This window comes from Cebidichthys violaceus, unplaced genomic scaffold (genome assembly GCF_023349555.1).
Source record: "Cebidichthys violaceus isolate CVI_PGR_0920_01 unplaced genomic scaffold, fCebVio1.0.p SCAF_35, whole genome shotgun sequence".
Lineage (NCBI taxonomy): Eukaryota > Metazoa > Chordata > Actinopteri > Perciformes > Stichaeidae > Cebidichthys > Cebidichthys violaceus.
In genome coordinates, this window is record NW_027176539.1 from 536228 (window position 1) to 598962 (window position 62735).

The 62735-nt window shown below is 44.8% G+C and overlaps 2 protein-coding genes across 3 annotated transcripts; both read right to left on the reverse strand.

The window, feature by feature from the left end:
* Positions 1 to 7249: 7249 nt before the first annotated feature.
* Positions 7250 to 43901, reverse strand: prdm5 (PR domain containing 5). Of its 2 annotated transcripts, none has more exons than XM_068725375.1 (16): positions 43673 to 43901; positions 41891 to 41974; positions 41451 to 41573; positions 39795 to 39933; positions 39457 to 39634; positions 37979 to 38071; positions 37690 to 37811; positions 36300 to 36379; positions 34730 to 34814; positions 34478 to 34635; positions 33875 to 33968; positions 31121 to 31281; positions 27992 to 28085; positions 16134 to 16219; positions 13759 to 13863; positions 7250 to 9474 (listed from the first exon to the last, which is right to left on the reverse strand). In XM_068725375.1, the coding sequence occupies exons 1-16, from the start codon at positions 43769 to 43771 to the stop codon at positions 9313 to 9315; spliced, it is 1863 nt and encodes a 620-aa protein (XP_068581476.1). In that variant the 5' UTR covers positions 43772 to 43901; the 3' UTR covers positions 7250 to 9312. The 2 variants fall into 2 exon arrangements, with proteins under 2 accessions (XP_068581476.1, XP_068581474.1); XM_068725373.1 differs by having other exon boundaries at positions 39765 to 39933.
* Positions 43902 to 53087: 9186 nt separating this feature from the next.
* Positions 53088 to 57590, reverse strand: ndnf (neuron-derived neurotrophic factor). The gene is made up of 3 exons (XM_068725537.1): positions 57394 to 57590; positions 56935 to 57059; positions 53088 to 55261 (listed from the first exon to the last, which is right to left on the reverse strand). The coding sequence occupies exons 1-3, from the start codon at positions 57588 to 57590 to the stop codon at positions 53865 to 53867; spliced, it is 1719 nt and encodes a 572-aa protein (XP_068581638.1). The 3' UTR covers positions 53088 to 53864.
* Positions 57591 to 62735: the final 5145 nt, after the last annotated feature.

A 62735-nucleotide genomic window follows, 5' to 3' on the forward strand; every position in this document is an offset into this window, starting at 1 on the left:
AAACTGTCTCAGACCCAAACGCGACCTGAAACCCGAGAATGTAAATGAGGTCTTTCTGCATTCACTGTCTGGACATTTTCATTTCACAGAAAGAAAGAAAGAAAGAAGTGACGGACAAATGTCAAACGCAGCAGGTTAAAAGCCAAATGTTCGACCAGCATTACGATGAATGAACGATGTGTAGAATAGGGTGCGGGCGTTGTCTTGAAAGGCCGGTACAACTGCACCTTTCCTGCAGACAAAAGCAGTTTTTCTTCTGAAGAATGTTCTGCCTCGAAATCCACAACTGGATTTTATTCATAACAAGGGTGTAATTTATGAGAATCCGAAGGCCCTGACTATTCCATAACCCAGGTCAGACTCTCCCATTCTTCAGCATGACAGGGCGGCGCTCCTGGAGTTATGGGATCAAGGCTGATGTCTAGCAGAGCGCGGCTCGGGAGAACGGGTTTCTGCACTTCCTTATTTTATCAGCTCTCCAACAAGTGAACATGAACGCGGGCCCCTATAAATCATTGTGCTTCTGGCGACAGCCCCGAGGCGGCGAGGCGGAACGTCGTCTCGTGTCCTACATGTGTGCCGTCTTTTTCTTTTTGCTTCGGGGAAATAGTAGCATGACAGACTCTCCTCCAGCGTCCGTGTGGGTGTAGTACACCTGCAGAGTGCGACGACGAGATGGTAGCGGCGCCACAATCGGTGGCCATTTTAGCTTTAGCATTTGTATTATACCAGCACCAGCAGAGGGGCCTCCCTTCTGGGGACCCCTGGTCTCTTCCCAATGGGGAAGAGACAGAAGGGTCCCCAGCAGTGAATGAAATACCCAGTGGCAACCAGGGGGGTCCCGTCCAACAACCCACCCCCGCCCCCCACTCTAGTTGCCATCCTGGTATTCAAGAAGGGCAGAGACAATGTCCTGCTTAAATCCAGATTCTCACAACGGGCACTAGATCAAATTTTTCGTCAGGGGGTCTAATTAGGTCCACGAACGCCCATGAAGACGGGCTTGTTTCACGCGACCTGTAGCGTCTCTCAATAGCGTCAATATTCACATTAGTGAATTCATTTTTTTTTTTGCATTAAAAAGCTTTTAAAATACATTTTAGTGAGAATGGCAAGTGACAAATAATTGTCTTGTGATTTTAAGACAAACCCCCGAAATTTTGCTATTGAGGCTTTCAGTGTAAATCAACAGTATTTCGCATGCTGGTCCCCAGCCTGGATGTATTATAAGCATGAGAGTCCAGGCGCAAATAATAACTTAGCAATTTAAGGCCTGTCAGCAGTTGCACAGACGGTGGACAACTGGTAAAATGCTTTCTGGGCCGTCCGTTGCAATACCGCAAGTCACCACTGAGCCAAGTTCACCTCATTCTTTGTGTTCTCGCTTCCATTTTAGACGGAAGCGTGGCTTTTAAGCTCTTTAAAAAAAAGCTGTTAACACGTTTTGTAACTAGCATTACTACTAACTTCAACACTCTGGCTCTCTACTTTCACTGAACACCAGAATGGGCGTGGGAGTGAAGCAGCTGTCTCTCATGTCCATGAACCTGGATTCTCTTTCCACTCTGCTGTATCTGTTAACGGCAGTGAGGAAGAGAAAGTGAACGCACAATCATGAGAGCTTGTTTTTCAGTGTTTGCATATCGTATGTGTGTGTGTGTGTGTGTGTATATGAGGGGGGGGGGGGGGCAGATATTGTCATGGTCAACAAGACAAGAACAACAGATTCATTACATTTGTTTGACCAATAACTTCCTGTGGAAGATAGATGTGTTTTGGCACAGCAGCTGTTCTCTCTGACAACAGTCACTCCCCTCGCATGATGTCCCTGTATGGCAGGGGAATTATCATTCAGTGCACGTACATGTGTGTGTGTGTGTGTGTGTGTGTGTGTGTGTGTGTGGTCTGGGTTAACAGGTTCAGCGTGTCTAATTCAGAGGACCCAGACGGAAACGTCGGTCCCCACATCACACTTTTCAGAAGGGCCACAGACACTGGAGGCCTTTCTCCATGAAGTAAGCCTCCCAATGCATGTGTGTGCATCTGCGTGCGTGTGTGTGTGTGTGTGTGTGTGTGTGTGTGTGTGTGTGTGTGTGTACAGGCATGTTTTACCCCTCTTGTGGGGACGCATATCTGATAACACATTATGGGGACTCGCCTTTTTTTTTTCTTTTTAGGACAAAATGCAATTGCACGTCCTCATAATGTAAATCATTACATTTGAAGGTGAAGACTTGGTTTAAGGTTATGGTAATGGTTTGGTTTAGGTTATGGTTAGTCTCCAGGAAGTCAATGTAAGTCAATGTAACGCCCCCAAAGGCATGAAAACACGACCGTGTGTGTGTGTGTGTGTGTGTGTGTGTGTGTGTGTGTGTGTGTGTGTGTGTGTGTGTGTGTGTGTGTGTGTGTGTGTGTGTTCCACTGTTCGCTGGACCGAAACCTAAATCAGCACATGAAAGGTGTGTATCTCTGAGAGGAAACAGACCCTCGCCGGGGTGTTTGGTTTCTCCAAACTCGTTTCAACCATCGGTGCCAAATTCAAAACAGAAATGCAGCACGAGTGGGGACAATAAGGCCAATGTTATGTCACTGCTTAAATTTGACTCCACAGATTGCTCACTGCTGTTTCAAATGTATCAACGTAAAATGAAAAAAAAAAATAGATATTTCGCATCTATCGAAAATTGCTTTTAATGTCGTCCAACTAACCGATGTTTCAAATTGTCTTCAGAAGCCTTTAAGCAGAGTTTAATCACTTCATTCAGAGTGAATCCTCCGCTCTGTGTTGCCTCTGTGTGTGTTCTCGCAGTCAAACATGCAGTCATTACCACCGCTCCTCACAGCCCAGCAGGAGTTTGGTGTTATTTGTGTTGGGGCCGTGTGTTAACATGGGTCTCGCAAAGCGCCAAGATTATGAGGGCTGACACAATAACAGCACGGCGAGGAGGAGGAGGGAGGGGGAGGGGGAGGGGGGGGGGGGTTAGTGTGACCAAAGAGAACAGAGAGGAATTATGGCCCATCTATCATCACATGTGCACAAATGTTTTGGCTAGACCGCTTGAGTCTTCTCTGTCATCACTAATCACCTGACAATAAATCCCCGGACAGCACTCTGTGGGAAGGGAGGAGTCACAAAGACATTTTTTAGGTACCAGTCTACAAGTATACGGATATTTTCTTTTAAAACAGATATTTTCCGCTAAATTCTACAATAAAATTTGTTATTTTTTACAAAATATCAAAACAACTCCAAACGCCTACCGGACCAGTAGGTGGATGTTGAAAAAAACTACATCAGCGACACGTCAAATACCAGAGAAGAACACACTGAGCATGCTCAGTGAGCTGGTGTTAACAAATAGCTAAAGCAACCGCTGAGGTGCATGAGCGTACGTCTGTCAAGTGGTGGCGCAATGTTAATAATGTTAATAAAAGATTATCTTATCTTAAAATTTCGGTTTCGGTGACCTGAAACTCGTGTGGACGAGAGGTTAACCAACTTCTGACTCGTGTCTCTGTTCCATTGCTTCGATGCAGAAGAGAGACACGGTGCGTCAGCCAGATGCACACTGAAGTGAGGAACAGCCCTGTAGTTCCTAATGAGGCTGAGGAGTGATGGCACCCAGCAACAACGTGCTGACAGAAGAGACCAACACTGGAGCTCCAGAGGTGGACCGGGACACTGACTGATGTCTTCAAACCCTCAGACTCTCAGAATGAGCCTCCATGTCCCGCGACTCACCGCCGAGCCTTTCATCTCCCTTCCTTCTCCACGGTTAGGAAAAGTCAACCTTCTTGTTTATTGGAATTAGCGGCTATACTTGGCTCATTCTTACAGTGTGTAACGTCCCAAAGAGGACAAAAACTGGGAGAAAAAAAAGACAATCCTCCATCGTTCTTCTGCAGCGTTTCCTGGGCAGCTTTTAGCCCCTGTGTGTTGTCGAGTTCTCGTCTTTGTGTCCGAGGCACCATTGTGCTCCAGCGCTTCAAATGTGGTTCCATTTCCTGCAGGCACTTTGAACATAAACAATCGGGGAACGCTGTTTCCACCTCAATATACCTGATTTTGTTATTACAGGGTCTTTTCACATGGGTGACATGTTCCCTGATATAGTTACTCAAACCAGCCACTTTAGGGGTGAACACAACATTGATTATTGACATTAACACCGTCAAATTAGCGGATTCATTAGCAAACAGGTGGCTTTTTACAGATCTAGCATTTATTTGGGGTCGTGTTTCTGGCCACCTTGTGAATGTAAGTCCAGTACCGACTCTCCTTCTAGGTCAAGTCTGGTCTCCACCAACTCCTGAGAGAAATATCTGGCTCTGTAGCTGCTTACTGCGCCACTATTTTCACCATCAAGTCGCTAACTGTAGCCGTGTTTCCATTCACATATTTCTATGCTTATTTTGAAATATCGCATTAGAAAAGTTGTATTGAAACGGCCAAACAACAACGAAAACAACCTCGAGTTCTGAAGTGAAATCGCTTAAAAGGTGCATTCTCTCTAGTGTCCACCAGGGGGCGACTCCTCTGGTTGTATAGAAGTCTAGTCTAAAATGACTCTACTTCTCTCTTGATTTATTCCCTCAGTAAACATTGTAAACATGAGTTTATGGTCTCAATCTCTAGTTTACAGTCTTCTTCAATACAGCATGATGTGCATTTAGTACATTATGCTCCATTTAGAGTCAAACAAGTCCATGGCGACTTGTTTTATGTCCTGTTCCCAACCTCTACTTCTTCTTCTACTGTTTACTAGCGTTGAGTAGCCTATAGCGCCAACTTCTGACCAAATTAAGCTGTTTATTCACTCCAGGAAATGCGCTTTGTAGTTAATGCAAACACCTTTTGTGTTTGTCTGCTGTTTGGTAACGTACAGCTAGTTTTTGTGAGCTATTTTTTGTTTGTTTCTGTGTATCAATAAAGTTTTGGGCTGTGTGTAGGTTGGGTGGGAGGGGCTATAGGAGTAGCTGTGTGCAGTTTGATGATAGTTCCTTTCCCAATTTCGTCCTCATGAAATAATCCCAGTCTACCTGACCTGATACTTGCCTGGAGTGGAGTCTGAAGATTACATTAGAACCATCTTGTAAATCAGCAAGTGAGACGGAAATATCGTGAGGATGGTGTGTGTGTGTGTGTGTGTGTGTGTGTGTGTGTGTGTGTGTGTGTGTGTGTGTGTGTGTGTGTGTTTGGGCTCAAGCCCTATGGCCTTGTGTCAAGCATTTGACCCGTTGCTGGTTTTCAGTGTCAAGGCTCTTTAGGTACCAAAGTGCCACAGTGTGTTTCCATGGAAATGTGGCTTTAAAGGAACATCCATCACGGCTGAAGGGCCGACCCAGAATACCCAAACACACCCGGGGCCCGCCAGCTTTAAAATCCTCCGGCATTGGCATTCTTCGCCCGGGCACGCACATTCCACATTACTCCGGTCAAGCGAAGGGGAATTGGAAAAAAAAAAAAAAAAAGGCTACCCGTTGCCGCGGCAACGCCGGCCCTCAAACACACAGGAGGTCAGACAAGCGTGTCCGAGTCATTCCCGACGTGACAGTGGTTTTGCCATTAAAAAGCCCGGCCCGGCGCGGTAATGATACTTCCCCCAGCGCGGTGGGCGGGGCTCTCTTGCGGACGACCCCGGTCGTGGGCCCAGTCTGAGCCGCACTCACAAACTGGGAGGCGACACAGGAAGCTGGAGGCTTCCAGTAAAAACATGTAATTAGAAACACATTGGCTGGGGAGCTTTGGCATGATACACCCAGCAGGAAGGGAGAGAGAGAGAGACACATGCAGGCAGGGAGGACTGAAGTGGGGGGACAAGATCACTGGGTCACTGGGAAAGTCCCAGGAGGAAAATCAAAAGGTTGGGAGACAAAGAATGGGGGGGGAAAAGACATGGACGGTGACAGGCAGGACACATTGTTAGAGACAGAGAGAGACATCTCCACACCCGGTCCCACCTGTCAGCCCCTCTAGGACATGATGCAGACAATAACACTCCCTTCTCCTTCTACTACTGTTTACTAGATGCAGCATGAACGCTACCGTACGGGAGGGTGTGCGTCGGTGCGGCCCGGAGGCCTCACCACTAACAAGCGGGAGGTCGGCGGGCAGGAGCAGCGAGGCCGGGGCGACTCGGGGCCACGCCCTGCATGGCCACGCGGTGAACCGAGCTCCAGGGAGCGGAGAGGGTCACGTGTGATCCGAGAGCCACCGCTAACCACGCTGCCCAGAACGAGGGATGCCCCCCCACCCCCCCCCCCCCCCGAAACCCGGTTCTAAACAGGAACTGGTTCTAAATAAGTAAAAAACCCGGAGTAACGTCCTCTCTTTGTATCTCTGTGTCTTTGTCTCTTGGTCTCCTCTCAGTGCAGCATGAGACTCACATCATGATCAGAGAGAAGGAAAGGTTGTAGAACTCTGGTCGTCTCAAACACAATAAAACCCTCACAGGTGAGTTCATCCCAATGTGTGTTTGTGGAGCAGCCGTCAGGTAGCGGTGGTGATGTCATACGGTAGTGATGTCATACGGTGGTGATGTCATACGGTAGTGATGTCATACGGAGTTTGATCAGAAGAACAGGATCATCACTGAGATCATTGATTAGATGAGTTTTAAAGATTTTATAACTTCTTGTGTTGCTGCTCAACAAAGACTATTTGTTTACATACAAGAATAATAAAGAAATGTGGATTCTGTTCTTAATTGTCTTTTTTTTGTCACAAAACAATCAAAAAGAACCGATAAGAGCACTAGTATCAATAAGATCCTAACGATACCGACCCTACCTGAGACATCGTGCAGGTTTAGAGTTCAATGCACCGAACGCCGGTGCTGAAGCGTAATCTAACATGAACACCAGTAATTAGTTAAGGGCTAAACAAACAGCACACCGAAGGCAGACATACTGTCGGAGTGTTTCTTAAGAAGCCACAACCACAAAACACTTCACAGAACAACTCGCTGCTTCGCTCCACCGCTCACGATTCAGACTCTCCCAGAATGCTGTGCTGAAGGGGGGACGGACGTGAGAACAGAGTCTCTGCGTCCACAGAGCGAAACCATCAGAGAGTGTGGCTTTACAGATCAGCCGAGTGGTGACTGTGGCCTCGGTGGAAGCTTTAATTAGCCCGACCCAAGAATAGTGCTTAGATTAACAACGAGAACCCAAACACTTTTAATCAACTCTCAAAGCGTCCCCCCCCCCCACCCCCCCACCCTCCCCCCTTACATCAACAGTTCACAAACACATAATTACAACGGGCGGAGGAAATGGATGTTTGGTAAGTGATGAGGTTTTATACATTTCAAAATGCAAAAGTGTGAAGTGACAATTCACAGTCTGCAGATGCTGAATAAACAGCTGGAAAACATGAATCACAGTGGCAGTGAATGAAGGTGTGGACGTAAAAACAGGACAGAGTTCTACTGAAATACACAAGACGCTGTATTGAACAATGATCAACAAAGAACTTCAACACACACTGTAAGGAACAGCATCCCTGGGCCGTTCAAACCGCATCGCAATCAACAAATACATCACTGAAGTCAACGAACAGTACTTTGGATTTTCTTTTTGTCCCGAACACAACTTGGGACGCAGAAACAGTAACTTTAAGCACCAAAAGTCTGAGGGACAGACAGAATCTCATTCATCTTCAAATAACAATGTAAGGTTGTCTGCTTAATTATTGCTAAAAACAGACGTCTAGTTTTACAGGCACTTCCAACCAGACGTCCCATAGCACCACTAAAACCATGCAACTTCTTCTCTGCAAGTTTTCTTGGGGCCATTCATAAATATAGATCTGAAAACGTTTCTCTAAACCTCGGGAGACATTGAATGTCAAAAATAAGTTTCATGAAAACTTTTGTTATCAGTCTCGTATCACGCGTGCAGAAACGTACAACGCCACGTGGTTAACGTTGTGAAACGATTGGTTATGGACACAAAAAAGATCTTAGTTTATGTTAAAATAAAAACGTAATGTAACAATGTAATGTACAACATAACTGGCGTAAATAAATATCCGCTCTTAGCGGACCTTCTTGCATAACGTTAACATTAACTTTTGGTTTCACACGAGACACAAACAGTGGTCACCTTAGTGAAAGTCCTGTGTTTGTTTGGCAACCCAGTCACCAGAAAAAAAGTTGGCATTGTACGTTTCTGCAAACCACAGGTTATGTTGAATGTGGACCATTCTGAACCAAAAAACGGTTTCATAAATATGTTTCATACAACGTGACAACATACAACGCAACGCAACATTTGGAACGCTACAGTGTAACGCTGCAAAGTAATGATACAACGTTACGCTACAACATAACGATACAACGTTACGTTACAGCGTTACGCTACAGCGTCACACTACACCGTTACGCTACGGCGTTACATTACGGTACGGTACGTTACAACGTAACGCTACAACGTAACGCTACAACGTAGCGCTACAACGTTGCGCTACAACGTTATGCTACAACGTTACGCTACAACGTTACTCAACATATCTTGCGTAAATCATTAACATCCGCCCTATGTGGACTTTCTCACTCTTAATATTCATTAAACGTTATCGCTAGTTGTTTTACACCACTTGAAAAATCATCCACATTCAACATACCCATGGATATCATATAATGACACATTTTCCTGGTTACTGGGCTGAAAAAAAAGCATGAAAGACTCAGAACAGCACGTTTATACTCTCTGAATATCGTGTAAATAAAACCTTTTACTTGTGAGCTGTTTCAGATTTTGTAGCTGGTTAGGATTACCGTTTGCAGGGCTCTCTGTGTCCTGCTCGACCATCCTGTTTTAATACTTTCATTTTGAAAGGGAGCAGCATGGATTAGAAGTTTGCTCTTAGGGCTCAACAGAGTCTAAATATTAAACATGTTTGGGCACCAGGTAGGTCAAACAGAAAGAGTAAGCTTTAAGGTCTTTGGTTAGTAGGTGTTCTTCCACACACATGTACAGTACCGTGTTCGAGCGGTTAATGCTACAGTGGAGGTCAGGCTGTGACCGTATGAACAGTAACACTGGTTCTGTGAGCAGACACAGCGGCTCAAACAATAACAATATGACAAAAAGATTTACAGAAGTACAGCCTATGTTTCCACTATTAAATACTCGCCCAAATGTTTCCCATATTCTACACGTATGTATCTTTAATAACAACACTGCTGCTATCCATCCATCTGTGTATACAGTACGTATGGACCACTGTGGTTGCAGGAGGCACGAGGCTGGACTTTATCTGAGGAATCAGATATCGTTCCAAGCCGGCGGTTCCATAATTGGCTCTAGCTACTCCGTCTCCCCGTGGACGTTCTCCATATGTACTTTGAGGTAGTCGTTCCTGGTGAACTTCTTGTGGCACAGCTGGCACTCTGCCATGGGCCGGTTGGGGTTGTGCGTGAGCTTGTGCCTGCTGAGCATCTTCTTCAAGCTGAACGACAGGTCACACACCTGGAAACCACACAGACACACAGGACTTTAGACGTCGGAATTAAGGAGAGAAACTGCAGGCAAAAACAGCTTTTTCATGTGAATTTTGAGAATTTTTGGTCTATTTTTCCTCCATAACTCGTCTTCTTTCAGACTAGAGGAAATAAAACATTTATTTTACTTCTTTGTTTGTTTACATCTGTAGATTTCTACTAAATTCACCAAAAGTTACCGTCACATAATGCCTCATTTGCATATTTAAACATCACATTTCAGTAAACGTGTAATACAATAACTCCTGGTGTTGATGTGAGTGATGAAGTGGTGAAGTTTGATGGTGATATCTACTAGTTCATGTTGTGACCCTCTTCACCTGGAGACTCTTCTAAATGTCTGGACTTTAACTAAACGTCTCTTTAAAGGAGCTTTTCTATCAATGGAGTTTTTCTCACACTCTGATCCAGAAATCTCCACTTCAGTAGTTCTGACATCCACCAAACTTCACACCTTCATTCCTCTCTGTGTGCTGAAGCTTTCTACAGAGAGATATCATAAACTCCCTCTGTAGAAACCGTTGAGTCCAATATGTCAACAAAATGAAACCAAGAATTTTGAAATGAACTTATATTTAACGTCTGATCTTGTTTACCAGATCCTCTCTGTGGAGCTTATCACAGGAACAGCCGGAGACACGGAGAATGATTTTGTAAATCGTACACGGTGGACCGTGGCGACAGATATCGTTTTTTATTTTTTTATCCCCCCCCCCCCACCAGCAGCGGGAGGGAATGCATGCAACTTAACATCCATCATAAATGAGCCATTTTACACTGAACAAATGACTCCATCGTCCTCCATCAATCACCATAATCCGCCTGCTGGCTGCTGTTCAGCTGCAGTTTAACTCGGTGCTGCGAGAGTCACAGCACGAGTCCTCCTCTCTCCATCTGTGAAGAACTTCACAGCAATGAATCTCACAGACGGTTTGCATCTGTGGCCACAAAGAAATAGATGTGAATGAAATCGTCTTTAGTTCGAAGACAGGCTTCAGAAAATTCCTGTTTTATTATTATGTGGTCGGTCCAGAAATACAAAAATCTGTCTCTACCTCTTGTTGAGTGGTTCAATGTCGGGATGAGCTCAGGGTACGGATTGTATAGCATCGTATGGAAATATTACTTTTGATGATCCCCATCACACTTTTTTGACGACGACACCAACAGATGATTATTGATGATCCGCATTGGCAGCTATGGATCGTTGTTATTGTTTTGTTATAACAAAACAATAACAACGATCTGGTCTACAAGACTCCTTACTTGTTTTTTCTTGGATTTAGTCAAGTTGATCACCAAAACTACATTTTACAGATTACATGTGAACACATCATAATATTATAATGTACCTTCAGCCAGTACTTTATTTACACTGTGATGGTTAACGTTAAAACTTTATTTACACTGATGGTTAACATTAAAACTTTATTTACACTGTGATGGTTAATGTTAAAACTTTATTTACACTGTGATGGTTAACGTTAAAATTGTATTTACACTGTGATGGTTAACGTTAAAACTTTATTTACACTGTGATGGTTAACGTTAAAACTTTATTTACACTGTGATGGTTAACGTTAAAATTGTATTTACACTGTGATGGTTAACGTTAAAACTTTATTTACACTGTGATGGTTAACGTTAAAACTTTATTTACACTGTGATGGTTAACATTAAAACTTTATTTACACTCTGATGGTTAACGTTAAAACTTTATTTACACTGTAACGGTTAACGTTAAAACTTTATTTACACTGTGACGGTTAACGTTAAAACTTTATTTACACTGTGACGGTTAACGTTAAAACTTTATCTACACTATGATGGTTAACATTTAAACTTTATTTACACTGTGATGGTTAACGTTAAAACTATTTACACTCTGATGGTTAACGTTAAAACTTTATCTACACTGTGATGGTTAACGTTAAAACTTTATTTACACTGTGACGGTTAACGTTAAAACTTTATTTAATACTGTGATGGTTAACGTTAAAACTTTATTTACACTGTGATGGTTAACGTTAAAACTTTATTTACACTGTGACGGTTAACGTTAAAACTTTATTTACACTGTGACGGTTAACGTTAAAACTTTATCTACACTCTGATGGTTAAACTGAGTAATCGATCAATCTGTGGGGGGATCAGTACGGATCTTTGACCACCACTAGTTCTATGTGAACAATTGTACAGTTTATCATTCGTTCTTCAGTTTATTTAACCCTCGTATTAATGTGATATCATGTTCCAGCTTTGTTATCCAAATATCTTTCAAACAGTCAACAAATCTGCTCCAGTGTCAGTAAAATATGAGATCTTTTTTCACAAAGTGAAGCAGTGTCGGGAGCCTCCTCGTCTCCCAGATGTTACCGGACGCTTCTCCAACATGTTTAATGCTGTTATGACAGAAACTGCTCATACAGCCCCTCTAGCTTTGTTCTGGAAAATGTTCCTGGAACCGTGCGACCCCCTTTTTTTTGTCTCACTCAAAATCAAATGCACATGTTATTTCTATTATCTTCAGAATTATTAACATGAGAATGTCTCCTTCCACGGCCGAGGAAAAAAAAAAAAGAATCCAGATGATTGTTGGGAGACGCTTTCTGATGCTTCACTGACGATGAATGGGATACTGAGTCTGTGGTCTGAGACAACAACGCTGTGCCCATTTTCTGCTGTGGAACTTGAGGCGGTGCCACGGATTAAAGGCTTATCGGGGTGTTAAAGCTCAAACGGGAATCTTGAGGATCCAGAGTTGGGTGATGGATTAGACGCGATTGTTTCTGGTTTTTTTCTTCTATGTTCTTCAAAGAATTGCGAGATATTTGGATTCCAGAGTTACGATCTAAAAGGTTTGTGCATGACTGAGTCCGACTCCGTGGACCCTCTTCAGACAAAAAACTGCTCCTCAGAACGTCGTCAGGTTTTCAACAAAGCAAATTATCTGAGTTTAAGTCAAGTCAATATGATAAAGTTTTACTAATACTAATATTCTTTGCCTTTCTTATATTTTGGAGTTTTTGGAACTACAGTTCCCATAATGCTTTGGACGTGCAATTTTGTTTCCACTGTGGCAACACATTTTTTTTTTTATCCCCACCAGGAGATAATGGGATCGGTAGAGTGAGTGAGTGAGTGAGTGAGTGAGTGAGTGAGTGAGTGAGTGTGCATCTCTGTGTCTGTCCACGGCCAATCTCGCATGCTTGGGTGCTGGATGCTCAAGGAACGCACACTTTTTATTGCCTTTTATATACTGCCATTGATTTATCGCTGACTCCTCTTTCACCACTCTTAACCGACCTCCAGCAGGTAGAGGGCGGCTAGTGAGACACTGTGGGAGTGGAAACACAGTTTTAACGTTTTGGACGATGTGTTTGGCTAACAGCTAACCGCTAACGGAACTCCCAGTACACACACACACACACACACACACACACACACACAGTTATTCCGTGCCTTCGTATTGAGAATCAACCTCACGTTTACACGCATATGGTGAAAAAAAAACACGTCCGATATACTTGCGGTCTAGATTGGGCGGTTATCCAATCAAACATTGCAGCAGTGGCATCATTAAAGGTTTGCTGAAGGTTTGCAGCTCCTTCAGACAACTATCACTGGAAAACTTGAAAACACGAGGGTTCTCAGGCTAGTTCTGCAGAGATACGGTTCGCCCTTCTTTCTATGATTTCTCAGTGGTTTTATGGACACTGATTTGCAACAGACATGATGATATCTAATACACAAGTTTACCTTGTCTGTGTAATCATGTCTGACTGAGTTATGACTCCAAGAAGAAGCATCTTAAGTACTCAAATTGACCGGGTTGGTGAGCAAACCAGACTCCATTGACATTCCTGTTGATGTTTTTAGAACACCAGTTTGCACCTGTCCCTTTGAAGTCTCGCAGCATCAATTTGCGTTTCTCACTTTCAGAAAATGGCGATAAAACGAAGCACTGAAAAACAAAGTTTCTTTCCAACATCCTCTGTTCCCTCCACCCTGGTCTCTGAGAATCATTATTACTGCTGCAGTATTATAAGCAGAGGGTAATTTCTCCCTCTGATCCTCTCAATGTGTTTACGTGAGATCAGCCCACTCGGCCCCCCCAGAGGAGCGAGATCACTATCTGCCTCTTACTGATCCCCCCGCTCTGCTTCCCCACATCTGGCCTTGTGCCATCACTTAAACACACACACACACACACACAGAGAGGCGAACACGTGCGAGCTGGTTGGATACTCACATCACATTGGAAAGGTTTCTCTCCCGTGTGGGTCCTCATGTGCTCGTCCAGGCCTCTCTTCTGGCTGAAGGCTTTGTTGCACTCGCTGCATTTATACGGCTTCTCCTGCAGCGACGCACACAAACACACCGACGTTTGAAAGATGCAGCGGGACGTGTTAAAAACAATAACACTTCACATATGGACGGAAAAAAAAACCAAACCCTGCAGGAGGATTTGTGTCCATTACGGCGTACGACGGGTTAATGACACACACGTGTGTGTGTGCGTTGAAAAGAAAACACGGCAGGAAGACGTGGAAATATATACATCGCACACACACACACACACCTCTCACTTTCACACTCCCTGTGAGTTTATGAAGGTATGAAATGCCCCTGCAGTAGGGAGGAAATGACCGGCGCAGGGGCCATCGAAAACACATGGATTCCTCAAAAGAGCAAGGAAAACACGGCGCAGGAGGATTCCCTTTGAACGCGTTCGAGAGCGCCGTACAATATCGCTCCTCTGTCTCCACACCTCATCAGTTCACCAAAGAACATTTCCCCTGCGCCGTCTCAGCGTCAGTCAAAGCGCCAGTCAAAGCGCCTATCTCACCGTGGGTGTGTTTCCAAGCCGAAAAAACAAGTGTGTGTGTGTGTGTGTGTGTGTTCAACAGAGGAGGCGTGACTGAATCCGGTGGTGACACCTAGAAGACGTGAGGAGAAGCGTGGAGAGATAGCGGCAGCCGGTTCCCACTGTCACTTTTTGGGAGGCCTGCTGATAGCAGAAGAAGAAGAAGAAAAAAAAAGGCTCGACCCAATTCGAAAGCTTAGTTGTCATGGGAACGGGGGTGAATGCAGGAAGTGAGGGTCCTGGGAAAAAAGGCGCTATCGTGTGGGCGGGGCAAAGGAGCGCCCAGTGACACGGGATACAAAAGGAGGTAAAGATCAGGTTCACTGCGTGCTTTAAGGCTTTAAGGACGCAACTGTGTGTGTGTGTGTGTGTGTGTGTGTGTGTGTGTGTGTGTGTGTGTGTGGAAACAGACTCTGTGATCTGATGCAAATTTCCACTGAAGTCTTTTAAGGATTCTTTTTTTTCCAAAAGGCATGAGCGCTTCTTGTATGACAAAAGAAACCAGGGATCAAAGTTGAAAAGGTCAGGAAACACATGGGTGGACTTAGGTGATGTGGCGTACCCAGAATGCATCACTCTGACCCCGGTAACATCGAACATCTGTACCTGGCGACCTTCACTCTCCAGCAGCTGTTCGCCGTCGGACCTTTTGACCCGGGCTTTTCCTCTCGACCGGACCGCTCTCGGCGAACGGCGCGTCCGTCAACGCGAAGGCGGGACGTTTGTTTGTTTGTTTGTTTGTTTGCGTCTCGCGGGTCGTGTCGGCTTCAGGGAGCAGTTAGAAATCAACAAGCAACACCGACCCACATTAAATACAGTAAAAAAACAGCAACGCTTTCTTCCACAATAAAAGGTGCGTTTTATTGTGAAAAGGTGCGTTTTATTGTGAAAGCAGTGGCACATTCGCGCTTAGCTCACGTTAGCTAACGACTACCCTGACGTCTGTCCCACGGAATATTTTACTCGCTTCAGCCTTTTTCAGTCCAATGACAAAATTTCCGCATCTTCATCATCATCATCATCATCATCATCACAATCCCTTTCAAGCAGCTTAGTTCAAATAGTCAACTAAAGAGACTTTTTTTAAAAATAAAATGCGCATTTTTTAGACATGCACCCACCACCAGAGATCAAAACAATATCATCAAAAAAGAAACTCTCAATGTCCAAAATGTCATCGGCATTAAATGTGTCCCATTCAAGTCTGCCGACGCTGCGTTTTTTGTGGTGAAAACGTTAAACGCACTTTTTCGGCCAAACGACATTGGTTCTGCTCGACGGTGACTTCATCTGGCTCTGCTGTTTGTAACTGTTCAGCCCATATTTCAGAGCGCCGTGAGCAAAGGCAGATCCGGAGAGGGGGGGGGGGGCGGGCATTAGGAACAAAAACATCAGTCAGTTTAATCAGCGGCTCGCTACAAAATTATACCTGCCTGTTTCTACTGAGGGGGGGACCTGAGCAGGATACGTCCATTATCGGCTCGCCGCTCTGGACAGCGTCAAACGCAGGACGACGTCTTTGAGACCCGCAGAGACGACGATGATGGAAATCTACGGCGAAACGAGTCGCGAGTGGAAAGTGTCGCTTTGGTGCAGAACGTCGACGGGTCGAGGAGCGACGGTGGGAAATGACCTCACGGTTTTCCCTGACTCCCTCTACAGTCACATGTTCAGGACCATCGAGAACATGTTTCAATGGTGATTGTACCTACGCTTCAATGTGCTGTAAAGTGAGAGAGAGACAAGAAGAAGGAACTTACTCGAGTGTGCGTGCGGATGTGCATCTTCAGGCCGTCGTTCTTGCTGAAGGCTTTGTCGCAGTAGGGACACTGGTAGGGACGCTCACCTGGGGGACAAATCACCGTTAGTGAGCGTGAGACAGGTTTAAAGTGTCTGGTGAGAGAGACCTGTCAATCACTGTGTAGCCCCGCCCCCTAAAGCATCCCCTGCTTTATGGTCTGTTTGACTCTAAATGGAGCATAATGTACTAAATGAACATCATGCTGTATTGAAGAAGACTGTAAACTAGAGATTGAGACCATAAACTCATGTTTACAATGTTTACTGAGGGAATAAATCAAGAGAGAAGTAGAGTCATTTTAGACTAGACTTCTATACAACCAGAGGAGTCGCCCCCTGGTGGACACTAGAGAGAATGCAGCTTTAACACACGAAGCATCGGCTAGCAGCAGTAGTGAACGTGTCGGTTAGCGGAGCGAGACGCAAAGTAACTACGGCGATAGAGTGTTTACCTCTGCGTAACACTCCATCCTACTCTAGACAGAATGAAAGCATGTGGTCACACATAGTCAAAACATGTGTTTTCATATAGTTTTGCTGTCGTCAAACATGGCCTCCATTTCTTTCAGTTGTAACACAGACGCTCATTTTGTGGGTGAGACGTTCATGTATCTTGGTGTCCGTGCTGAAAGGTGATGCTTCAGGTGTGTGTGTGTGTGTGTGTGTGTGTGTGTGTGTTGCTGTCCCTTCCTGAACACACATTCTCTAACACACCAGATATCTTTCACTCAGAGCCGCTCGGTCCTGATGCACACTGACTCTCCACCGCAGAGCGAAAACAAATAAAAAATAAAAAGCTGACATCGGCTCCGCTATCGGAGCTTTTTTTCGACCGGCCAACAGTTTTTTTAAGGCAGCACATCAGAGGGTATGTGGCGTACCCCGGGTCGGATCAAAAGCGGTCGGGGGAGGGGGAGGGGGAGGGAGGGGGGGGGGCCAGAACTCCTCCAGATCCTATCTGAGCGCCGCGGCGATGACGACGAAGAGGAAGTGACAGGCTGTCAGTCAAACGGGGGGCCGCCGACACATGGATCGGTTTACCGCGTGCCGATCCACCGGCCCGATAGGAGCGCCAGAAGAGCTGATTACTGGATCTATAGAAGGGGATGTGAGGTAACATGTGGAACCGCACTGAAATTAAAAGTCCCAGACGGGAAAGTGCGGTCCAGAACTCTTTGGGTTCAATAATTGCTTCATATATTTCATAGACGCAGCGTCAATCAGGAGGCCACGGCGGGCTAAAACCCAGCCTCTGTAAAGTCTCCTTCCTTCGTGATGTGAGGAAGGAGACTTCTCCGAATCTCTAAATACGCCTGCGAGTGCACATCTAATGAAAACAGATACCTGCAGACACACTTTCCTTCATCTCTAATCTGCCGCATCTCTCGTTTTAATGACTAAGTGCTGAGCCGGCATAAGCAAGTGGTTTTATTGATGGGGGAGATGCTGCGGCCCTTTAAATAATAAGGTTAATTAGCTGTGTTTCCTTGGGAGTCGACGCGCAAAAAAAAACGTGCTCATTAAATCAGAGAGTCCGTCCAGGGAGTTCATGAGAAGAGTAATATCGTCTCCCGCCGCTGTGAACACAGTGCTGTGCTGAAGGAAACCTTCTCCTCAGACGGCAGACAGTAGTTTATAGCGGTACTGACATTTCACACGTATAGACTATGAGGCCACCAGGGTGTGGTTCTGTCCACAGACTGTCTCTGTAAGACGAGGACGTAGTCGCCGTGACGTCACTCATGAAGCCTCGAGTTCGGGCATTTTTGACATCTTCGATTACAGGCTGTCGCCAATAGAGGGTTTTTTTGCAGCCGATAAACAGGAAGTGACCATATGTGGACTGAGGAGGAGTGACGTAGAGACGCCGTATACGTCTCTGGTAAGAGACCTGTCAATCACTGTGTAGCCCCGCCCCTAAAGCATCCCCTGCTTTATGGTCAGTTTGACTCTAAATGGACCATAATGTACTAAATGAACATCATGCTGTATTGAAATCATAACCCACAAACCCAGAGTGTTTGGAAACAGAACCCCCCCCCCCCACCCCCCCACATGCAGGCTTTGAGAGGGCGGCTCGGGACTCTCTCCTAAAAAAAAAGAAAAGAATCCCTTTCTGAAGCCACTTTGGCCTCCAGGAGGCCGTCTGTTGACAAACAGGAAGAATCTGAATCCCAGATGTGTTTTGAGGAAGAGGAGAGCGAGTGCTGGTTCTGGTGTAGCTGTGCGCGGTGTCGGGTTGAGGCCCGCCGTCGGCCTCGGGGAAGGCATTAGCGCGCTAATTGCACCGGAGCACCGCGTGCCGGAAGTGCAGCTCTGTGGATCTCGTCGCTCCTATTGTCAGTTCATGCTCAGCGGAGAGAGAACCACGCCCGGCTGAGGACCGACTCACCTACTCACCACACACACACACACACACACACACACACACACACACACGTGTGCTGCTCATCTGTAATTCACTACGGCGACGATTTATTAATGCATGAAGGTTCGTTATTTAAAGTTCATTCATCATGAAGAAACAAAGGTGGAATATCCTGTAAACTTGATTTGGCTGAAACATATTTACTTCCTGTTTCTGAAAAATCTGAATTGTCCTTCAATGTTCTTTGTTGCTGAATGAAGATTGATGAAGTCTTTATTTGTGTCACCTCTTTCTGCTGTCTATGCGTCCATGTTGTTGGCTTCACTCGTTCTGTAATCACATTATTGGACAATAGAATTTTAGGGAAAAAAAATTCCTAAAAAAAAAAAAATTAAAATATTTTGTGTTTTTTTGTCGATTTAGTTTTTTTGCTGGTGTGAAACTTTTACGTGACCGAGATCCCCTTTTAATAGAGATTACAAATCTAAATGGGATCAACCCGGATAAATAGAAGTTAAATAAAGAAAAAATAAGAAATCTGAAAAAATGCAAACGGAGAAATTGACACTATTCTAAAACTACTTTTTGGCTAGAGCGGCAACAGTTAGTCAACCGACAGAATAATAACAATAACCTGAACATCGTTCTGCTTTGGACAATACAAGACATCGTATTTTCTTTCATTTCAGGGGCCAAACGACGTCTTAATCTAGATTAATAATCCATAGTGAATCGTTAGTTACTACTTTCAGCCTTCCTGGTTCAACCTGCTCTGACCGAACCGAGAGCGGCTCCATCCTTTAGCGCAACAGGAAGTAAACAAACGGCGTTGGAAACTGAAGTGGTGACATTCTTTCAAACGCGGGTCTGTTGTTGGAGTGTGAGCGATACTGTAACTGGAAACCCTCCACTTATTCTCCAGATTGAGCCAGATTGTTTGGGGATTATGAGGGGTGGCTGCGGCACAGAGCCGGGGCTTTATGGTAACTGATTTAGCATGTGTCGAAACGGGACACCGTCTCTTTGACCCTGGGTGTCCACCCCCCCACCCCCCACCCCCGACCCACCCCCCCGCTGTGGCCCTCACACTCCTCGTCTGCTAATCGATCCGTTTGGCACCCCTCGTGTGTCGTATGTGTGTGTGTGTGTGTGTGTGTGTGTGTGTGTGTGTGTGTGTGTGTGTGTGTGTGTCTGGTTAGCAGATGGTCGGGGCCTTTTGTCGTTTTTTCGCCCGCTCCGCTCGGTCGTTCGTGTTATGGAGATCGCTTTGTAGCTTCGGGGCTCCGGCCTGAAAGACATTAGCGCTGTCCGTCACAAATTAATTCCCGGTTTCCTCCAGGTTCAGCCTTAGACAGTGGCCCTAAAACCGTCCCCGCACCGTCACATGCCGACGTGGGGCCGGGCACCGCGAGGTAACGCGATATCGGCGCGTTGGAGACGATAAGAGTTCGCCTTTGATGAGCCGCGGGAACGCCCCCGACAACTTTTACACTTGACCTTTTCCATTACCGCCGGGGTCTCGGCAGAGTTCTCCACTTCCTGAAACAGTCGTCCGCGCGAGAAGGCATCAGACGGACTCGACTCACCGCACATGAAGCGGATCCGAACTCCCGACACGCGTCTCAATCCAAATTATAGAAGAGTTCAAGCTGCGATGGAGAGGCGCCTTTTCATCGCGGGGACGGACAGTAATTCATAATAATGATTACATTAATGCTTGTAACCATGACCACGTTCGGGACAAACAAACTCCTTCAGAGGGTAAACAAGTTCAGTGATTCCAGAGTCCGACCAGATGTCCATCTGAGGGACATGTTCTGACCACTTAAAGCTGCAATGTGCTGCTTTTTCATCCTAACAATCCCAATATGACTGTTACCAAAACAAAAGACACACCGATGGAGACAATTAGTGTCCTTAGTGTTTATAAAATACAACATTTTCTCTATTCCATGACTGGAAAAAGGAAAAGAAATATTAATATTGTTATAATATAAAGTCTTGTCTCACTGAGAAACCCACATTCACACAAAGAACAGTGGCCTCAGAGCAATCTGTGTTACGGTAATTCACTGTAAAACACATGCATGTTTTCAGTGGGGTTTTTTAACAGAAAGAAATATGCAATTAATGAGTTTTGAGAATTTTAGATTACTAGCGAAGCGCCAGTTAGTGCCGTGCCCGTTTGGGAACGGCGCTATTGTTTGGCTCCTGGGAATTGTTGGGGGGGCACAGAGCGCTGTTCGCTTATTTATTTAAGTTTATTTGTATTGAATGTCACGTGTTCAAATTGCACCAAATATCAATAAAGCACTTCATTGGGTCCCCAACAAAACATTGACCAATGAGTAGCCTCCACTTAAAAAAAAAAAGACACTCAAGCTTTTCTAGGGTCCACGTTTTAGGGTACGCATGTATACTAAGTATTACGGTAAGAGTGCGTAACAGGTGACTTCAAAATAAAAGTGACCAAGAACTAACTGACTTCCGGTGAAACTCAATAATAAAGAATACGTTTTCCAAAGGCCAATCAAACTTCAAAATAAAAGTTCTGGTGAAACTTAATCATAAAGAATACGTTTCCAAAGGCCAATCGAACTTCAAAATAAAAGTTCTGGTGAAACTTAATAATAAAGAATACGTTTTCCAAAGGCCAATCGAACTTCAAAATAAAAGTTCTGGTGAAACTTAATCATAAAGAATACGTTTCCAAAGGCCAATCGAACTTCAAAATAAAAGCCGACCACCTCGGGGTGTCACTCAGACAACATCAGGACATCCTGATGTGGAATTTCAAAATTAAAGCCCTGTAAAATGTCATATACGAGCTGTGTTCTCTCTTAATTCAGATCAGTTCACGACTATGATCCTCAAGTGTATCTTATATATATATGTTTCATACGATTTCGCCGCTGTGCATTTGGGCAATCAGCTTTTTCTGGAAAACATTTTTGCTGACATTTTCTAATCCAACTTTAAAAAGTTTGTTTGACTTTGCTGCTCAGCTCTGTTCTCACCGACCTTCAATTCTACCTCATGCTCATCTTGCCTCGCTTTTATCTGCCATGCACACATTTGTGATGCGTTACTGTGTGTAGCTTTGTACTGCGTGTTCCTTCATGTGTATCTTGTGCGTCGTGTTTTCCCTCTGTACTGTTTGTTCTTGTGTTCTCTTTGTTTTGACCTGATAAGGGACTACAGATGTTAAATGAGCTTGAAGCTACGATCCTGTACAGTGCGTCGAATAGCGACATTCGTGTTTTTGAACCGTACACGGTCCCTTTTTAAATAAATAAATAAATAAAAATAATAACATTGTTGGCACGTCCGTTTGTATAATCATACAAATGCTTCAAAATGTAGACGGCAATGATTTACTGATGTTGAGATGCTTCAGGTTGTTCACAAGCTTTTAGTTCAGTGAGTCAGATCTTGTCATCTGTAGTCCAGAATATAAACCGACCACTGCTCACCGTCTGTGAGGAAAACCAGACAGCATGTGTATTACATGTATATATACCGGGTAATAACAGAAGAGAGGGTTTGACAATAAGTGGTCTGGACTAGTAAGAACTTTTCTCTGACCACAACATGAAAGGGCCACAGATTGTTATGTTACAACATGTGTCATATTTGCTGTTTTAAAAATAACTCAGGATGTCAGGAAGTGCCAAACTAAATTGCTGGAATGGTATTGTTTGATTGTATCGTAAAAATGATGATGCCAGCACTAATACCAGTACCCTTAAAGTGATACCAATACCGATGGAGTACTTCACTTGATACCCACCATGTGAATGGAAGCTGCGTGTGTCTCCCGTTGACGAGCTGAACGCCGCCACACTGCACAGCGTTCACACAGACGATGACCCACAGTGGCGGGGTCGCGTTGTCGCTGAAGCATAACATTTTTCACAATTATAGCAGTTTTAAATTATTCTGATGGAATATGTTTTGGTTTTTTGTAGATACACAATGTGACAACTAGTGGTGTAACGGACCGTTGTGGATCCGTGATCCGTACGGATCCCTTTCGCGTCTCAGTACGCATGAACAATGACACAGTTTAACGTTAACCATCAGAGTGTAAATAAAGTTTTAACGTTAACCATCAGAGTGTAAATAAAGTTGTAACGTTAACCATCACAGTGTAAATAAAGTTTTAACGTTAACCATCAGAGTGTAAATAAAGTTTTAACGTTAACCGTCACAGTGTAAATAAAGTTTTAACGTTAACCGTCACGGTGTAAATAAAGTTTTAACGTTAACCGTCAGAGTGTAAATAAAGTTTTAACGTTAACCATCACAGTGTAAATAAAGTTTTAACGTTAACCATCAGAGTGTAAATAAAGTTTTAACGTTAACCGTCACAGTGTAAATAAAGTTTTAACGTTAACCGTCAGAGTGTAAATAAAGTTTTAACGTTAACCGTCACAGTGTAAATAAAGTTTTAACGTTAACCATCAGAGTGTAAATAAAGTTTTAACGTTAACCGTCAGAGTGTAAATAAAGTTTTAACGTTAACCGTCACAGTATAAATAAAGTTTTAACGTTTACCGTCACAGTGTAGATAAAGTTCTCCTGACGATGGTTCTCCTCCAGTACTCAGTAGAACATGTGGTTCTAGTCTCTGATCTCTGATCATGTTTCATTGTAAACAACCAATCAGTGTTTAAACCAACAGGAGGAGAGCTAGTAACGTTAGCAGCGCCGCTAACGGCTAACCAACAGGAGGAGAGCTAGTAACGTTAGCAGCGCCGCTAACGGCTAACCAACGGAGGTTCACTTCAGTTACATTATGACGCCTTCAGGCTCTGCTCAGTGAACACGAGTACTGGCTGAAGGTAAATTATAACGTTATCATGATGTGTTCACATGTAATCTGTGAAATGTAGTTTTTGGTGATAAACTTGAATAAATCCAGTAGTTTGAAGGAGATGTTTTCACATGAACATAAAGTAGATGTTAGAGATGAGTTATGAGCTGTTTAACTGCTGCTGTCTTTGTGTACTTTCACACTTTGAATGGTGGCTTTAACAAACCCATCACAGACAGCTGTGCAGAGACGACACACACTGGTTGTGTTTTTGTTGTAGCTTGTTAAATCTACACGTCTTTTAATTGTCGGTTATGCCGAGGATGATGCGTTCTCTTTGTGACTACTGCACATGTGCAAACACACTGGAGACCTCGGTCTGCCCGAGCATGTGGGAGAAGTCCAAACATTGAAGCTTGAATCATAATACAACGTAAACACTAAACCAGCATTTCTAAGGGTTTAAAGAGCGACACAGCGAAGTGTTTGTGCCACGGCTCATGGCTTCACACCGTGCCCACACATGACATGTCCAATGATGTCAAGTGTGACAGCGGGGCTCTGGGTTCTGTCAACGTTTCCCTTGGCACAAATAATTTTCATGACCCCACTACGGTTATTTACCACATCATGGCACACGCGGTGGGAAAATCCACTCTCACTGAGCCGCGTTGCGGACACACAAACGGGGCCAAAAAGACGAAAAACAATCCATCATGACGACGGAGTTCCACGACGTCCTCGACGTCCTGGTCCAAGTTTTTTTTTTTTTTTTTTTTTTTTGGGACGGATCGCATTTTATGGCTCGTCTGTGATCTCATGACGGAGACGCCTGCCTCTGTGGCACTACAACTAATTTGTTTGAGCTCCACAACATATTCTGAACAAATTACACTGAAACAAGAGCCAAGCCAAATATACCAGCTACTTAATACTCTCTACTTCATGTTTCCAACGTTTCTCTTTGATCTATGTCTCAATTCACCCAATTCTCCCACAGTGTTTGATGGTAGGGTGGTTGCAATTACCACAACATTGCAAAACAGCGCTATTGACAATTCTGTCCAAAGGGATCACACCATATTTATCAGGAGGCAACCTCAGGTTCTTTAAAGTGAAGTCAAAGCTTCATGACTTAAAGCTGCATTCTCTCTAGTGTCCACCAGGGGGCGACTCCTCTGGTTGTATAGAAGTCTAGTCTAAAATGACTCTACTTCTCTCTTGATTTATTCCCTCAGTAAACATTGTAAACATGAGTTTATGGTCTCAATCTCTAGTTTACAGTCTTCTTCAATACAGCATGATGTTCATTTAGTACATTATGCTCCATTTAGAGTCAAACAGACCATAAAGCAGGGGATGCTTTAGGGGCGGGGCTACACAGTGATTGACAGGTCGCTTTTTGGTCACCTAACAATGTCTTATTCAGCGTTCAGTTGCACTTCTGCTCCACCCTCTTGCGTCAACAACACAGCGACGGACAAACCAAGATGAGGAAGGTTACAAACCTGAATGTCGACGGTCAAAAACCAAGATGGCGACGGCCAAAAGGCTAATTTCAAGGCCTCAAGCAAGCAGTCCACTGTCTTGTTTTGTTTCCTGGTCGCCAAGAATTGAAAAATGTTCAACTTTGGGACAAATACAACTAAGAACCAACCGCTACAAGTGCTGATCGACAACAACTTCCCTTCATCCGGAGCGAGGACTCTACCGTGTGCCGACGTTGCAACCAAAGCGTAAAACTAGTAAAGGAAACTTTGTCCTTTAAAATCAACAATATACCTAATAATAGTTTGACAATAAAGCGTATTTAAATCCAGCTAAAATCAATGAAGTCATTTGCATTGAAAAATAAATAAATCATTGTCACAGCGGGGGAAGCTCCAGCCCTGTTTGGTGGTAAAACGATCGGGGAAGGAACTCTCCGAGGAATCCGTACAAAGTCCTCTGTGTTTAGCAGGTAAATAATCAATGCTGACTTGTTCCTGTGAAGCAGGAAGACAAACAAGATGGAGCTTTCCTGTCTGCCGTCCACATTTAAAAAGGCGCCCGCCTCGACCGGTGGCCATCTTTAAGAGATTACCGACGGGGGGGGGGGGAACTAGCCGTCCTTTAAAGCTTTTGACTTACATTAAACGGGGTCGTTTTATGATTTACACGTTGTATAAAGTACTCTCCGCTGTTTGAGATGTCGGGATCGTCGCTCAGGAAACCACTCACCAAACCGTATTTTTTTTTCCTCTCACACACACACACACACACACACACACACACACACACACACACACACACACACACACAAAACCCTGCAACAAACAAAAAACACCTCCCAGTGTGTGGAGCGAGGGGACAGATTTACAGCCAGTCGGGGTCAGAGGCCGTCCGGCTGGATGCTTTCTTGGAGTGGTCTTTTCTCTCTTTGCTCCTTTCTTTCTTTGAGGTGTCCCCTCGGCTCCCACCCCTCCCCCAGCATTCCTCCCTTTTGTTTATTCTATATAAATACAATCAGACCGGGCTAACCGGCCCACACTGGAAGACATTCTCTCTCTCTCTCTCTCTCTCTCTCTCTGCTGGTTCGTCCTTCGCACATACACACATGTACGAAAACACACACGCATACAAAAGGAGGCTGTTGACGGAGCGCGGTAGGACCACCGTCCTGCCGCCACTCAAACACACACAACACACACACACACACACACACACACTCACATTTTGCCACACTAATCTTGTCGACACCTGACAGGAAACAGGAATGATTTAAGCGTCGCATGGAATCGGATCAAGGCTGAAGCGTGACTTAAACACAGAGTAGTAGAGGTGAGAGTCTTTACAAATCTCATGGATTCACAATCGAGTCCCGGTTCAGAATCGAGTCCCGGTTCACAATCGAGTCCCGGTTCACAATCGAGTCCCGGTTCACAATCGAGTCCCGGTTCAGAATCGAGTCCCGGTTCAGAATCGAGTCCTGGTTCAGTACGTCGTGGATCTAATGCCGTCTGCTGCGCTCTGAAAGAGGCCATGTGGCAAACTGTGGCATGAGGGCAGAGTGAAATGTGTATTATTTTGGTGATGCTTTCATGTCATGATACTCTTCTGAGTTGTTGGGGTTTTACATTTTTTTTTCCTGAGTGATTAATATTCCCATGTCAGTATAAGTGTATATGAACTGTTGTTTTTGTCACGAGTTCTTTCACAGAATGTTACGCAGCATGAGGTCGTTTTTTTACGGCACTTAATATTAAATATTGAGGCTCTTCTGAAGAAGAAACACATTTTTTTTAAATAGATTTTTTAAATAGAGTGATTCAGAATCTTAATGTTTATCACCCCTACTGACTATTTTAGGGAACTGATTTACTAATTACAGGCTCTATGTGGCCTGGAAACAATGACGTGACATTTAGTATATTTTATTTCTGAGCTAAAGAGCTCCGTGAAAAATTATGTATTCAATCATAAAAACAACAACAACAACAGGATGATGAGGAGAGAGAGAGAGAGAGAGAGAGAGAGAGAGAGAGAGAGAGAGAGACAGAGACAGACAGAGAGAGAGAGAGAGAGAGAGAGAAAGACAGAGAGAGAGAGACAGAGAGAGAGAGAGAGAGAGCTGAAGTTCAGCAGGAGAGAGGAACCGAGGGAGAGTGAATGAGGTTAGAGTCCAAGAAGTGTGTGTGTGTGTGTGTGCGTGTGTGTGTGTGTGTGTGTGTGTGTGTGTGTGTGTGTGTGTGTGTGGCCGTGCCAGGTCTCTGCACCAGTCTGTTGGTAAGGAAACACACAGGAATGTGTGGCTTTCCAGTTTAAGGCAGTTTAATGAACATCCAGGGCTCTATTTTCTGTGGCAGAGCAAAGACCGGAGCGAGCGGCGCTGCAGCACCGTGGAACTTTCTGAACACCACGAAAAACTGCAATAAATAGTCCACTTCTTTGTTTGCTCCAGCCACTGAAATCAGCCGGCGTCTATAATATTTAAACCAGTATGAATATTATGTGTATAAAAATGAGGCTTGTGGAATAAAAAAAACTAAATAAAAAGATAGGGACGCTTTTATTTTGTATTAAAAAAGAAAAGAAAACGGCGTCTCATTGGGACCTGAACCGTGCAGCCACGCTGTGCTTTTAATAGAAGTTTTACGGTATTAAAATTGGTCACATTGGTAAGGATATTGTGAGGATATTTGCCTCGAGGGTTTTGTTTGTAGCTTCTTTCGTAAGCGTGTCATGTTTGGTTTTACTTCCTGTCTTTTGTGTGTTTTTTCCCGCCTTTCCCATTGTCTGCCCCGCCCTGATTGGCTTCACCTGTCCGTCGTTGTATTTAGTCTCATCTGGTTCAGTGAGCGTGAACCAACCTACAGCTACCTTTAATCGCCACCCTCATCTTCAATATGCAAAGTGTGACCCTACTGCTGACATAGAGACGAGGTGTGTGTGTGTGTGTGTGTATATATATATATATATATATATATATATATATATATATATACACACGATAGCGAGCCGTCAAAATCGGCTGTGAACAGCGTTCGCCGTCTCTCACAGCCGCATGGAGACGTTGCTCAACATCTGTCTGCGCAGCGGCAGCAGCTGGAGGACGGTGGATGTAACGAAGCGCTGACCTCTGGAGGACCACTGACCTGTGTGGCTGCGGATGTGGACCCTCAGCGTGCCGTTGCTGGCGAACTTCTGTCCGCAGTACGGGCAGATCTTCTCCTTCTCTCCCGTGTGCGTCTGTCAGAGGAAAGAGATCATGGGAAACAGAGAAGCATTTAGTAACATCCATCCTCGCGTCCTCCCTACATGAAAAAGTCAAATGTGATCGACGGTGAAAGCATCGTCAAAAGCAGAAGATTAAACTGTTACTCAATTATACCGTTCAACTGACAATAACAAGCAATGTCTCAGAAAATCAGATTATTTTGCACTAAAGTTCTTCATTAAATGAGGATTCATCATTTTCAACGTTCTTTCATTGAACCAATTGAACGTCGATTTTATTATAAAGTGGATTCTCGCGCAACACCGCAGTCGTCTACGGTGCTTTTATTGTGAAAATATGCTCCGTTGCGCAGCCTTACCGCCTCTTCTAACCATTCCTTAAAAAGCTCGATCTGATGTCGGCGTTCTGTTTCCTGGTTAAGAGCATCTCCGGCGTCCAGGTTTAACCCTTTAGACGCTCGACTCTGGGAGCTTTAATTCAATCTGCGTCGTCTGACTGATGCGAGGAATAAACTAACTGCCGTTTCCTCCGATAACGCTCAGCGGACGGAGACGCACGTGTTCACGTGACGGCGGATCCGCCGAAGCCCGGGATCAAAGCGCACAGACCGCGCCGGGTCCAAAGCCCGGGGGAGTAAAGGCCAGGGTGCACGTATGCATCCTCCTCCTCCTCCTCCTCCTCCTCCTCCTCCTCCTCCTCCTCAGGGTTGAGCTCTGTGGGCTCACACGGGCCGCACATGCAAACAGGGAGGATGGAAACATGTGGGCTCTTCCTCCCTCCTCCTTCCCTCCTCTCCTTCCCTCCTCTTCTTCCCTCCTCTCCTTCCCTCTGAATTCCTCCTCCTGGCCTGTTATAGATTCCCCTCAAAAAGAATCGTCAGAGAATGAGAGGCTCAAACTCGGAGCGACAGTTTCAACAGCAATACAACAATACAGGACCACCGCCCCCCCCCCCAACCCCCCCACTGTGTCCCTCTGACACCTCGGGTGTTTCCTTACAAAGGCTGCACACACACACACACACACACACACACACACACACACACACATGCATGTGTGTCCCAGATGGAGTGGAGTTATTTATTTAGCTGTTTGTGCAACAGAGGAAACATCACCGCTTCACACGCCGACAGCCAGCAGGGTCACATGGGAACCTCATTTATTGGGACTTATTACATTATAATATATACATATATATACATATATATATATATATATATATATGTATATATATATATAAGTGATCTGTGTGCCTGTAACTACTCAAAGAAGCAGCGCTGTAATTTTCACTCATGGGTGAATTTCTTCCAGAGCAGCACGCTGACGGAGGTGAGATTTATCTGGTACAAAACATACAATACACACACACACACAGACACACACACACACACACACACACACACACAGACACACACACGCCCTCTCATATAACACTGAGGAGAAAGCGTCGCCGGTAACACAAGAGCGCTCCATGAATAACTCAGGTCTGGACAGACAGCACTACTGTTCCTTCTCACCAGCAGCTGCTGGTTCTGTCCCCGACTGAGCAGGAAACTATTTTAATCAGAGATTTGTATTAATTGCTGCTCACAGAAAATGTGACAATGTGCTGCTTCACTCATGTGTCATACGTCATTGAACATTTTAGATATTCTTTTGTTTTTTTGGTCGGGTTAAAACAAACAATTTAAAAAATGTCATCAAACTATTTTACTATTTATTGCAAGTTAATAATGAAATGTCTGAGTCGGGAGAGAGGGGGAGGGAACAAAGAATGTTCTCTGAAATTGAAAAGTCATAAATTTGCTCCTGATGAGCATAAATAAATACTTATAATATTGGTTCTTTATTTCATTTTTTACCCACAATGGGCTCAATACCCTGTCGTATGATTTAATTGATTAATTGAATAAATAAATGTCAGATTTATCTACAACAGAAATAGAACTGTTAACCGCGGCCCGACAGTAAAGTCTGAACCCAGAATCAGATGTTCAACTTGAAGCCACTTCCTTATCTGACTCGGTGGACGCGAGCCGTGCGTTAGATCTGAGGACCACGGAGACGAACCGAGTGAGACCTCAGCATGTAAAGCTGTCGTCTCCTCGGAGGCCCGGCTTTGATCGGGGGCCAGATCTCTCAGCGGCCCTCCGGACCCCGTAAGCTGCAGCCTTCAGCCCTACTGTTGGGAGACAAAACCCCTCCCGAGACTTTTTTTCTTTTTTTCTGCCCGGTGCCAAGAAGCTGTTTGGCTTCAATCTGGATCCATGAACCGCTCCGGACGTCGTCAGATTTTCGGGGGGGGGGCTCACAATCTGCGGCGGGATCTGTTTTCGTGGGCTTTGAAACCCCCTGCGGAGCTAATGGACTAACTGCCATTTCTAATCAACGGAGAATTGATTTCTAAGCCTTCATGGGCCGCAGCGGTCGGGACCGACGTCCCCCGCCAGGATCGACCGGCCCAAGATGTTACGACAGACTCACCGGGGGGACGTTTTGTCCCTGCCATCGACTCACGTGTCAAGATATTCCTTCAAACAGAACCTGAATATTAGCGCCAGAACAACTATATAGGGCAACAACACTGAGGCTAAGCAGTCCGAACAAACCTTCAGTTCTTACCTTTCACAATAAAAGCCCTGGACATGTAACCGTTTACCAGAGGGAACTCAAATTCGCCGATTTCACTAAAAGGGAAACTCAAATATAAAATATCTGCTCTGGATCAACAGGATCCTGGTCGTAGAATCTATTCAAAGTGTTTGTTGAACAAGTATTCCAACGGTTGCAAATCCGCATCTCTGCAACTTCCTGTAGTTACGTGCGAGACAATTGTCTCAGTCGACCTCGTTCTGAAAGGTTTCATAAGTTGTTTTCTAACTGTTGGGTTTGAAGCGTCTATAAAGTAAAGTGCAGCTTGAACTGGATTTTTTTTTGGGGACAAAGCAGCAGCGGCTGCAGACACGCAATCACCCGTCTGAGACCGAGGTCGTCTGGCGCTCTCTTTCTTCTTCTTCTGTTTTTTTTGTTGTTTTTTTTACATTCACCTTCTTGTGGCTCTTGAGGACGGACGGAGTGACGAAGGCCTTCTCGCACAGGTCGCACTTGTACTTCTTGTGGCCGTCGTGCACCACCTGGATGTGGACGTTGAGCGTGTCCTTCCTCTTGAAGGTGGCGTCGCACTGGTCGCACTTGAACGTCCTCTCACCTGTGGCAAACGAGGACAGAACAGAACGAGGACAGAGGGGGGGGGGGGGGGACGTTAGGAAGAGGCTATTGTTGCGCCTCTGAACACACAGTCATCACGCACAGCGAGAGGGAGACCCAATTTCACCGGGGGCACAAAGAGGGCCAGACAAACCCGAACAATGGTCTTTAGAAAGGTCTGGTTCTGGGGAGGTTTTTTTTTTTCCCAACAGGAGTCGTCCTTTATTGTGCATCTGCAGCTGAACACGTCTCGGGGGAAACGGAAGAACTAACCGCTCTGCCATGTGTTTCATCGGAACGTCAAAATTCTTTCTGGGTTGTTTTTTTTTTACAGTGCCATATTGTATTAATCATTCCACTGACGAGCACTAAAACCGGCAGACAGACACAATCTCAGCTGTTCACAGAGCGCTGCCTGATGTTTCCCTTCACGCCTCCTCCGCTCCGTCTCCGCACAACGGCCTCCATTGTTGGAAAGTAGTTGTTTCCATTATATGGAGATCGTTCAATTTCCAGTTTGGTGTGTGTGTGTGTGTGTGTGTGTGTGTGTGTGTGTGTGTGTGTGTGTGCCGTTACAGAGGCCCGATGACGGTCAGCTCAATAAACTGGAACGCCGTCGAAAGCCGAGGTCCGTCGTGTTTTATTTTTTTTAATCAAATCCAAAACATTCACTTGATGATAATTAATGTCAACGACGCCCTCGCTCGAAGAGTTCATTAATACCTGCAGCAGGGCTGCAGCCGTGCGTGAGCGCTGATTAATTTACACTCTCGGGATTGTTCTCGAGGTCCAGAGAGAAACCCACGTAGACGAGCCGAGCAGGTTTCATTTGGGAAAGAACCGCAACGCACAAACAGAACTGGTCTTAGTAATTTAACAGGACTTGTTTTCTTGCATATAACGTTAACGATATATCATGACGATAAAGGTTTTCTGATCATTTGACAAATAAAAAGTTGATATGAAGAAACCACATGATGAATCCTGTTTTTGTTTTTACTCCTGTGTGATTTAAACACTTGACAAACGAAAGATTTTTGGGCAAAATGAACAAACTGACAAACACACAAGTGAAACTATATTTTGTCCAGCTGACTATGTTTACATGCATTCACACGAATACAGAGTTTATTTAATTATACTTTCCCAGAATTCTGATCAAGTCAAATTTTCTGACAAACGTGAGTTACTAAGCGTTTGTTATTATCAATATAGACGACGTAACTGTGCACCACGTCGTCTGTATATATGATTTAATCACGATGCGATTCCGTTAGAAGACGATAAATGATCATATTGAATTATTTCCCAGTCGTGCAAAAGAATGAAACGCATCATTTTCCAGCATTTCACTTACCCCTGAAACGGGAGTTTATTAAACTCCAGATTAAACGTGACACTTAACTTCTAAACACTAAGAAATAAAAATTGACTTAAAACAAAAAACTGACGTCTTGTATTTAGAATGAATCAACTAAAACTCACGAGTCACGTGAAGGAGACAAAATAAATATAGTTTGTATTGTATGTGTGTTTTTGTCAACGGAGTCTGGTGGTTTCAAAGAGAGCGGAATACCAGCTTCAGTTCCCCGTCGGAAAGTTCTGTATTTATAAAAATGTATTTTTGCCATCTAAAGCTAATCAGTCTCATCGTTTTCCCCACTATATTTACATTATATAGGCTTTTTGTAGGTTTGGATTATACCAATAATCAAAACCCATAACCAGGTGGCGCTCATCAATTTGAAAGAAGCAATTTATGGAAAGTTTGTCCAGTTGATCAAAACAACCAAACCTCACAGAAAGAAAAGCAGGAGACGTTTAGGAAGATAATATAAAAATGTTCTGAAAACGCGGCGACATCTTTTTCTCATTGAGAGTCGATCAACACCGACTCACACAGACGGACGCGCACACATTCGCCGTCTGTTCTCTCACCTGCAGTGAAATGAACACGCACTCGATCCGGCCGCCCCACATCCCGTCTAGAACCCGATACTGGTCCCGGTGTTATATGGCCGGCCTCCTGAGAGACGCGGCAGGAAACGCCTCGAGCTTTTTACGATCTCTTTGTTATCTGGCTCAGGTCGAGGGAGAGAAAAAAGTTTCCTTGAAGACCTTGAACGCTCCCCGGTGTCTCCTTAATAAACCGTTCGATGGAGTTATGATGTAATAATATTAATGGAAATATCCACAGGGGTGCGGATGAGTTGGCTGGTTTTAACTTTTAAACATTTCATCTCCTGTGAGGTTTGAGGAGGGATGTAATTCTAGATGGTTTGATCAAACTACATGAGGGATGAAGTAATCTTTTCCAAGGTACTTTCTGCTCAGATCTTGTTTAGTTATTATACACTATGCATACAACACCGTCGTATGAAAAGGAGAGGACAACAAAATAGACGGCGTCACAACGAGCACCGGCCGTCGCTCTCACCGGAGACTACCGGACATCGCCGGGTAACCGTCGTCGCCTCTGAGTTACGGTGCGTTATGTTGATGAACAGTGGGAGCTGCGTTCACATGCTCTTGACTGTCATGAAGACAGAAGACGGACATTTTGCTGAAACGTGCTGTAACTGCAGGATACTCACTGTTGTGGATGAGGAGGTGGCGCTGCAGAGAGAAGGGCGTGCGGAACAGAGCTTTGCACTCCTCACACTGGAAGGGTCTCTCCTCAGAGTGGGTCTGCAGAGAGAGAGAGAGAGAGAGAGAGAGAGAGAGAGAGAGAGAGAGAGAGAGAGAGAGAGTGGAGGAAGCTTCTTTAATGGACGTGAAGGCAGGACGAGCAGCTTCAGGAGCTTGGAGTTCAAAAGCGCTCCTTCTCAGTGAATGACATGGGGGGTCCTTGGGGGGGGGGGGGGGGGGGGGGGCGAGGCCAGAGACCCCACAGAAACCAGCCCCCAACGAGACCCTGATTGATTACAGCCTTTCAATCAATAACTCCTGTCAGAAAGAAGACTAAACCTCAGCAGGTCAATAACTCTCTGAACCTCGGGCTCCTGTCACATTCTTCTCTCTGTGGTCTTGATGTTCTCTGTAATATTAAAGTCCTGCTCCTCTATGGAAACAGCACAGTCATGACTAGAAGTAGAGAGAACTAGAACATGTCTTTTCCGCATTATAACACAGTTCTTTGACAAAAACAATGGAGGTTTTCGGGGTTTTCGGAGGGTCAGCGCGTGGCGTCTGCTCACCTTCTTGTGGTTCTTGTAGACGTTTCGGTGGGCGAACTCTTTGCCGCACAGCTTGCATTTGTAGGGTTTGTCCTCGCTGTGGATGATCTTGTGAGCCGTCACCTGGTCCAGGCGCTTGAAGGAGCGGCTGCAGATCTCGCAGGTGTACGGTCGCTTCTCTGCATTTAAAAAACAACAACACAGGCGACGAGCGGCGGTGAGCCGAGAGGACGGTTCGGAAGGCGACGCCTTTCAATGAAACCGCCTGCTTACCCGAGTGTGTGATCATGTGACGTTTCAGCTGGTTGGTGGAGATGAACTTCTTGTCACACGCGTGGCAGTCGAGTACTTCATGAACCTGCAACAAAAGAAGTAAAGCGGCAGTGTTAAAGTTTCTACTTGCCGACTTTAACTCGGGGCAAAGATCACGTAAAAGTCGACGGTCAACAGAAACTAAATCTTGTCCGTTTTCATTAGACTGATGTCTTCTGACAGAAAAGCAATTAAAGTGATGAAAAGTTCCAATCCGCTCTCTGCTTCAGAGCAACGCTCCAATAATTGCTCATTCAATAGCTCCCCCTCCGTACGGCTACAATAGCGAATGCTAATGCGCCGCTCCGCTGCTGCAAAACGCTTGTTCAGCTAAACGGTGATAATGGCACATTTAAGCCGCGAGTCATTACGGCAACTTTTTGATTGCTCCTCCGTGGGAACGTCTGCGATGGTAGCTGTGAGACTACAATATGTGACATATTTATTATGACGCTGGGTTATTCTGAGCAGCTTTATTAAATGTGGTACTGGGGATAAATACAAACAACAAAAATCGGATCTAAATTGATAGAAACAAAATCATTTCTGCCGTCGTGAGCTACATAATGAAGAGGCCCCACGGGAATATTCTAACGGTCTGAAAGTGGAGAACAGTGACTCGGAGACAGCGCTGCACAACTATGTCACAACTTCCAGCTGACTTTACACCGTTTGGAGGAGAGGCTTTGTGATGGATAACGCCGGCTTGGTTAATCTGGATGATAGATGATGACAAAAGAAAATGAAGGGTTCTCAATCGCCAGCAGAGGGATAATTAACAACAATGAAGAAGAAAAACACACACACAGTTCTCCAGAGATATACTCCTGTTTTTCTGAATCACATTGAACCAGCACGTCTTGGACTAGATTTAATGTATGCTGGCTAATTATCTGATACAAATATATTAATTGCACGTATGTTTATTGAAATTACTTCCAGGGTTCCCACACCTCACACACCGGCCTGATGCTCTCAAATCAAAGGTCGTTTGAGACACAGATGAGGGTTAACAACGCTGCAGAAATGAGTCCAGAAATCCAGACATGAGTCAGCATTTTTACACTTCCTGTTCCCTCGTCTCTAAATCAACAGTTTGTTTTTTATTTGTTTCTGGTTTTGAGAAGATTATCTAGATGATGTATCATAAACGTATCTTCTACAGTAATCCAGAATACAAGGGAGGAATCCCATTGGCTGTTTGTGGCGGGACCCGGTGTGACGCTCACTTCCTGTTGGACTACAGTATATAACGGTTAGAATCATATTTAAACAGATCTGTGATCCATCGATAGCGGGGGGAGAATCCTGACGCCAAGGTTCAGACCTTATTGTCTGCCTCTTCTTCCTCCTGTGGGGGCGAGCGAGAGAAACAGAAACCTCCCCTCTGCTCTTCTGTCACCCAGAATGCATTAGCAACCGCACCCGCACCGGTCATAAAGACGGCCTGAAAATGGAGCGGATCCTCCCGAAGAGCCGACGCGGGAAAGTATCTGGTTGCCGCCGAGCGGGATTGAAAGCGCCGACTCACCTTTCTGTGTTCCTGCAGGTTCAGAGAGGACGAGCACTTCCTGTTGCATATGGTGCACGTGAGCTTCCGACGTGCGCTCCCTGGGAAGGAAAGAAAAATAGAAGAACAATGACCAGACCTGAGCTGCTGAGAACGATGAGAAATAAATGGGAATAAAGTGGGAAATCACGGCAACGATTTCATACACAATGCTCACACAGACACGGGGAAAAAGAGAGCGGTGACATCACTTCTGTGCTGTGGATACAATGTGAGAGAGGCTGTTTATGGTGGACAAGTCAAACAAGCACAGGTGTTGTTTTATTATCTTAAGTCACATAAGTTACGTGTTTTCCTGTGACGTTGATTTCATACGTATTTTACTTATTTTAAGCCCAATTATTAAAATCATAATTAAATGTCATGCTGTTTAAACAACCTTCCCATGAGATCAGGTTGGAATAATTATCCATAAGCACTCATAAATATTCATAACGCTATATAACAATAATAAAAAACACTTAAAGCATTTTATAAAGACTGTTATCGTAATACTTCGTCACTCAAATGTTTTTGTTGCAACGATCATAGTGTATTATTATTCCCATGGTTGTAATACATTATGATATTTATATAATTTATTATAAAACAGATCATCAACTGTGGCAATTATAAAACACTATGATTATACTTGACCGTATAACATTTATTATACAGAAGCTTTATTATGAATATTTATGATAGCGTATAACCATAATTACAAAGTGCTAAAAGCGGATTATAAAACGTTATTATGCATTAATGAGCGTCATAAAAAGAGTTTTTTTTACTGGACACTCGACTCTTTTCATTATCCCACCATTTTGGTCCACTTATCTGGAACTGAATCGCATGACCCACATCTGACGAGTCTGATCCACTTCCTCCCTCGCCCACACACACACACACACACACACACACACGTACACACACACACACACACACACACACACACACACGTACACACACAGCCCTCGTCCCGACCACATTGGTGGAACATAAAGAGCCGGATCATCAGCCTCTGAGATGAACGTCTTACTCTCGGGTTGATACTTGACTCTGGTGTGAGGCGGCTCAGATCCCCGGCTGCCCTACATCCCATCATAAATAGCTATGGAAGTCCAATTATCTAAAGGAGTGAGCCGCCCCAGAACACACAGGTCAGCAATTATGTAGCGCAAGTAATTAGAGATGCGTCTCAACATCGCGGAGATTTTAACTGATCGAGGTCAAGTACCGTGACTGCAAGTTCCTCGAGTGCTGAGGCTGCTGACGGACGATTAACTGCGTTACGTGACGTTTTGGATGGAGGGAGGAAAAAAAAAAAGAGAAAAGAAACAGAAATGCGTGCGAGACGGAAGAGGAAACGAACCCGTGTGAACGTTTCCTTTGTGCTTCTTCAGAGCGTCCTTGCTCTTGAATCTTTTGCCACAGCTCTCCGCTTTACAGATGAACCGGGCGTCTCCTTTACAGGCTTCCTTATGCTGTTCAAAGCTGCACACACACACACACACACACACACACACACACACACACACACACACACACACAGGGGACACCAGAAGAAGAAGAGAGAGCGTTATCTAGCTGTGCGTGTTAGGAAATAAAAATGGCACATGTACTTTGTTTTTGTTGGCAGGTAAATGAACTCCCTGCGTTACCTGGATATAGAGCCGAAGGTGTTGTGGCAGAGGGAGCACTGATGGGCTTTAGAGTCGCCTGATGGGTCCAGTGACTCGGAACAATGCAAAACACTGGGGGAGGATTCAGAAATCACAACAAATGAGGCATCAAGTAGGAACTGACACAACATCGAGGCCGATGTAAATTACACTGATAAATTCATTTGAATAATTATCAGGTTTTTCACAAAATTTTATGTCGAGGAAAAATACATTAATCTTCATTCATTTTTTAATTAAATTAACTAATTAAATCTAATTAAAGTAACAGTTAGAGATTTGGAAAATATAAATGTGTTTGATTTCTTGTGGAGGGTTCAATATAAAGCTGCAGCCAGGAGGCGGTTGGCCTAGCTTAGCATAACAACTGGATACAGAGGGGAAGTGCTAGCTTTAATCCGTACAAAAGGTTAGTTTAGCATAGCATAAAGACTAAAAACAGGGGGAAATATCTATCTCTAATCTGTGTTAAAGGTTAGTTTAGCATAACGACTGGAAACAGAGGGGAAGAGCTAGCTGTAATTTGTACTAAAGGTTAGTTTAGCTTAGCATAAAGACTAAAAACAGGGGGAAATAGCTAGCTTTAATTCGTACAAAAGGCTAGTTTAGTTTAACATAAAGACTAAAAACGGGGAAATAGCTATCTCTAATCTGTGCTAAAGGTTAGTTTAGCTTAGCATAAAGACTAAAAACGGGGAAATAGCTATCTCTAATCTGTGCTAAAGGTTAGTTTAGCATAACGACTGGAAACAGAGGGGAAGAGCTAGCTGTAATTTGTACTAAAGGTTACTTTAGTTTAGCATAGAGACTGGAAACAGGGGGAAACAGCTAGCTTTAATCTGTAAAGAAAAAAGGGTTATCTTAGCTTAGCATAAAGTTTGGAAAATGTGTGGGTTTTATGGAGGTTTTGTATTATATGAGCTGTATTATATGGTATCATGGCGACCACAAGAGTTCAGGGAGAATTAAACAAACACTATATAACATTTTGAAGCTAGGGTTGATTCTTAAATTGTTTAATTTTCTCTTTCTCAAGACAACCAGCCCTCGCTTTAACTAGTGAGCTTTGAGGTGCCGGTAGGTGGGTTATGTCACCGTCGGACAGAGCCAGGCTAGCGGTTTCCAAGTCTTTGTGCTAAGCTAGGCTAACTGGCTGCTGGCTCCAGCTCCACGTTGAACGGACCGACATCAGAGTGGTATCGATCTTCTCATTTAACTCTCGGCAAAAAACGCACATAAAATATCAAACTTTGCCTTTTGAGGAATCAGCAACTTCCTCCCTCTGAATTCATTGATTGTATAAGAAGCAAAGAAGTGAAAACCCTTAAAGACTGGATTTCTTTACCTTCACATGTAATCTAAAACCTAAATCTATGCCAAATTCGCCGTTGACACATTTCAACGTTCAGTAAAACTATGTTATTACAACGAGTTCAGTGATGGAACGGAGAACCCACTGGCGCTGCAGAGCCTGTCTGACGGGGAACTTCTTGCCACAGTTCTTGCACTTGAACTCCTTCTCCTCCGTGCTGGGCCTCTGGTGCAGACTCTGGAGGTGGGCGGCCAGGATCTCCTCACTGGGGAAGCTGCTCTCGCACAGCAAGCAGGGGTGGTCCTCCTTCTTTATTACCAGTTCTGTAGAGATGTGGCACACACACACACACACACACACACACACACATGAGCAGAGAGGCAAACACGTCTGTTTTTCTTTGAAATGGAGCTGATGAATTCATTTTTTCTACGTTAAATAATTCCACTGTACCCATTTCAACAAGATGCTTAGCTTCTTTACTGTTTTCGTCGTCATCTCTGATGACCTCCTCCTCTTCCTCCTCCTCCTCTTCCTCCATGTCACTGTCCAGGTAGCCGATCAGGAGCTCCGTGTCCGTCTCGATGTCGTCCACGGCCAGGTAAAAGATGTTCTCTCCATCCTGAGAGAGACAGACAACGTGGTCGGCAACCAATTCTTGGCCTTCCGGGTTTTTTTTCAACTTTTCAACGTATAAAAAGAAAAGAAAGACAACGCTGGACCTCGAGTAGGGGCGGGAATCAAGAACCACTTCCAGTGGAGAACCGGTTTTAAATTGTCCGACACAGTTATGATAAAGAAATCAATAAAGAATTGGACCAATATGCAGAATCAATCATGGCATTGGTATCAACATTCGTATCAGTTCCCATCTCCCTAGTGCGTTGGTGCAAAATAAAAGTTTGTATTTTTATTGATAAAAACAAAACTTGTCATTAGTAGTGCTAGCCGTTAGCACCGCTACCTGTTAGCACCGCTAGCCGTTAGCGGTGCTGCTAACGTTACTAGCTCTCCTGCTGTTGGTCTAAACACTGATTGGTTGTTTACAATGTCACATGATCAGAGATCAGAGACCAGAAACCTGACGAATGTGAGAAGAACGCAGCTGACAGGAAGAATCAGCTGTGACTGTTGGAGCTGGAGGTTTGAACTCATTCCACCCAGACGACAGTCTGCTCAGCCTGATTGAGGCCGCGGGTCAAAAGCTCAAACCCTTAAAAATGTTGCCATTAACTTCCTGGTCCTTAAAGGTCACGCTAATAAAATCAAACAAGTCATTTTGTTTTAACTGTGGGATTCTAAATATACATAAATAATAATTAAGAAGAGGAAAGCGTCACAATAAATGTCACTGCTGATGGAAGGCAGAGCTTTAACACACATGATGACCTTTAAACGACCGATCACTTCAGGCATTAATGGCAGGAACTTGGACCTTAGACCTGACATGTTCATCTCATCTTCACCCCCCCCCCCCCCCCCCCCACCCCCTCCTCTGTTTTTTTTTTAACAACAATCTGTTTTATCTTTTGCACATGAGTGCAGGAGGTGACATTTCCCAGATCCAGTAGGATCTTAACGTTCAGTCGCTCACCATTGATCATCGTACTGGAACTCATTCACTTTTTATGTCATCTCTTAAACTAAACCGGGACGTCTTACAGGATGAAAACACAAGTTACATTTTTGACCTGAGCTACTGAAAGACACTTTTCAGATCTCGCTCTGAAGGTTTTCCTGGTTTAAAATTCACATTTAGCTGTTTATTTTACGACTTTGTGTCTGTTTGCGTCTGTAGATTTCTCCCAAATTCACCAAATGTTACCATTAGATAATGCCTACTTTGCACATTTAAACATAACATTTCAGAAAACTTGTAACACAAAAAAACAACCGCCTTAATGTCAGTAATGAGCCAGTTTCCTGGCAGGTGTCTCCCCTTAAATACGAAGAAAATGTAACTAAATTCAACATTTTCTACCTGTATAAGTAAAAGACATGATGTCTCTTAGGGGTCTCTTTACAGCCACAGTTAAAACAAGCCCGTCCTGACAGATGTGTGTCAAATCCTTGTCTTTCTAGTCTGTCCTTCTAAGTCTTCTCTGTTTATGATTCATGGTCCTCTGGGAGGAGATCTACCTGTATGGCTGCCAGGTTCTTCTGCTCCTGTGAAGGCGCCTGGTGGACAAACCGCAGCCAGTTGGCGTGTCGCGGGTTACTGGCGTCCAGAATATACAGCACATCTCCTTTACTGCCACGGACCTGGAAGAAACGAAAACAATAACGAGTCTTCTTCTTCTCTCTCTCTCTCTCTCTCTCGCGGGTTCGTCTTCAAAGTGTTTGCGGCCTCACATGTGAACACCTAATCGTGCGCACAGGCTGGTTACCTCCCAATGTGCTCCGCCACAGATAACTACATCACAGCCTTTTATTCCCATCAACACGAGACGAGAGTCCCTTTAAGTCAGCCGTGTTGGTTAATTGATCTGCGGTTCAATTAAATGTTGCCGTCATGCGATGAACGTGATGCATGTTTTGTGCGCAGATGTGTCAAACACACACAATGAGTGTTTATTCACCTCCCACATGAGCCGGGTGTCGGAGCTTTCCTCCAGCTCAGCGGGAAGCTTCTTCTCTCCTGCGAACGGGCCGAACTTTTCTCCCTTCAGAACAAACGATGTAAACACAAACACACATCCAGGGTGAAAAGTATGAAGACATCTTTCACTCCGGTCATTAACTGTGAGTTAATGCAGGGCGGTTTAATCACGTTTCGTACTTCAGTACAATTTTGAGGTACTTGTTCTTTACTTGAGTATTTCCATTTTCTGCTACTTTCTACATCTACTCCACTACGTTTATATATTTGACAACATTGCTCACTTTCAAATTATTAATACAAAATATAATTAACAAACACATAATTATGGATAAAGAGAAGACAGTGTGCTTTAGCAGCTGCAACATTAATGCATCAATAATTACAATCCAATAATATTATATTATAAATTGGGCTATTCTGTATACTGACTACTTTTACTTTAAGCGTATTTTGATGCAAATACTTTCTAACCATTTCTAGATATTCACAATATTTAACTAGTATTCCACAACAAATTACGCTATTATCACTTTACAGGCTTTTACTGTGATATTTCCCAAAATTGTACTGTATCGTTTTGTGAAATCAATGTAGGGGGATTACTATACTGTCATTTTATCATTCTTTACTGTAAAATCAGTTCAACGCAGTATTACGACAGCAAAATACTGCCACATCGCTGTAATTTGATGCCATAACTGGCTTTGAAGTCACAGTATTGAGCTGTCATTTTTACGAAAAAGTACAGTAAAATCACAGTTCAATACAGTAATATGACAGCAACGTATGACAGTAATTAGATGCATCAACTGGTTGTGAAGTCACAGTATTGAGCTGTCATTTTTACGAAAAAGTACAGTAAAATCACAGTTCAATGCAGTAATACGACAGTAATTTGATGCATCAACTGGTTGTGAAGTCACAGTATTGAGCTGTCATTTTACAAAAATGTACAGTAAAATCACAGTTCAATGCAGTAATTTGACAGTAATTTGATGCATCAACTGGTTGTGAAGTCACAGTATTGAGCTGTCACTTTACTACAATTTACTGTAAAAACATTAAAACAGTAATTCACAGTAAACACAGTCAAATATCTTTACAGTGTACTTGTACTACCTCTTCCCCCACTGAAGGAGCCATGTGAGTACATCCTTCACTACTGTACATTCATACATCCAGGAAAGGGGGGGGGGGGGGGGGCGTGGTCAAAATGTATACTTCATGTTGTACTTCATGTTGCATTCATGTTCATCCTCAACCTTCTGTCTTCACACATGTAAAAAACAAAACACCAACTTGTGCACACATCCCCGCTCATCCTCCTGACACGGTTCACACGCCTCCTCCGCTTCCCTGACAGCAGCTGTGAGAGGAAACCGCTGCAACTTCACCCAAGAAGTAACAAAACGTGTCAAATAAGCTCACGCGTGAACGTTCTTGGGCAGTCTGCGGGCTAACTTATGTTGCTTTCACGAGGCGACCCTCGCGACCCTCTCTTCTCTTGCTGCCGACACACACACACACACACACACACACACACACACACACGAATACAACATCGTTACGTAGAGAAACAACTGGAGTCTCTGCAGCTACGTGGCACATCACGTCAGAGCTGCCCCCGGGGTTCGAGCCTCACCGAGAGAGACTCCAGAGGAACAAGACGAGCGGAAAAAAACGATCTAGAACGCCGAGAACACTTCCTACAAAAGTAACACAACTCGGCTACAAAGTCGCCGAGTCAGAAACAACAAACCTTTTTCACGCGCCGCGCCGTGTAAAGACCGATTCCATCCTGGACCTTTGACGCTTTCAGAGAAAATCTGTCTGGCACGTACATACCCAACATTGTCATCACTCGGAACAAAACACGCAGTTTCCCCCGCAGTGACAACTGTTGCTGGCTATCGGGTGTGTCAGCGCGAGCGAGTTAAGCATTGGACGGTTGGGATTTAGGGAGCAGATGAAAGTGTCTTTTTTTTGTTGTCCTCGTGAAGCGGCTCCAGGTTGAACTTCTGGTGCTCCTGCTGCGGGACAGCAAACGCGGCGCTCTGATTGGTCCAAAGTTTGTAACCAGAAGCTACCTTTACTGTCGGTTCATCCGGTCCGCTTCACTCTCATAGTACACACACACACACACACACACACACACACACACACACACACACACACACACACACACACACACGCACACACACTGTAGTGCTGCAGCAGTACTGTTAGTAGTACCACAAACGATGCGTACTAGTTACTTTGGAAGTATTATAAATGATAGCAGGTCGGGTTAGTTTTATGAGTTATTGGATATGATTTATTTGGGGAGGGGGTGGAAATAGATTCATTTGAGTTATGTCTTATTGTTTATTGTCATGGATCAATCACCAAGACAGTAAAAAGACAATAATGCAATAAAAGTCTTTTTTTTATTTTTTTTTATTATTTTTTATTTTATCTTTATTGTGTGTTTTGTCTCTTTTTTGCCCGTTTATTTACACTCAACATACGAGTGTAGGGAGGTGGAGAGAGAGTCTGTCACAATTCACAATATTATCACGTGTGTTTTAATACCACAACGTCAATATTTAATTTTTTTTATATATGGTTATCGTCAATATAAACTATATCACGACACCCCTAATATTATATATTTATCTCGACGCCGCGATATCTGACGTGTTTATGTGAATTAAACATTCCAGCTCACAGAGGTATAAAGATTAATAATCCGCATATATTAGAAAGTTATTCCCATTGTCGTCGTACTTTATGAGTAAAATGCTTCATTCAGCATTGACCTCTGAACCCTCAGACTATCTGGATGCTGCGTGTTCTGGCTCGATTCGTATCTGTTCTGTACGATTCAGAAACCTCAATGTGCCGAACAAGCAGCAGAGCGGAGGAGGAGGAGGAGGTCCCACTGACCCCCTTTCAGCTTAAAACTGTCCGCTCAGCAGAAAACCAACAACGAACCAACGATCAGAGGCTGCTGTTGTTCTCCTGGATCCGTGTGATCCAAACCGTCCTTATGAGCATAAATAGCTGCTCCAGTAATCCATACTTTATACAGTCAGGGAGTCACATTGAGAGCTCTCATTTAAAAATATGATATATATTATCACTATATTCATATTGCTGATTATTAATGAAGTCCATCACGTAAGTTTAGTAGATCTAAAGTCATGCTAGAATGACGACGTACTCAATGTGTCCGTTATTAAACAACGGTTACTTTCACGTTAGTCCTGGTTCTTCATCCATAACAACTAGTTTGTTACTATGAAGCGTCACTTTAGATTCATTTATTTAAGCTTCCACTGTTCACTATTTAAGGCGGAGGAGATGGAGACACGACAGGTGAATAGAGTAGAAACGTGATTACTTACATCACATACACGTTTTCTGAAACGTTAGGTCTAAAGATGCAAATGAGGATATTTCTTATCAAATATGTACAAATTTTCATACATTTCCAGAACATAAATGTGATCGTTGGATAAAGTCAGGTTCAAAATTCCTTGTTTCATGTTGTTGACATATTAGAGTCAAATGTTTTGACATTTATATCTCTTTGTATCACTCCATAAATCAGAAAATACATAAAATCATCTATTTTATCCATGTTTTTAGTGATAAAAAGTCTCTGAATGACGTGTGAACAAACCAAAGATTAACTCACAGATATCAACATGAAACCTTTTCCTGTAGTGTGTCCCCTTAAGAGGGAAAACTTGAAATTTCAAAATAAAAGTACACAAATTAAAGCCAGATGACTTTTTTAGTTTTTTTTCCCTTCGCCAACAAACCACTTACTGTAAATGCTCAGCAGTGGATGTGGTTTCGCTGAAAAACACACAACTTACGGATGAATGATTGTGTCAAAATGAAACTCTCATGCAGACCTAACATTATCTCCGTTCTTTCTTTAAATATCTCTGCTCGGCCCGATTTGTTGACTTTCTCGCCGCGCTCAGAGATTAGCGCCGCGCGGCCGTTTGTGTACGTTCTGTTTCTGAACACCTCTCCGGCGAAACGTCTTCGCCCCTTTAATCAGCGGCGTGGCGGCGTTGTGTCATCTGTTTGTTTACTGCGTTCATGAGCTCGTGTTTATGCCGACGGCTTCCTGTTGTGCTGCGCGGCTCGGCGCCAAGCGTGCTTCGTGATTGGTCCGCCGTTGGTTCGACTGATTCACGATGTACATGTTTACTTCAGAGGCAATGAGCTGGTGCGTTTCGAGTGTCTCTGTCAGACTTCGCTGTTTTTTTTAGTTTTTTTTAAAGGGTCTACGCTTCAAAAATTGGGGTGAACGTGTCCTTGAAGAGGGACCTCTATTGTGTTTGAGCCGGTGTCATCGGTGGCCCCGGGGTCATGTTCCAGGTGTATTTCAGAGAGTTAAGCCGTGAGAGAGAGAGAGAGCTACAGGGAGACTTACTGGGTGACAAGTCTGATCACTGCACTGAGAGGCTCTTTGTGTGCATCGGCCCCACCCATGTCCTCCTTGTGTCCATTTCTAACTCCCCCCCCCCCCCCCCTCCCCCACCCCCCGCCTTGACCTCGCTGTCAGAGCCTCGGCCTGTCGGGGGCAGGACGATTAAATGTCACGACCCCTTTTCTCCCTCCGTGCCCTCTGAGGACCCTCCGTCCCATTAACTTTCACTCAGCTTTCACTCCGATCCCAGGGTTATCCCCACCAGCCCTGATCTCCAACACCTGCACAACAAGACACACACACACACACACACACACACAGTGAAGTGATGCCGCCAGGCCAGTAGAAGATGATAACCCTAAACATTTTTTAAATCCGTGCTGGTCTGCACAGATAATTTGGATTGAGGCACCGCATTTTAAATCTGAACACAAACCTGTGAACTCTTTACAGTGACCGTCAGCCGAGGAAGTCCGTTGTTAACCGTGTGATGCAAAGTATTTCGTAGTCCGATAGGAGGATAGGACTCATGTCACGTCGTTAAGGGGAAGAGAACTCATTGCTCGGCATTGACTGTGTGGATGGGATGCACCGACAGGCTGAGAGCCCTGCAGAACCAAAGAAAACTGAGGATACACTCAATGAGACGTGAGGCATTGGCAGGAAGTGCCTTAGCTTTGAACTACAGTCGCTTGCTAACACATAGCGGCTAACATTAGCTTGCTAACAGCTAACTAACTTGTCCCGTCGTCGGGGTGCTACAATGAATACTTTGACACGCTGAAATCATTTCTAGCTTGCTCGGCGTTTCCAGTCACTGCATGAATATTGGGTTAATTTAGAGTCAAATAGACCATAAAGCAGGGTATGATTTAGGGGCGGGGCTACACGGTGATTGACAGGTTGCTTCCACGACGTGTCCGTGTTTTAATCTTACAACTTTAACCCGTTCACAGTGTGTTTTCTCTTCATGGAAGTTAATTGTAACATAACTAAAAAGGTCTTATCCAGCGTTGGGTTGTACCTCTTGTGTCAACAACCCGAGATGCTTTAAAACGTCAATGACTGACTACATCCACTTAGTCTATGGTGTTTGGTCTGAAAACCAAATTGAAATTTCGACCTGATGATGGCGCTAAATGAAAAGTTAAGGGATCAAAGTTATTACAATTCATCCTCTGGGGAGCATGCATGTCTGCACCGAATGCCATGGCAATACGTCAAATAGTTGTCGAGCTATTTCAGTCAAAACCGCAAATTTCAAGCTCATGGCGACGCTAGATGGAAATGTCGGCGGATCACCAAAGTCACGTGGATTTAATCCTCTGGGGAACATGAACGTCTGTACAGAATGCCACGGCAATCCATCCGACAGTTGTTGAGATGTTTCGGTCTGGACTAAAGGCCGACAGACTCGCGCTGCCGTTCACAAAGACGCACCACAAGCTAATTTGCGGTCTGTTCCTTACATGAAACACACAGACACATGTGGACAGAATCTCCTATGGAATCCGAGCACATTTACAAGAAAAGGTCTTAAAATCATCACCAGCTCTTTTTTTCGTAACGGCCATTGAACGCATTGGGAGCACATATCACGAGGGCTTTGTTCCCAAACGTCTGTCACCATGTCTGACTAATGCCGGCATTGTAGGAGCGAAAGAAGCTTTCCATGAACGGCCTGATAGAGCGATGACAAAGCCTACTGGAGGGACAAACCAGCACCGGGGAGACACAATGATGCATTGAGGACTTAAAAATATCTCGTGTGATAAAGGTTTCTCTTTTAAACTAAACAAAGAAATTTGGATCATAAATCCTGCAGGACGGAGACTTTGAACCTGAGAGTACCCAGCCTCGGACTGCCAGTTAGAGTCTCAGAGGGCCAAGAACTACAGAAACCACATTGAGGACACGGTGCAGCAAAGGATTGCCTTGAAATAAATACTTTCAGTCTTTTTTTTTTTTCTTTTTTTTTTTAAGTAAATATTTTCACTGGAGGAAAACCTCAGTTTGGCAAACTTACAAATGGTTCCATACAAGATTTTTTTTTTTTTCCAAATGGACGTGTGCATTTTTCTGAAATCTCTCGAACCTGATACTGTAGATTGAGGGGGCCAGACCACCTTTTGTTTCATGTTTCAGAAACCCCCGCAGTCTCTCACCACAGCTCCCTGTTTCAAGGCCGATCGCTGAACAGCCAGCAAACCATTTCCTGAAGCTCCGAGGTCACTGGATAAATGATGTTTTCATTTGACAACCCCAGGTCGCCGCTGAACGAGGGTCTTCAGAGGAAGCCTTTTTTTTTTTTTAAATTACAGTACAGATGAAGCGTGAGAAATTACTAGGCACTTTGAAGCGAGTTCACGAGCACAAGGGAGTGGTGGGACCACCCCTATGCGGCTCCATTGAGAGGGTGCGACGGCACCAAATAATACCCATTAGTTTCCTGCACAGGGACACGAATAGTCCATATCTGTGCATGATAACAGGAGTTGAACATCATGTCACATCAATCACGTCGTTATGTCTTTCACTGCTTGAATTAACCTCACGGAGTTCTGCTGGGACGGGTAATGCCCCGAGGGCCCGCTGTGTCCCTCTCCACCCTTTCTGGGAACGGACTCGTGGTCTGGACGGGTCTGGAAGGAAAGCCGTTCTCTGCTAACTCGGAGCCACGTCGGGCTGGTTTGGACCGGAGCCCTCGACGGTGATCTATCCCCGGAGCCGCTGAAGTGGAATCGTTTTCATCGCGGCCTCGTCCCTCTCCACGGGGACTCCCTCTCTGCGTGAGATCTCTAAGCGTCGTAATTTTATTACGCGCAGTTTACTTTGGAGATTTCTAAGACAGAGGCACCAGTGTGAGTCAGAAATCATTTCGTTCAGCTCGCCGACCCCGTCGATGGCAGGGAGCCCTTCTTTTTCACTTCTTATACGCTCCCGGGCCTCCCAGCGCGTCAATCTGTTCGGATCCTGCTCCTCCCTTTTCCACCATCTCGGTCCAAAAGTGTCACTCGGCTCGAAGTTGAGCAGCAAGTGCGTTCACGTAATACACCAAACACGCACAAAAATGCCAACTGTTGCAAGACCATAAAGCAACGCGGGACTCGGAGAAACTGCTTCAGTGAAACTGGCAGTGTGATAGGTGTTAACTCTTACTTTTGACATTTTGTGAAACACCCTTATTTTCTTTCCTGCAAAGTAACCGAGGAGATTTATACGACTCTGCGATAAATATGCTACCGCTAGCCGGTTAGCTTAGCTTAACACAAAGGGAAACAACTTGCCCTGGTCCTGTCCAAAGGGTAAAAAAAAAACACTTTCTAATTTTAACATTATATCTCGTATTATGTTCTAGTTTTGGTTACTTTTGGGCTAGCTGTCACCCCGACACGTTCTCACTCCCAACTACCGACACAACACTTCAAACTACGTTCCGTTCTACGATCAGTTTTGGTCATGTCTATGTTGTTTATACCTATAATCCACAGGAAGCTATGGTTTAGGCAACAGAACCCCCTTAGTTAGGTTCAGGGAGAGAACTTAACACTTAACAACAGTATAACAAATGACTCACAACTCTTGGAATGACGTGACGAAATGTCAACGTTAACGTAAAACGACCCCATGAATCTCACGTCTACGCAGTGCTCTGCTGTGTTTGACGGGTTGTTTATCACGTATTTACTGTGCTGCTATGAGAGTGGTAGCAAACCATTACTTTAAAGAACTCTGACTCTCTGGGACAAGGACAAAATGGATCAAACTTAAGTTTTTTCTGACACTATAAGTAAGTCAACCACATGATTTACAACCTCAGTTTAATCGAGATTGTTTTAAAGTTGTTTCTTCAGTTTTTGCCGGCTCACGTCAGTAAGTGGAACTGACCAGAACCAGGAATCAGAGCGGCGTCTTCCGTGCGCCGCTGTGATTACTCCACCGCTGACTTGACATGTCTGTCTCCACTCTTTACTTTTGCTCCATGTACACACATATATACAAAACTCATGCATCAAAGCCCGGGCGCTCATTACCACGCGGACGGCCCTGCAGACGCTTCGCTCTGGGATAGAGGCTTCTCTGTGTGTGTATGTTTGCATGAAATAGAACGTTTTTTGGGGGGGTTTTCCATCCTAGACCTCTTGACTGGACCAGAGAGCAGGAGATTCTTTTAAAGACGCCAAAAAAACTTCACACAGCAGATCTTATTCACACATGCAGGAGAACATTTGAGCAGAGGCAGCTTTATTAGTGGCGGTTTTGCAGGGTGGGGGGGGGGGAGATATCCGTGACACTCCCACGGCTCTCTGGAAGCTCCTCCACATTATTCCAGGGCAGCGGCAGGTTAATGGAAGCCAGGTGGAGCCTCCCTGCGTTTCCTCCGATCCAGCGGCGCGTGATTGACAGTGAATCGTGAGCGCGGCTACCCAGAATCAAGGGGGGGCGGGACGGAAAACACGACCATTCCAGAGCAACAGCTGCTTTTTCTTGGCCCACAACAGAGAGAGAGAGAGAGCGAGAGAGAGAGAGAGAGAGAGAGAGAGAGAGAGCGAGAGCGTTTCCACTCACCTGAGACTGCTCTTTAATTGGAACGTGTGGATATGTGCAATGATGTGTGTCTGGCTTTTCTCTCTGCTTGTTTGTGGTCAACTTTATCTAATGGTTAAATAGTATCGCGAGTCACCCGATGCTCCCACTTGTTGTGTGTTTTTAAGTGCGTGCACTTTAAACAGGATCAGGTGAAGAGAAAGGTTGCTGTATCTGTGGAGGCCTGTTTAGTGTCACCGGTGGAATGGTGTCATTTTACAAAAGTCATCCAAAGACCAAGTGCTAAAAAAAAATTCTATTTTGATTAATGTAAAATTCTTTTTGTTTGAAAAGAATTATAATTTATTTATCCTCTTACAAATGAAAAGTCGAATCGCTATGCATGCTAGCATAGCGTAGCATAGTGTAGCATAAGTAAAGAAATGTCACAAAGTCAGCAAAAACGGACTCAGTAATGTCAGCTTAAATATATAGCAATAATGTTAAAATAAATATTCAACATAGTCTAACGGTTTGAAAACAAACTACAATCTCTTGGTTTTGTGCACATGGACACTATTTGTCTATTTTTTTTGGTGTGGTGTCGGTTGGAGCGACTTTTTTAAGTTTAGGCAACAAAACCACTTAGTTAGGTTTAGGGAAAAGTTGGGCTTAAAATATCTTTGTACAGTTAGGTTTAGGAAACAAAATGACAACTACAAAACCGGTCCTGGAGCTTGAAGTCCTGTATTTGTTGGACCCATCTACCTCCCCTCCTGCCCACCATAAGTGGAATTTATTGATATGTAATACTACGTCACTTAATTGATGTGTCCGCCACATAAAAAAGGACCTTCGTTGACTTTCCATTGTCATTGTTTTTGTCCTGAACACAAAACCAATAGATTGCATTTTTTTGTGACTTGGCTGAAATATTTTGCTGACGTCAACACAGACAGATCTTATAAACAAAGTGAATTTATTAACTACAACACTACTTCTGGATAAATTAAAGTATTAATGAAGATTCAGACGTTTCTTTTCTTTGTACAGACTTCTGTTTTTCTTACAGTCATTGTTAAAAACCTATGGCTACCTAACTTCCCATTCTTTGCTATCTCATCTCTTGCTATTTAGCGTTTTAATTATTATTTTTATTTTTTTCACCTGTCATGTCATCATCTGGCTCATGTGATTGCCTCCCATTGGTTGTTTGTACTCCAAAGGTGTGGCCACACCCGTCTTTTTGTTTTTGTTCGTTAAAAGCCCCGACGAAGACCTGCAGCGTTTGAAACATGTTGGTTGTTTTAATGGATTTAGCTTCTTAATAAATAAATATTTTTTATATTTCCTTGCCTTGCCAGGAGAGCCTTCCTGTTTATTAAAAAATAAATCCTCCTGTTTTCCAGAGCAACTGAGAAGTTTTTGATCTACAACCTGTTATGTCTCTCCCTCAAAGCATGATGTATTACAAGTTTGCTAACATCAAATTTGCTAACATAAAGTTTGCTAACATTAGCTGCTGGACATATCTAGTAATGTAATGTAGCAGTATTAAAGTGAACAACGGTGCGTTTTATTGCTCAACTTTATAGAATTATAATTATTATGTCAAAAGTTACAAAGTGTCACTTTAATTAACATAAAAACAAAGATAAACATGTTTGAAATGCAAATTTTCTAACATCCTGTGTAGCCACATTTAAAATATAAAGTGTAACAGTACTTATGAATAAAATAAACATATAGACTACATGTGAAACAGATGCTCCGTTCTGTCTGGACTTAAACCAACTTTCAACACTTTCTGTTCAACTTTTTGTTTTTGTTCTAAAATTCCTCAACGTGAAGCATGAATAGTTCTCCAGCAACAAAGAAACTCACTCATGAGCAGACGCACTGATTTATTATCGCACATCTATGAGAATGAACGTCAACGGGACACTGATTCTGCTTTAGTGGAGCTCGGGTACCACGTGTGTCCTCGGAGCTATTTCCAGCAAATAATTCATCCCGTCTGTCCTTTCTCGTGACAAATCTTTTTTTTTTGGGGGGGGGGGGGGATCAAGTTATCATTTTCAAAGTCTCAAGTTGTGCTCGTGCAACCTCACCCCCCCCCCCCCCCCCCCCCGTAATTTAGACGTCTGCATCTTTAAACACAATACGCAGTGCGCTCTTTCATGTCGGAGCTGTGAATGAAAGAACATGACACCCAGGGTGACAGAGGGATTACTGGTTCTATATTTAGTGTTTATGTACATGGATATTGGCAGGACAACTCTGTACATGTGACACACACACACACACACATACACATACGCACACACACACACGCACGCACACAGCGATACAGTGATAATAACACAGATCTCCAGCACAGAACACGTTTTACAAGATGGGCTCTAGAGCAAACACTGGCTGAGATACAGAAGGGAATGTCCAAACTACGACAACTTCCTCGTAAAACTGGAATTTCCTGGTAACAGTTATTATTGTCATCGATAAAAACAAAACAAAAAGAGAGAGACGAAAAAGTATAAAATAATTTAAATTCCTCCTAAAACATAGTAGTGAATAATGCAGTGAGAGATCTATACAATGCGGGCGGCTGCTGCGTTTCCTCCGCGTCGTCGACCGTGATTTGAAAACGCACAAATATGACAAGACGAGAGCAAACGTCACGCAGCGGGCAAAAGAGCGGTGATCTTCTCTTTAAGTTCTGCCTCCCCGGAGGCAACGTCGCGTCAAGACGACCGGGCCCCGGTGACGAAGCGGCTCCTACGCCAACGGGCCGCACCGGAGGCACCGCCATGAAATGTAAACATAAATATACAGGTTGATATCTCTCTCTACAAACAGTTCAGTCACTGCCACAGGCCCCGTCCGCTTGTGTGAGTAGTCAGTCTGTATACACTCCTTAGTAGAATATCACTTAGAGTTAAATAAACTTATTTAATATATATATTTATAATAGATTTATTCTTTGCAGAGTCATTTAGCAGTATTTCCTTGTTTTCACCAGTTTGCTCTGGTATTTCACCGAGTGTCCACTGTGTCCCACCACGTAAACGTCCAGCAGGTAGGTCTTCCCCGCCTCCAGACCCGTGATGGTCTCCGTGGTCACCGCTTTCTGCAGGTTTGGGCTGTGGAAGTACTTGCACAGGACCTTCTCCGACTTCCTGCGGGTCTCCGGCCCGGCGCACTGGTTCTGCTCCCGGCGTCGCTGCTCCTCGCCGTAGTTCTCGGCCACCTCCTTGCGGTAAATGCAGTATTTGTTGCGGTCCTGCGTGCCCAGCCAGGCCACAGTGGCGGAGGAGCAGGTGCGCAGCTTGTCGAAGGCCTTGATGCGCGTATCCTCCGGGAGCGACGGGAAGGGCTGCTTGCTGCTGGGTCGTGTGGTGGCGAGCACCTTCAGGGTGGAGGCCCCCTTCCTGCTGCCTCGCAGACGGATCAGGTACTTGGCTTTTGGCTTCCCCCGCAGCTGGAACTGCCGCACCCCCTCCACGTTCTGGGAGAGCAGCAACTTGCCGTCGCGCCGCACCTGAACCTGCACGGCGTCGAGACACGTGTGGACGAACAGGGTGACCCTCTGGTGAGAGGACACCGGAGCGAAGCGCAGGAACTTGCTGCCCTTCCTCTTGATGAAGACGTCCGACACTTTGCCGTCCTTCAGCTCCACCGTCTTCTGACGCGCTTCCTCTTTAGTGCGGGCGAAGGTTCCCACGTACGCCGTGCTGGTGTTGGTCGCGGAATTCACGGCAAACACGTCAAAGTAGTACTGCGTGTCCGGTTTCAGGTCTGACACGGTGAAGATGTTTTTATTGCCGATGCACACCTTCTGAATGTCCAATGCTCTGGGCCTGGCTGTGTACGCCCGGGAGATCTTGTTACTCGTGAGGCCGCGGTCTTTGCCGAAACCGTTGTCAGAGGGCACAAAGCCAAAGTGGGCAAAGTCAAACGGACTGAAGTCTCTGCCGGGCTTCGGAGCCAACATGAAGCCGTCGTCCACGCTCATCTTAGCCTCGGCAGCGCACATGCTCTTGAAGTTGTGCTCCTTGTTGATCACCACACAATACTGGACGGGCTGGCCCATCAGAAAGCCCGTTGGCGTCGGCTTCCAGGCTAAGGTGACGGTGGTCCGGCCCAGTGCGGTCACATCCACGCGGGGGTCGTAGGGCAGCTCCGGGTAGGGCTGGTCCGACTCTGGAGTGGTGGTGGCGTACACCTTGAAGTTGCTGTCTTTCTCTGTGGACAGCAGCTCCAGCTGGTAGAGGCCAGAGGGCGTGCTGGTGGCCACGTACGCCTCCACGTCGTTACCCTTGTAGGTGAAGAGCTCCGTCCCCTCGTCCACGGTCACCTGCTGTTTCTGTTGGTCCAGAGGTTCAGGCTCCCCTGGAGAACAAACAACAACAACAAAAATGCAGTCATGACCTTTACAATGTTTCTTCTTCTTCTGTTTCATTTTTTGGGCTTTGATGAAAAGTAAATTTCCACCCAATGCTAAAAGTGTTTGATATGTTGACGTCACGACGAAGCTCCGCAGAGCCTCGCGGACGATTAGCCCCTCACAGGGGCAGCCGTGTTTTCACTCCAAACATCCCCAAAAAGATCACAGACCGGCATTCACTCGGCCTTTCCGGGGAAGCTGTGCTACAAAGAGGCGCCTTGTAGCTTCCACGCGAGAGGAGGCGGCCCAAGCATAATATTGTGTTTGTGGACCAGAGAGTGTGCTTGGTGGTGTACTATAAATTACTGCTCAAAGATCTACTCCCACCAGAGACATTCAGCAATGAGCAAAGACGGGAAGACGTTTCGCTCAAACACTTCTACCAACGGCTCGACGAGTATTGGGTCCAATTCATAGACTGCATCTAAAAATTGGACGTAGTCACCGTGACGTCACTCATTGGTGTGCGGACTACGGCTTTGAAGCCTCGAGTTCGCCATTTTGGCCGTCGCCATCTTGTTTTTTTTGCAACCAGAAGTGACACGAGAGGGTGGAGGGTCGATTTTTAGGCGGCCCGAAATGTTACGATTAACTTTCGTGAAGTGAAAAGACACCGTGAAAGGGTTAAAGTTGAAAGACGAAAACACGGACAACTCCCAGACCGGATAACTCCGTGGTAGCGCCATGTCAATCACTGTGTAGCCCCGCCCCTAAAGCATCCCCTGCTTTATGGTGTGTTTGACTCTAAATGGAGCATAATGTACTAAATGAACATCATGCTGTATTGAAGAAGACTTGAAACTAGAGATTGAGACCATAAACTCATGTTTACAATGTTTACTGAGGGAATAAATCAAGAGAGAAGTAGAGTCATTTTAGACTAGACTTCTATACAACCAGAGGAGTCGCCCCCTGATGGACACTAGAGAGAATGCAGCTTTAACACATGGAGCGTTGGCACTTTTCAGATCCGGAGGTTGCCACCTGGCCCAAATTTGCCGTTATTCTTCGACTTAGAGACAAATTCTTTTCACTTGAGGCAAAGGTACACGTCTTCAACAGAGTAACAGCCCAATAAATCATTTTGTAATATTTGATCTGACAAGAGCACGGCCACAAACGCAGGTGCTCGTGTATTTAATATTCAAATGTATGCTCACATCACACATCTACGCTCTAAACCACCCCCGCCTCGGTCGTCTGGAACGATCTGCTGCGTTGAAAAGGACGCCCTCCAGATGGAGAAAGTTTTAAGAGCGAGGGAGAAAAGAGAGAAAAAATAGTCAGAGAGACGGAAAAGGAGTGAAGACAGAGTGAAGCAGGATTTACCTTTAAGAAGACCAAGACCGCTTAAGTAAAGGGATGTAATGGCTTTGATTCTGCACGTTAACTAGCCCTTCTCTGAAATTATAGACGTCAGCTCGGGCCGAGTCAGACATCATAAGTGGTCAGACTAGACACTACGACTGTGACTTAATTAAAACCCACCAAAAACACAAAGCCTAACATCACTGCGTAGGTTAATTGTGTGTGTGTGTGTGTGCGTGGAGGAGGGATAGTGATATTTCCACGTAACGTGTCATTAACCTCTTCCACCGCTGCCTGATGTCAATTATACCTGATCCCTCTCCGCTGGCCTCCTCTGGCAGCTCCTGCAGAGTGAGTTTCCACTCCAGAGGAGCGTCACAAGGTGTCACGGTCACAGACAGGGGTGTGTTGTCTTCTTCCACCACAAAGTAGTACCTGTGAAAAATAACAGGGTTTAACGGGTTTTTTTGACGTTTTTTTATACAGAATAATGTGTGTGGGGTGAAACGCACAAGCAGACAGTTTGAAACCAGCGATATACTGTCGTACCACTGACGATTACTCAATTACTCCAACACGACTTTCTCATTTATTATTTAGTTTTTGCATCTGCATAATAGATCGAGCAACATCTGATGTTTCCTATCTATTTACGGTAAGTGGCCTTCTGCAAGTTTAACGTATTCCACCGTGATCGTTGCGGCTCAGTCGGCGGCGGGAGGTAGAGTTAACTGCGCTGTTCATTCAGTCGTTCGTCTCCGTCTCTCACCTTTTGGGCGTGTCCCTGAACAGGTAGCCGCTGATCTCGGCTCCGTCCGGGACGACGGAGGAGTCGTGGAACAGCGACTTGTCTCTGATCTGCATCTGGAAGAGCCCTTCGTCTCTCGTGGGCAGCTTCTGGGCCAGAGCACCCAGCCCCAGCAGCACCAGCAGCACCACCGCACTCCACCCTTTAAAATGCCTCATTCTGAAAGACACAGGGGGGGAAAAAAACGTTGTTGTATTGATTGAGTTGTATCAGAAATGGCAGAAATGTCTGTCTGCGGGATTTATTTATGTATTAAACCTTGCAGGAATAATTCCCATTGGTGTTCTTAATCTCTGTTTTCTCGAGGGAGACTTGGCCAAGACGCTAGCATAAAAAGTATCACATAAAAGATCAAACAGCAGATGTAAAACAAACCATCAACCAATGAAAAAGCAGCATTCAGTAACTCTATATGTACAGTCGGTACACAACCCTCCCTAAAACCCGTTTGCTTTTTGTATGAAATGTATTGTGTTCATTGGTGGGTTTTAGAGGCGCTGGTAGACTTTTGGACAGAGTCAGGCTAGCTGTTTCCCCCTTCTTTCAGTCTTTATGCTAAGCTAAGCTAAGCAACTCCTGTCACCAGCTTCATATAAGAGTGGTATCAGTCTTTTCATCTAACAAGAAAACAAATAAAAACAAACCAGTAAAACTAAACATAATTTAATAAAAGATAATAATAAAAACAGGCAGATTTTGGGCTAGCTTCTACCCCGTTTCAAGTCTTTATGCTACGCTAAGATAAGATAATATTTAGCGTACGGATGTGAGAGTGGTATCAATCCTCTCATCCAACTCCGGCCAAGAAAACTACCAAAATCTCAAACTATTATTTTACAGTAATACCAAACATAACTTACAGTTATTTGGAAGACTGCAAAGTGGATTTGTTAACCTTTGGACGGAGTCAGGCTAGCTGTTTCCCCCTGCTTCCAGTCGTTATGCTAAGCTAAGCTAAGCTAAGCAAGTCCTGTCACCAGCTACATATAAGAGTGGTATCAGTCTTTTCATCTAACTTTTACACAAATGTCAAACTCAGAACATAACTTAATGATAACTTTGTTTCCTGTCTTTATGCTAAGCTAAGCTAAGCTAAGTTTAGCATACAGACACGAGAGTGGTGTCAATCTTCCAATATAACCGGACAAGAGTTCTCAAAATGTCTGACGCATTATCGATCGATACTCGTGGCTCATATCATGTGTTCATAATGTCTATTTTTTGCAATGGAAGTTTCTGAATGGCCTTTCTTTTGGCGTCCTTTTCCTTTTCCTTTCCTTTCCTTTCCTTTCCTTTCGTTCTGGCATTAGCTTGCGCTCTATTTGGCAACACTGAGCTTTGGCAACAGAACTTCACAGTGTCTCTAAAAAGGGTTCCGCTTTAATTAGTTTCTACATATTTTTTGTATTTTATGTTCAAATGTGTTTTCTGGCCTTTTAGTTCTTTAACCTTAATTAACATTAAAACTGGGTGACAGCACGGAACGCCATCTTTGAGTGAATCAGTGACCAAAAAGAGAGCAAAGGGAGGGTGAATGAGTGCTCCCAGACACAGAGAGGAATGAGGGGGGGGGGGGGTTACATTTAAATACAGACGTGTGAAGGAAAAGACATTGCTGGAAACTCCAGGGAACCGCACCGTTTCGTGAAAACAGTCCTCGGGTTCACGTCATTTAACTTGTATTGACGCTAATATGAAGAGGTTGAGCTGAGGCTCAGCTGACCGGGGCTGAGAGCCTCTCACGTATCCCCCGTCTATTGATTTTTGTCCCATTGATTGCAGCTGATGGGAACGCCAAATCCCCGGTGATTTAATCAGCGTAATGACGGCAGATTAGCCAGATACTTTACCGCCATTTACTGCAAGCGAGATGGTGTCCTTTTAATGACCCCCATCTCCCTCCCCCACCCCTCTGCTCCCCCCTCTTCTTCTTCTTCTTCTTCTGCTCACCCTCCCTTGTCTGTCTCTTCCCCTTGATCACAGCTTTTTCATCAACAAATAATCTCTTTCACACTTGTACGCACACACACACACACACACACACACACACACACAGTACACTCCTTTTAACTTTGTCGCCCCCCCCCTCGCCCCGTTTCCTCCCTAAACAGAGGCAGATGAGTGGAACCAGAGGACGAACCTCTGCACTACAAACATGGCTTCATTTCTGCATTATAGGTCTTTAGAAGCACTAGCAGGCGTAACAAATAAAAAGCACTCCGGTGCTCACTATTATGAAGGGAACTCTATCAATACCTTCGTGTCTATCGACCAAAATAAACCAGTACCGAGTGTCAGAGTTCGATCCTATTTCTATGGTTTCGCTCGCAGCCAATCATTGCAAATATTCTCTGATTCAACGCAACGACCGGTCCGCTGCCCGTCTGCACACGGCTCTGAGCAAAGAGAAGTCTGAGCCGGCAGGCTGGCAGCTAACAGCGCTAACGATGTCAACAGCGCTAACGATGTCAACAGCGCTAACGGATGTCAACAGCGCTAACGATGTCAACAGCGCTCACAGAGCGAACAGTTTTAACGTGTATTCTCCGAACCACCAGAGGGCGTACAAACAAAAATGGACTGTGAAGATTCAAGAAGACGACGAGCGTTACTCAGAGATATGAACCTATAGACTGTCGGTACAAATATATAAACATATCTCACATTCATATACTACATTATTACCTTTATACAAACCCTGTAAAGAAACAAGTCAAGTATTAAATGTATTATAAAGAAAACAAAGGTTGAATATCCTGTAAACTATTTGATTTGGCTGCAACATATTTACTCAACTGGAGATTATTAAGACTTCCTGTTTCTAAAGCTTCTAATAAGAACTAATTGTGCGTCGTTGTGTAATCCTCAGACGTGTAAATAGTGTTTTTAATCACTATTTTTTATCGTTCCAAGTAACAATAATTCAAGAGGTGCACGAACCAAACGCCGCGACACCGCGACCTGCACACAGCTCAGGACGCGATTACGTAACTTCCAAACATAACTGAGCTTAACTGTGTATCACTCACGAGAGCCTGGTGATCTCCACCCAACACATTGTTGGAGGGCCTGCCCCCCCCCCCCCCCCCCCCCCCCCCCGTCTATATTTACGCCCCCTGAGTCAGACCGCCAAACTTCAGAGAGCAAAAAAAAAAGGAAAAGCCTCCTAAGTGGCACTCTGAGGTCCCGACTCACACGGAGATCCTTATCTCCTCGGCTCGTCTCCTTCACTTCAGGAGCGTGACACTTGGAACAAAAGACGCGTCTATTAATACTGAGACCCGCACTGAGGTGCTATCTCAGAGCTGTCTGTCATTCTAACCCCCCCCCCCCCCCTTCTGTCCGTCCGTCCACCACACTGATGCCATTACGCATTGAAGTCTGCTGTCACTCAAACAGTGAGGGCTTTATCAAACGCTGCCATTAGCACGTGCGACACGCTGCCGGATTCGAAACCGTGCACCCTCCGCGAGCCCGTGTGTTCACGATGACGCGCCGCGGAGGGTATTGGCGTGTGGATAGTTTTCGGAGCAGCGGGTCGCAGAGTTCCTTCACCAAAATAACGGATGGAGCTGCATCTGGAACAAATAAAAGTCTCGTGTTTTAATTGGAAGCGCGGGAAGAATGCACGAGGAGCGGGTCATTGTTAAAAAGCAAGGCGCCCGCAATCGTGTCAACTTTGTTTTGCTGTTGCTTTTCCATCTTTTTATTGATGCATTTATATCGTTTCTTTGTTGTCGTTTCGCTTTAAGTTGACTTCGCTGAGCGCTGCGGGCGGAACACATCCTGGAAATCTTGTGCGTAATTGGATTAAAGGACGAACGCTGCTCGCGGTGGCTTCATCCAACAGAAGGAGGGGAACGGTGATGTGTCTCCATCCCCACATTCGGAAAGAAACGCTCCTTCTTCTGAAGATCACGGTTAAATGACCTCTGTACGTCAGCTCTGACCCCGCTCTGATTTGGGGTCAATTACGAGCAAACCAGTGCGCAGAGCCAAAACAAAACCTGTTCACACTCTGGTTTATTACTTCTCCAGGGACATCAATCAACTGCACAAAAAAAAAATCATGCGCAAATCTACTCATGATTAAAGAAATCCAAACGATCAACTCGTTATTTCACCGCAGAAACACACTGATTATCAGCGTTTCACACCGCCTCTGACCTCCTCACTGTGTGCAACCTCTCTCTCTCTCCTCTCTCTCTCTCTCTCTCTCTCTCTCTCTCTCTCTCTCTCTCTCGCTCTCTCTCTCGCTCTCGCTCTCTCTCTCTCTCGCTCTCTCTCTCTCCTCGCGCCCCGCCCGCCACATGGAGCTCATTAGCAGAACGGGAGGGGGAAATAGAAGACACGTTTTAATTTCAACACAAATAAAGAGACATTTCGGATTCCGCCGAGGGGGGGGGGGGGGGGGGGGCAGGACCTTGAAGCCCCTCCGGTCCTGAAGGCAAGATTTATGGCGGGACCCCCCTTTTCGGGTGTAGCGAGCTCCATCACGTGGCTGTCACTTCGGGGCCAGAGTGCGGGATGTGGAGCGGAGGGAGCGGAGCCAGAGGACGGAGACCGCACAGGAACCTGGACCTGTTCTACACCCGAGCAGGTCTGGTTGCTCTTGGACGGCACACTGAATCGGCATAGAGACTTGCGGCCGAGGGCTCCGATTCAACAATGGAGGTTCGCCCCCCCACCCCTTTTTTTGCCATCAACAACATTGCGCACAGTTTGAGTTTTCTGAAGCTATCCACATCATCGGAACCACGAGAGCTGGCACAGGAGCATGATGGGAAGGAGAGCCCAGTTTCCTTTCCTACCACACCCCCCCCCCCCCTCCCCCTCCCCCTTTCTGCCTCTTTATAGTCCATCTCTGGAGCTCGCATTTAGCGCTGCATCCTGGAATGTGTGTGTGAGGAGGGTCAGCTTTAACACAAAAAAACAACCCATTCAGAATACAGGGGGGGGGGGGGGGGGGGGGGGGGGGGCTGACTGATGTGCTGGCATTGTAGCTGCAAAGGGTGATTAAAAGATTACAAGAGAGAATGCCCCATGGGAAAGTCATCCCCCCCCCCATCCTCATCCATCCATCCACGGGGCGCACAGAGGGGGAAACGAGTCAATCACGACCCGTTATGTCGCGCTCATGCTCGGGGCAGAAAGAGCCGCCCTGCCTCCTTACTGGTGTCGGTCCGAGGAGAGCATAATGAGGGGGGGGGGGGTATGATGAATAATTTAGGGAATAAAAATAAAACGCGTCTTGAGTCTCGTGCTCGGAGTGGGTGTATGTATTTCACTATCTGGGTCTGTCA

Excerpts from the sequence above, each read along its gene's own strand:
- prdm5 (XM_068725373.1), bottom strand. The coding sequence starts at position 43,771 with ATGACAATGTTGGGTATGTACGTGCCAGACAGATTTTCTCTGAAAGCG. Across the intron at positions 28,086-31,120 it reads TCCTCAAGAGCCACAAGAAG|ACGCACACGGGAGAGAAGGA; the intron begins GTGAATGTAAAA and ends TTCCTCTGACAG. Across the intron at positions 13,864-16,133 it reads ACATCCGCACGCACACTCGA|GAGAAGCCGTATAAATGCAG; the intron begins GTAAGTTCCTTC and ends GCGTCGCTGCAG.
- ndnf (XM_068725537.1), bottom strand. The coding sequence starts at position 57,590 with ATGAGGCATTTTAAAGGGTGGAGTGCGGTGGTGCTGCTGGTGCTGCTG. Across the intron at positions 57,060-57,393 it reads TTCAGGGACACGCCCAAAAG|GTACTACTTTGTGGTGGAAG; the intron begins GTGAGAGACGGA and ends TATTTTTCACAG. Across the intron at positions 55,262-56,934 it reads GGCCAGCGGAGAGGGATCAG|GGGAGCCTGAACCTCTGGAC; the intron begins GTATAATTGACA and ends TTTGTTCTCCAG.